Below are 61,285 nucleotides of genomic sequence, written 5' to 3'. Positions count from 1 at the left end.
CAACGTTGGGCCCACATCATTCTTTTTTTTTCTTTCTCACTTATTAGATGGAAAACCAATCCGCCTATATTTATCGTCTCACTTTCCCAAAAAAAAACTTAATTACATACGTCATATACTATGGACAAAACAATAAATCACAAAAATATATCAATATATTAATAGTAAAATCAGAAAGAAATACTAATAAGAAAAATCATAAACGCCAGCACTTATTGTTGTCAATAGTCTTTAAACTACGATTTTATTAAAAATAATACCACACAGAAATAAGTAGGAGGCAAAAATTATAATTATTTTCATCACCTCCTCTTTTTTCCATCCCTGTCCTTCAATGCAGGGTGTAGTGTTTACTATGCCATTGTAAATATCACAGGCATATGCATATGGTTGAGTTAAGATGGTGTCAGTAAAAGACCAATGTAGACAATGTATCTAAAGTGACATTCTTACTAATGCAATCCTTTGTGGGTGTGCCTATAGTGAACTAAGTGTTAAAATGGTGCGATAGGATGGTCTTTAGGTGCACTTCTACATCAATGTGGGACCCATGTTTCAGGGCATTACATAAGAAAGCTTTTGTAGTTATCGACTTCATCCGTTAGAGAGACATTTATGTCTATTTTTAACGGTGCTATCGTATTATCCGGTAGAAGTGGTATGTTTAGACTATTTATACATAGATGTGGAAATAAGTCATGGGCATCGAGTTAAGCAGTGTTGATGATTTTTTAATAATATACAATGCAGTTTCATTTATTAAAAATGCACATAGCTTTTAAAACTATAACAATAGGGGAGTTTATATATGACCACGACAAAATGATTTTTATTTAAATATGAGAGATATTCTTATTCTTATATTTAGTAGTATATTAAAATATACCATCTATTTTACAGCAAATATATTTCTTTTTTATTGGAAGATAATTTACATTCCCTTACAGTGTATATAATGATATATGATTTATTTTACTATTCTTTTTCTAGAACAACAAATAAGTGTCAGTGCATCTATGCGGCCTTTATTTCCAGTTTATATTTTAAAAATATTTTCTAATTTATATTTCACCCTTATAGTGTTTGAAATACAACCTACGATACATGTCCGCGCGAATGCGCGGGCTACCTTCCTGGTTACATTTAGAAGTGTTTCACCTAAAATACTTGCAAAGTTTCTTAGATAGTCCCTTTTCTTGTTTGATCATAAAAGAAGACAAAAAGCTGACTAACTGTTTTTTTGAAAAAACAAAATCGTGTTAGTTGTGCTGCTTGTGCAACGTATGTTTAGTCGAATGATGTATTAAAACGAGTCGAATCTTTAATTGGAGAAAATGAAACCAAATTCGGCTTTATGCACAGATGTTCCATCAGCACGTGTATATGATGGGTTATTATATATTCATAATATATTTTTTCTTGACAGGGATACATTCGTATCATTATCTAAAAAAAAGGATACATTCGTATACTCAATCTCGATTGTCAGTCGCCGTGTCATTGATGTTGCCTTTTCCCGTACACGTGTTGTTGATAACTAAATTAGCTACGGTTACAGGTACACTTTTAACATTTATATTAATTAATTTGCCATTTAGAATGAAATAAGTTTCATACATATATGTGAGTAATTCATTTGGACCCAGATAAAAAAAAAACAAGATCAGAAAAATTGTACCACCGTATCTGACATAAAACGATAAGTTCATACTCCCTTTTCTGTTCTAAAATAAATTTATTTTTCACATATTCCATACATACCAACACTAAAAAGACTAGAATACCTCCATTTTATTAAAATCTCAATGCAGATATTTCCCATTTTATCTATTTTCAACGTACTTATTCCCTATTTTTTACAAACTCCAATAATAATTACTTAAAAATAAAGTTATTTTGGGATGAACAAAAGGCACCAAAAATCAACTTATTATGCGACATAGGGAGTATCACACAAATACTATCCGGCACATTATCCATCTAAGATATTTATCCGATATGCATATTAATTATCCGGACTGTTTGGAACCACATCTCCTATTTTTGCACATGTATCCAGGGTACAATTCCCTGTATACATCTAGCCAGATACGTACGGTGTCGAATCAATTGAAAATTACTTTTAACATTTCCAACCAGTCTATACTGTCTGAAAATGATAAAGACAGATGAATCAACTGGGGCCAGACACATACATAGGATCAATAAACATATAGTATAATTTAGCTTTTCTGCAAGATATCACTTAACTGGAAATGTTATCCCATATAAAGTTGTCGCGGTTCTTTTTCCTGTTTTGACACATATCTGCCACTTTAATGGAGATATCTGTCCCGCACTAACTCTCTACTGGTCTTTGTAAAACTCCCTAACTGAATTTGTTTAATTTCAAACATTAGAATCAATTGGTGATTGTGTATCATAACCGCATTAAACTAATAGGCATCCTTAATCTTTAGGTAGGTCATCCTGGTTTCCACCTCGGCAACTAGGTTAGTGCCATGACAGCTTCTAGCTAGTAGCACGTATGTGAAAAACATTGCATGTTTTGCAATCCAAATATGTAATATAATATTCATCCGACTCCTATGCATGTTCAGGGTTTACACTTTTGTTTTCCAACAAATTTTCGGAAATTCAGTGGCTCCTGAAATTTTGGGAATTTCGGTGCTTTTTCGCCCGAAATTTATTGGTTATTTGACAAGTTTTGAATGATCAAATTCACAAAAAAAAATTAAAAAAAAGGGGCAATATATGTCATCCCTGTGCATGTCTCGATGTTGGTAGTCTCTCACCACCAGGATCGAAATATCACCCGTGTTCATATGTAATCTGACTCAGGAATGCAAGGTCGATCCTTCTATAAGACGGCCATACCGTTGGACAATAGAAAGCTAGAGAGATAAATATCAATCTTATTCTAAGCGATCAGAGTTATCTCACTTTCCTCAGCAGCATGCTTTTGCATCACCTTATCACATAAATTTCGAGGGAAAGCAAGCAGGAACAATGTATTTAAATTGTAAAAAACAAAAAGAAAATGTATTTGATTTGTATTTGGATCGGGCCCTAAAGTTCCACTTCAACCTGTTGATCGAAGGCAAGGTGACATATGTATAACAAAAGGTAAGAAAAAGTAAAAAAAAGAAGAAATAATATGAGTGATAATAATTTGCTCGTTGAGTTGGATAACACCTCGATGGTTGCATGCACCTTGAACAGCAAACGGTTATGCAATATCAGAATATTGAAAAAGAATGAATATTGTAAAATCAGTAGTCTATATACTTCCTCCGTTTCACAATGTAAGTCATTTTAGCATTTCTCACATTCATATCAGTCTAGATTCATCAGCATCAATATGAATGTGGGAAATGCTAAAATGACTTACATTGTGAAACGGATGGAATAGTATAGTTATGTAGTTAGAGAAATCACAAGAGATAAATACTACTGAAGTTGAAATCTGAAAAAATGATAAAGCTATTGTATATTCTCTGAAACTTGTCTATTTTGTTTGTCTACCGAAAGAACTCCGAATTCTTCTTAAGAAAATGATAAATCTATATATGTTGCAATATCAATATTGTCAAATTGCCTTGGAATTTTTTCAATTACTCTAGCTAGGGCTTCCAAGAGTATGTGGGCCGTGATGTGTACTTTATGGCTACAACCTGAAACATTGAATTGTGTTAACCAATATACATATAGTTATGTTTATTCGAGAAACCAATTAATATACACATACTGATGACGATGTTATCGTTCCTTTACGTTATATGATCAATAGGAGTACCTTTGTTGGACCTATATGAACATATAGTTTAGCCACTTTGTTACAATTAATTAGGTCGTGCCTCGTGTTACATGAGTCATGCATGATATATTTATTTAGAGGTGCGCCGATCTGTACACTACGATTTGAACATATATAAAACTAGAGATAAAAAGAAAAGTTGTTGCACTTTTGTTCTCTTATGTCGTCCTGCATTTCACGAAACTACTACAAAAGTATCACATTATTTTTATATACAAAATTACAACTTTTTCTCTTACGTCAAACGATGTATCGATACCACATGTTACAGAGAGTTGTCGTTTTCTTGAAAGAAATTAGTATTGCGTATTATGGGGGGCGGAGCTACATGAGGAATCAAGGAGGCACCCACAAACCCAGCCCATTAATTTCTTTTATAGAATTATACATATAAACTTGGTATAAAGCAGAGTAAAACAAATAAGTGGTAAGCTCCTCCATTTCGTTTTAGCTCTGCCCCAATCTATTATTGTAATTTCCATAATAAAAGCTATAGGTACATAAGTGAGGAAGCCTGCTACGGTTTCGGCCTATGGGCCTTCAGCGAGCTCTGCTGCGATAGGCCCACTTAAGCCCATGTAGTGTCAGACAAATGGGCTGGATATGGACATGGACATTGTTAGCCTGCTTTCTGGGCTGGGCTAGTTTGGAAGTTTCTTATTGAGCTCTGAAAAAAAATTATCACTGAGAACACACTTCTTGATGTTACAACATTGTTGATGCCATCTTAACTCGACAGATAAACCAGAGGCCACAAACACAGAGGAAATGGATCAAATGAACCTTTCATGCACTTGCAAAGCTGCACACAGATTACAGAGTCTCGTAGTTGTTTCACCACCTGGGAATTATGACTGCCCATTTGCGTTTCAACCACTTCATAAACTCAGCAGAAATCAGTTATTGGACATGTTCTCTGCATATGATATCCTGAAGCAAAACTGGGGAAAGAGGCAGGTTTTATCAGGCCAAGCTGACAGCACAGAGTTGGGGTAAAAATTCTTAAGAAACTACACGAGTTTCATCCGATTCCAGCATGATTTGATTCCAAATCAAGCCCAAAAGATGCCTCCAGTCAAAAAAGTTGCAAAACTGCGCTCTGAAGAGTGTAAGGACACACTATTCAGTCATCCTCTTCCTCTGTCAATACCTTCTTGCAAGCCTCATAGCACATAAACGAAATACCGGCGGCTGGCACCAACTTCATGCAACTTGGCCCCAGACCCCTGTAAAGCCCTCCAACCCCTTCATCCTCCAGAATGCTCAGGAGAGCATGAAGCATGTTCTTGTAGACCTTCCTGCCACCGACTGCGCCAACTTGCATGTGCTTGCGTGCAACCTCGAGGGGGAAAGTAGCTGTGCTTGAGATAGCTCCTGCGGCCGACCCAATGAGCAGGGTAGGAACGTTGCCGATTTCATTCGTCTTGAACATCTTCTTGTAGGCCTTCTTAAGGGTGTCGTAAGCAAAGTAGTTGGTCGCCGCATATGGCACAACTCCAATTAAACTTGGCGTTAAACCTCGGTACAGCTCAGTAGGGCCTTCTTCACGGACAATTTTGACAAGAGCGTGGAGAAAGTTATCATATACACCTCTCTGCACATTTTAAGGCACAACCATCGTATGACATTCGTGTATTGCGTCTCAGGAAGTTAAAAGGCTCTAGTTTCAGGGAGGCATACAGAGGGATAGAACTAACCTGTATGGTTAATCGTGTCTTAATTAATTCCAGAGGGTAAGTACAGAGGGTTGAACTGACACCAGCAAATGCCCCAGCCACTAGTGAAGGAGGGAGTGGGACCTTCTTTTGTTCCCCAGATTTGGGGGTCAAGAACTTGTTAGCTGTATCAAAAGCGAAGAGCTGCAGAAAAAGAAGGGACGGCCAAATATTAATATATGTATGTGCACAAATACTTGTACAACTAGCTATTTATGTTTCAACATGCATCCATCATTTATATCGTAGTTGTCCGATGATATACACAACCATGCGCATCCAACATGTGTGAACTAAGCAACAAACAGAACATAAAAATTAAACACCCAACTGTGTTCTGTTCAACCCTCTAACTGTGAATGCCAGAAAAGGTTTCTTGATAAAAGAAATGAAAATTTGAAGAAAGCCAACAATAATGCAAGGACCTGCCTGATGTTTTCATACTTCAAATAAGCATGAGAATTAGCCTTTTTATAGCCCTTATTACATTTTTAATTACGATAAAAAATCAATACAAGAACTTTCTGACTGTAGCTTCCTTGAAACATACAAACCTTTTCTTACATGAATCATGCAACAAGTTGCCTGAGGTTTGGAGCAGCTCACTCAAACATAAAGATATAGGAATTATTTAGCTGCAGATCAAAACCTTGGTTTAATCAGGCCAATACCTCTGGGAATGGAAATCTCAAAAAAAAAAAAGGATATAATTAGTTTTGTCTTGTATGTGCCTTCGGTTTGCGCTCAGCTGTTGTCTAATATTGTGTAAATTATCAGGTATGGTTCACTGGAGAGAAAGCAAATACCAAGTTTCTATTATGTTAAAATAAAAAAAAATAGTGATTTATGAAGACCATACTCTGTTCAAGCTACTTATCTTCAGACCAGCTTGAGCAGGGAAATGTTATGGCAACAGATAAGAGCAATTCTTACGTACCGGTGGACTAAACTGCAAACTGCTTCTTGTTTTTGGGTATATAATCATCACTATTTTTTCCCATTAATATCATCCATAAGGTCAAGATAGCACAACGCTGATGAAATGATGTGTTATAACAGAAATTACATCGATGCTTTCAGCCTTACACTAGCTCCGAAATTGCATACTGCGCAAGGCTAGCACACTGACCTATATAACTTAACTCTATGGTATCCAATACCAAAATGGCACAATCTCTCAACAAATTTTAAGCTATGCCAAAAGAGCTATTCAGCTTTTCTTGGGTAACAGGGGTTAATCTTAAAATATAAAAGATATACCTAGATTTATTTGAACCACATACCTAACAATTTGCATAATGTATCCTAAGCATAAGGGAGAAAACACATTTTGCCGTTTACAGGATCAATTAAGCACACGAAAAGCGGAAAGAAACAAACATTGATTTGCAACAAACATTAATGCTTACTACCTCCGTCCCAAAATATAACCACTTTTGGCTACGAATCTAGACAAAGATTCATAGCTAAAAATGCTTACATTTTAGGACAGAGGGAGTACCATTTTGTAAGAATAAGGGTTACATATTTTGTAAAACAAAAATCCATTAACAGGATTCCCCCATTGTATGTAAATCACAAACAAAGCACAGTACAGTATCAATATACATTACACATAAACACTGTAAAAAAAGTATGACTCCACCATGATCAGTAAATCAGTCGGTTACCTCAATTGCTTTGCTCGGGGCGACTCGAATGACATTAACAAAGTTACCGCGGAACAACCCAGTCCACCCTTCATGCTTCATGATGGACTGGAACACCTCCGCGGTCGAATTCCCATTACTCCCCACCATCAAATGCGTCCTGATCGTCTCCAATGGCGCGACGGCCGTCCTCGACACCGCGCCGGCGATCCCCCCGCTGATCAGCCTCTTCAGGTGGGGATTGCCCACCTTGATCTTGAGCTTGAATGCTTTATTCGTCTTCTTCTTGTTCTTCTTCCCCTTCTCCATTAGCTCCACCTCCACACTTTGACCGGGCAGAGCATGGTGCTCGATCTCCGGCGAGACATACTTGGCATACGGGTCTCCGGGAGCGTCCGGCGGCGACGGCGAGCTCGAGGAGGTCGCCGGGAAGCCGACGCCGACGCTGGCGAAGAGGCCGGAGGCAGGGTGGAACGACTGGTGGAGAGTCCACGCCAGGTTGAATCCGCCATCGGTGTCACCGCCTGAGGGCACCGCCGCCGCCGCCGCCGGTGGCAGCGCGAGGAAGCAGCCGCCCCAATCCGCCGCCGCGCATTGCAACCGCGCGCCGCCGCCGCCGCAACTCCTCTTGCTCATCGGCTCACCTCGGTTTCGATCCCCAACACAACTCCAGCAATCGCAAGGCCGGACAAAGAATCACTAATTGGCCCCAAAAAAGAAAAAAAAAAAAAAAGCAAGCTCGTCGCCGTCACCGTGGCGTGGAAAAGACGCAGAAATGGAGGGGGGAAGAATCTTGGGAGCCAAAAAAGGGCGCGATTCTCCAGGAATTGGCAGAAAAAGAACCAACCTGAAAGAAATAAATAAGAGGGAAAGAAAAAAAAAGGGAAGGAAATAAACGAAAGATGAGAGACCTTTTTCCACGGCGTGATCTGGAATACGGTGTCGCAGGCAGCAGCAGCAGGTGGAATTGAGGTAGTGAGAGAATGGGAGTAAGCGACTATTTTGTACCTGCCCAGCACTAGCAGCAAGCAATCCCTTTGACCTCGCCGCCGGTCACCGCCCTACCAACCCCCGCGCTTCTTGGACGCCGGCGGCGGCGGGTAAAGGAAAGGGGAGAGAGAGAGAGGAGGTGGGAGGTGAGAAGAGGTCACTGCAGTGCAGCCGGCCAGGAAAGTGCACTTTTTTTTTCTTTGTTGCACTTTGCGGCTTCGAATGCAAAGGGCCAGTTTAGCTTGCGAAAAGGAAATTTTTAGACGACGTATTAGATGTTTAGAAGGGATTAACTCGTCTGTAAACCGTGAGACGAATGTTTTGAGCCTAATTAATCCATTATTATTATATGTGGGTTACTGTAACTGTGCAATTAGTTTTTTTAATCTATATTTAATATTCATGTGTCCAAAGATTCGATGCGATGTTCTTGAAAAAAAAATTTGGGAACAAAACCAGGCCTTTCATCAAAAGGTCTCATTGTTTCGCATGCTTATGCAGATCAAAATTTAAAATTTACAACTTAGTTTGAAATTGAGTTTTTTTTGGCATTTTATCTAAATTTATTTTACAGTATTTCTTTGTAATACGTATATAAAATAATTACCTACAAACATATATTTTTATTTGCTAATAAGCGATTCGGTTAGTATAAGAATAAGTGAATAGATAGAGCTCAATAGTAAAAAGTCAAAAGTCTCATCTAAACTGGTTCCTGACTTCCGTGGACTTCTGTTTCAACCAAAAATACAAAAGAAAACGCAGAAAACTACCCACCCGTCCTAAAATAAATCAAGAGAATCTCTTGTAGTGCAATAAAATGTGTCCTGTGCTAAAACTGAAATGTGGTAAATCATGGTGGCTACAACATCACAAATATCACAGCGTGTTACCTAGTCCGTTCGATCTCGATCGAATGGCTACCGGGTACCTTAAATAAACACGGTACTATTCATCCTCTATGCAGAGGATCCAAATCCTGGTTTGCACACGTGGCGTTCTACTACTTCTAGTAGGGAGTTGGTGTGCTCCTGTGTGGCAGTCTAAGTGACGTTGATTAGCTACCAGAGGTTTTGATTCTTCGTCTCTACATGTGGATTTTATAAACGGGCACCTATCACATTTTCTTCGGTACAACACACATGTTTTTCAATGGCTCAAACCAAACCGCACGGCACAGAAGTATATGTATGTTGCAAACATGATATGAATTTATTTTGTGGTCATGTGTAGCTTCCTCATCTTTAAATGTGTTCACGGATTCTCTCTATTTTACAATATATGCGATATGTATATTGTTTTTGTTTTTACTTCAAAGAGGGAATTTTATTGATTACGGAAAAGAGAATTGCATTCTTGATTTATCAAGTCTAAGATTTCTGCGGGAGGACACAACTTCCACTCCTCATACGATCTAGACCTCATAGCCATTTGAGCTAAAGCATGAGCAATCCTATTTGCTTCCCTCCTGATCTTGCAAACCTGCACACTTTGGAGACGCTGCATCATCCCTCTCGCTTCTGATTGTTGCTGCCCACGGTGATCTCGATAGCTCATGTTGATATGTATATTATTTTGGGAGTACCCATTTTGCAATAAATGCTTTGAATGATGTAGAGGGGTGTCATGTGCTGGTATTAATGCTTGATTTTTTTTAATATACTCATTAAATATTTTGAAAAATGTTGTGCTTTATTTACCTATCTAGTTCCTCTCTATTTCTGTTTTTATAAAAGGAACTAAATTCAGGATTCCTGTGTTTTAAAATCCTATTATTCTTATGCTTTTCATATTCCTATTTTTCTATAATCCTGTGTCACGAAGTGGATATTAGAGATTAGACTTCATATTAAAAATAATCCAAAATCCCTATGGGCTGAAGGAATTTCAAAGGAAACTTGGAGGATTTCAATCCTTAGAAAAAAAAAAGTTCCCTATTAGCTCCTTTGGATCATAGGAATGCGATTGATAAAAATCCTTTGGAATTGCTTCCTATGCCTCAATTCCATAGGATATAAGCATAAGCTCTCTTTGGAACCAAGGAATTTCAAAGAATTAAAATCCTATAGAAAATTCCCTATAAGGTCCTTTGGATTGTAAGACTGGGTTCCAAAATTTCTGTAGGATCGCTTCCTTTCCTCCTTTGAGAAGGCCAAGACAACATGTCTCTTTATCTCTCATATTTTATTTATTCTAATGAAGTATTTCATTCACAATTCCTGAGGTTTTCCTATGGACTAACTAAACATGCTCTTTAGCAAATCCCTGAAATTTTACTTTCTGTAGGATTTGGCCTAGCCATGGCAATCAATTCCTATGTTTTTCTTATCATGCACCATGATTAGCCAAATCCAAAGGAGTCTGAAGTCCCATGCAGTATCCCTTTGTCTGTCTACTATATCTGACACACAAAACAACAACCTCCAAAAATTCTGAGTTTTATTTCCTACAAACCATCCAAATGCACAAAAAATCTGAAATTCCTGTGTGTTTAATACCCTATAGGAATCAAAAGTATGTGACATGACATCTTATTCATATATTTTTCCTATTTGTGCGTTTTGATAATCCTACGTCCCGAGGAGCCTTGTAATTTGAGAAAATCCTAAGAAATTCGAAGTGATTTTGGGATAGCCATTTGTTTGTTGGAAAGAATATTTTCGATAGGAGCACTGGAAATTGTAGTGTGATTCTTAAATCCTACAAGAAAAGATTACAGCTCTTTGATAGTGCGATGGAAGAAAACAAAAGAGAGTTTGCATTCCTCTATAAACTTTCTATGAAACGTAAAGCATATGAATACAACCCTATGAAAAGCTTTCTTTCTTTTCCTATAGGGAAAAAATTCATAATTTGAACCTTATGAAAACCCTTTGCCAAAGAGGCCTAAATGTTCTCACCTTTGAGTTAACGATTTTTGAGAGAGCGTATACAATGAAACGGAGGGAGCAGCAATATTCTACAATGCAGTATTTTTCTCTTTCAACCACCTTTTCCTGGATGACTAAATTTTGCTCGGACTAACAAAATTTAGTAGAATTCGATAAGTTAAAGTTTATCATTTGAACACAAAAGAACAAAGACAAATAAATGTGTCATCCGAAAGCTCTTATTTCCGATATTTCTCACACACACGAGGCTGTTTATTCTTGAGTGATGGATGGATGCATCCGAATTCCGAAAATCGCCAATTCCGTAGTACTACTAGTACATTGCGGAGCGAGCAGCTACCCTAGCCTAGAGGTGAAGCGGAGGTGTTCGTCCGGCGCGCCGCCATGGCCGGGGACGCCTTGGGGCAGCGGTTGTGGCCGTACCAGACGCCGTCGGGCAGCGGCGAGCCGAAGTAGAAGGTGGACGGCTTCTCCCCGGCGGCGGCGCCAGGCTCGAACACCTGCACCCACTCCGGCGCCCACCCGTCGCGGCCGGCGCGGCGGAGGTAGAGGTAGCAGACGCCGTACCCGCACTGCCCGCCGACGCGGAACGCGTCGACGGCGCACCGGTCGAGCGCCCCCGACGCCCCGCCCGCCGGCAGCCGCGCGCCGTACGCCTCGTTCCGGTACGCGTCCCCGAACGCGACGCTGACAATGTCCGCCGTCCGCGCCGGCGACGCGCAGCTCGTCTTCACCCGCACCGTGTACGTGCACTCCCGCCTCGCCGCCGCCGACGCCTCCTGCAACGAACACCCACGCACGCACGCGTCAGACGACCAGACAGAGAGAGAGAGAGAGAGAGAGAGAGAGGGAGCAAGAAGGCAAGAACGGACCGTGGCGGCGTGGCATGGGTGGAGAAGGAGGACGGCGGCGAGGAGAAGAAGAAGGGGAAGGCGGCGGGTGGCGGCGGCGGAGGAGGAAGGCGCCATGGACACCATTGTTCACGCTATTGACTCCGTGAGGCGTGAATGCGTGATGGGCATGGGCACGGTGAGGATATATTCGGCGACAGGACAAAGAGGAGGAGGACGACGACGTGCAGTGCAGCAGGTGCGGGGGCCCCGGCGATCTGCGGCGTGGCAGACTGGGGGTGGGGGCGTCGCGGTCGTCCGTTTCGATGCGCGCGCCGCGGTGGCAGCAGCGCGGCGAGTTTGCGTGTCGCGTTGCTGTTAGCGGGAGTGTGCAGGTTAAGAAAAAAAAAGAACTGGAAAAAAAATGGGGCATTCCGAGAATTGAACTCGGGACCTCTCGCACCCTAAGCGAGAATCATACCACTAGACCAAATGCCCGCTGCTGTTACTAATTTATGACAGATGTTACTTTCCTTATACTCCCTATTTACACACGGTAGTAGCACATAATAAACGAGACTATTAAAAATTTGTCTCGGGTTTTATTTTTATAAAAAAAAGAAATTTCAAATGTGGGTAATCCTGTGTATCTATAAAATCATGCTCACTAAGTGTGGTTAATACTATTTCTCTAATCTCATTAAGACATATCACCTTAATTTTTTTAGCCGTTAGATGATTGATCTATGGTTCGAATTATTTTTCTCCTTTTCTTCTCTTATGAATTCATATTACTTTGGATGAATAATCTATATTATCTTCTTTATTTTCCTTCTGCCACATCACATTAGTTTCACATTAATTTAAATGGTCAATCTATATATGATTTAAATTGTTATAAACCATTATATTTTTTAAAAAATTTTGATCAAATATGAAAATTATATAAAATATATAAAATTATGTCATCTAGCTATCCAACGTGTTATTTCTACTATTATCGTACAAAACTCCTGCAGCAACATGCAGGGTTCATCTAGTTACATTGCAAACTTAGGTTGTGTTTAGATCCAACGGTGAAAAATTTTGGCGTGTCACACCGGATATACGGACTCACATTTGAAGTATTAAATATAGACTAATAACAAAACAAATTACAGATTCCACCTGTAAACTGCGAGACGAATTTATTAAGCCTAATCAATCCGTCATTAACAAATATTTACCGTAGCACCACATTGTCAGATCGTGGAGCAATTAGGCTTAAAAGATTCGTCTCGCAAATTAGTTGCAATCTGTGCAATTGATTATTTTTTAGCCTATATTTAATACTACATGCATGTGTCCAAACATTCGATGTGACAGGGTGAAAAATTTTGACAGGGGATCTAAACATGCCCTTATTGTCTACATCGTAATTTTGATTTCTGTACCATTAGAACACATCGATATTTGTGCAAAAAGGGAAAAAAATCACGTGTTGCAAGTTTTTTTAGAACTACACAATACCACGTATACACTCACAACGCATGTATACTCACCCTACCCCTATGAGCATCTTCGAAGACATGGGGACACGCACACTCACATAGGTCCATTAAATCCTGGAAAATTCGCTCCCATGGGGACACGCACACTGACACATGTCCGCGAAATTTCGACGTTTCGACATGGCTCGGAATTAAGTTTCAATTGGAATTTCGAAGGTTAAACAATAGATTTGGTCTAAATTTAGTTAAAATTTATCGAAAATTGTGATACCGATGGGACTCGAAATTTAGTGGTCAACCGGTAATGTAAACCCTGCCACAGGCACCTCGCTGTTGACGAGTACGTCGCCTACCATTGAAAGCACAAAGCCGTTAAATATTAGAAAATTCGCAAAGTTGAATCTAGGACCTAAGGTGCTATTGAGGCTTGTAACCACTAGGCTAAAGGCCCTTGTCCTTCCGCGTGTTGCAAGTTTTTAATACTACTACTTATGTACAAGTATTCCAACCCGCACATATTGTTTGCTATGATATTGTTTTGCGAATTTGCTAGTATTATTTGCTTGTCTGGGCATTGCTGCGGGAAAAACTCTTCTCGAAGAAGAGGACTCTTCCGTTTTCGATCTTTTGATACAGTGCAGAAGGTGTGCTATGGTTGAAAAAATTATTGTACACTCCAAAAATCATGTAAGGTAGCAGGGTTGGAGTGTTTTTTTTTAACTAAAATCTCTCCAAATCAGTTTTGAGGATGAAATAGGAGGACCTTTGGTGATGCTCGGCGAGACAAACTCCAGGGCTTGATGTTCCATGTCAGCACGTTGGCGCGGCGCAACCGGGGACAAAAAAAAGAAAAAAAAATGCAGCGATGGATGGATGGTGGATGCCCGGCTGCTCCGCTCCCCTGTTGCCTCCGCCGTCCGCTGCAACACTAGACTTCCTATTTTCGGATGATCGGATCACCTTCCCTAGAAATTCCTAAATTAATTCACCGTCCTTTCCTCCTCTTCTTCCTCCTTATCTCCTCTTCTCTCCCTGTTCCTTCTCCTTCTGTTCGATCAATCGGTGCGTTCGCCATTGCAGATAATTAATCATCTTTATTTTTTTTCTTATCTGACGGATTTATGTATAGATTCTAGCCATGAACTTGTCTATGATCGAGCATGAGATTTTGCATCATGGTAAACACAATTTCCCTTTTTGTATGTGTGCAGGGGTGATCATCGAGATCGTGTTGAGGGATAGATAGTTTAATCTAACAATGGCGAAGATCCTGCTCCATGGGACGATGCACGTCACCATCTTCGAGGCGGAATCGCTCTCCAACCCTAGCAGGCCAAGCTCCCAAGCGCCCCAGTTCCTCCGCAAGGTCCTTTGCTTGTTCCTTCATCATGGACTTACTTAGATCTCCCATGCAGTATATACTTCCTCCATCCCTAAATGTTTGACGCCGTTGACTTTTTTAAACATGTTTGACCGTTCGTCTTATTGAAAAAACTTTTGTGAAATATGACGAATGGTCAAACATGTTTAAAAAAGTCAACGGCGTCAAATATTTAAGTAAGGAGGGAGTATATTATTTGCCGTATTGATTTCAACTTTCAAGTCGTGTACAACGAACGAGTTGTCTAGTGTTTTACCCTGATCGTTTGAGACATGGCTGATAAGTCATGGAAAAATGAGCGAAAGCAACCGAATATAATTTATGGTGATGATTTTATTTTATATATGTGTGTTGTTTGTGTTTTAGAAAGCAATGCTGGAAAATAGACTATAATGGAATAAAAACTGAAATCAACGTTTTATAATTTAGATTTTAGCTGGTGCCTGTTTTAACAGTCATAACCGGAAGTGGTTCTTGCCATCCATTCATGCATGAACGTGATTTGCTCCTTTTGCTACAGTCCAATTCTATTCCTTTTTTTTTTGCTAATCCTCTCTTCTCTCTTCTATCCAATGGAAATGTGTGCGGCGATATTCGAGTCATAATCATATTGAAATTACCATCAGTAGCATCATCATGTGCATACATTTTCAATCTATAGGACGAGCTAGTCTACAAACATACTCCATCCGTCCTAAAAAAAGGCAAACCCTAGGTTTGCGTGTCCAACTTTGACTGTCCGTCTTATATGAAATTTTTTTATAATTATTATTTTTATTATTGTTAGATGATAAAACATGATTAATACTTTGTGCGTGACTTGTCTTTTTAATTTTTTTCATAATTTTTTCAAATAAGACGAACGGTCAAACATTGGGCACGGAAACCAGGGTTTGTCTTTTTTTGGGACGGAGGGATGGGACGGAGGGAGTACTAGTGTTTTGTTGAAATTTATATTTTTCAAATCAAATCAAAAAATAGCTTGCAATGCTTTGCCTCGGTAAACTCTTTTGATCCCTCGAGATGATGTCTCTTGTTTGTCAAAAACCCATTCAAATAATTATGAAAAATTCTTTTGACAACATTCATACAGCATATATACAACACTTCACAAAATCAACTTACAAACTGAGATATAAAAAAAGGGTCAAATTTAAATATCCTCACTCAGAATCTGTTACTCCCTCCATTTCTAAATATTTGACACCATTGACTTTTTAGCATATGTTTGACCGTTCGTCTTATTCAAAAACTTTTATGAAATATGTAAAACTATATGCATATATATAACTATATTTAACAATGAATCAAGTGATAGGAAAAGAATTAATAATTACTTAATTTTTTTAAATAAGATAAACTATAAAACATATTTAAAAAAGTCAACGGCGTCAAATATTTAGAAAACTGTAGGAGTACTGATGAAGCTGCATTTGCATTTGCGCGAATGTGACGCAGCTGGTGGAGGGGATCGAGGACACGGTGGGCGTGGGCAAGGGGACGAGCAAGGTGTACGCCACCATCGGCCTCGACAAGGCCCGCGTCGGCCGCACCCGCACGCTCGCCGACGACACCGCCGCGCCGCGCTGGTACGAGTCCTTCCACGTCTACTGCGCCCACCTCGCCACCCACGTCGCCTTCACCCTCAAGGCCAAGAACCCCATCGGCGCCTCCCTCCTCGGCGTCGGCTACCTCCCCGTCCGGGACGTCCTCGCCGGCGACGAGGTCGACCGCTGGCTCCCCCTCTGCGACGACACCGACGCGCGCACCCCCATCGGCGACGGCGGCGGCAAGGTCCACGTCAAGCTCCAGTACTTCGACATCTCCAAGGATCGGAGCTGGGGCCGCGGCGTCCGCAGCGGCAAGTACCCCGGCGTGCCCTACACCTTCTTCTCGCAGCGGCAAGGATGCAAGGTGACGTTGTACCAGGACGCCCATGTCCCCGACGGGTTCATCCCCCGGATCCCGCTCGACGGCGGCCGGAGCTACGAGCCGCACCGGTGCTGGGAGGACATCTTCGACGCCATCAATGGCGCGAGGCATTTTATCTATATCACTGGTTGGTCGGTGTACACGGAGATCGCGCTGATCAGGGACGCCGACCGGCCGAAGCCCGGCGGCGGCGTGACGCTCGGCGAGCTGCTGAAGAAGAAGGCCGGCGAGGGCGTGAGGGTGCTGATGCTGGTGTGGGACGACCGGACGTCGGTGGGGATGCTCAAGAAGGACGGGCTCATGGCGACGCACGACGAGGAGACGATGAACTACTTCCAGGGCACGGAGGTGAACTGCGTGCTGTGCCCGCGCAACCCGGACGACTCCGGCAGCATCGTGCAGGACCTGCAGATCTCCACCATGTTCACGCACCACCAGAAGATCGTCGTCGTCGACCACGACATGCCGTCGTCGCGCCACGGCGGCGGCAATGGCGGCGGGCGGCGGAGGGTGGTGAGCTTCGTCGGCGGGCTGGACCTCTGCGACGGGAGGTACGACACGCCGTTCCACTCGCTGTTCCGGACGCTGGGGACGGCGCACCACGACGACTTCCACCAGCCGAACTTCGCGACGGCGACGGTGGCCAAGGGCGGGCCGCGCGAGCCGTGGCACGACATCCACTGCCGCCTCGAGGGCCCCGTGGCGTGGGACGTGCTCTACAACTTCGAGCAGCGGTGGCGCAAGCAGGGCGGCAAGGACCTCCTCGTCCAGCTCCGGGACCTCGCCGAGACGGTCATCCCGCCGTCGCCGGCGATGTTCCCGGAGGACGCCGAGTCGTGGAACGTGCAGCTGTTCCGCTCCATCGACGGCGGCGCCGCGTTCGGCTTCCCGGACACCCCCGAGGACGCCGCCCGCGCCGGCCTCGTCAGCGGCAAGGACCAGATCATCGACCGGAGCATCCAGGACGCCTACATCGCCGCCATTAGGAGGGCGCGGAGCTTCATCTACATCGAGAACCAGTACTTCCTCGGGAGCTCCTACTGCTGGAAGCCCAACGACGGCGTCAAGCCGGAAGATGTCGGCGCGCTCCACCTCATCCCCAAGGAGCTCTCCATGAAGGTGGTGAGCAAGATCGAGGCCGGCGAGCGCTTCACCGTCTACGTCGTCGTGCCGATGTGGCCGGAGGGCATCCCGGAGAGCGGCTCCGTCCAGGCCATCCTTGACTGGCAGCGCCGCACTATGGAGATGATGTACACCGACATCGCCCACGCCATCCAGGCCAAGGGCATCGACGCCGACCCCAAGGACTACCTCACCTTCTTCTGCCTCGGCAACCGCGAGGCCAAGTCCGCCGGCGAGTACGAGCCACCGGAGCAGGCCGAGCCCGACACCGGCTACTTCCACGCGCAGCAGAATCGCCGCTTCATGATCTACGTCCACACCAAGATGATGATCGGTTCGTATATATCTCCTGATTGATCTTACCACGATTGTTTTTGGATGCATTTCTTGATCGATTTGGTTGTGTGTTCATCAGTGGACGACGAGTACATCATCGTCGGGTCGGCGAACATCAACCAGAGGTCGATGGACGGGGCGAGGGACTCGGAGATCGCCATGGGAGCGTACCAGCCGCACCACCTGGCGGCGGCGGGGCGGCCGGCGAGGGGGCAGGTGCACGGGTTCAGGATGGCGCTGTGGTACGAGCACCTCGGTACCGTCGACGAGGCGTTCCAGCGGCCGGAGAGCCTCGACTGCGTGCGCAAGGTGAACGCCATGGCGGACAGGTGCTGGGACCTCTACGCCGGCGACGGGCCGGAGCGCGACCTCCCCGGCCACCTGCTCACCTACCCCGTCGGCGTCGCCGGCGACGGCACCATCACGCAGCTCCCCGGCGTGGAGTTCTTCCCGGACACCCAGGCGCGGATCCTTGGCGCCAAATCCGACTACCTCCCGCCAATTTTGACCACTTAAAGAAGAGCTAAATTAACCTCTCTGTGCGCTTTATCGTCAATGAGAAGAGATTTATTTTGGTTTTTTTTACTTTTGAATAAGAACACCACACTAGTTTATGGCTTCTGTATTTATTTTGGACAATAACAACTGCATTAATGCAGTGAAACATCATGATGAGTTGCTATTTGTTATGACAGATTTGCTAGTTTCACACTATGGATTTGAACTTTGTTGATTTTGTTGCATTTCTGCTATATACTCCATCCGTCCCTAAATGTATGATGCTGTTGATTTTTTTTCATAACATTTGATAATTCCTCTTATTCCAAAATTTAGTATAAACATGTAAAAGTATAAGTTAAGATTATAGTTTTTTTTATAAAACAAGTCACAACAAAATAAATGAAATTTATATTTTTTTAAAAAAAAATTAGACGAACGATTAGACATCACGTAAAAAGTTAACGGCGTTACATATTTTTGAGACTGTATTGTTGTCTGTCATATCATCAATTAGACTGCAAAAATTCAATCCAGGAACAGTTTCTACACCAGATAGTAATAGTAGCACCCTTGAAATTGGGATTTTATTCACTATAACAATAAACATTTTATTTGGTTTCAAAAAAGAAAAGAAAATAAAATAAACATCTAGTGGTGCTAGGTTGAATAGTTGGATAGACCAATCATTGAAGCGCCATCCTTCTCTCAACAAGAAGTAGGACAAGGACCTCCTCAGCTTCTTTGCTTCATGTTCTCTTTTCAACATTTTCCTTTCAACTTTGATCTTTTTTATGGTGAATGTATTCCCAACTTCTCATCCACAAAGGAGTCATCTTCTGTTGACTGGCTAGTATGGCTGTCAATTACCAGCTAGAGTATCAATCCAGTCTGGTTCACCCATTACCAAGGAAAAAAAACAGAGAGAGAAGGTTCTACAGTTTCATGGCCTACAAAAAAGAACAGGCGGAAGATAGAAGCTTCTAAACTTTCTTTTTGTGTGATGCAAACTGTAGTCTGATCTGGTGAGCATTCAGCCAAATTCAAAAGGAATGAATAAAAATCCCTACTCACATTTTAAGTGAACCAGTAAAAAAGGAGGCAATATTCTTGGACAGGAATTTCAAAAGTATGTGCCAAAATTCATTTCTCTTGAGAAATCTTCTGACAATGTTATTTTGTTATTTTGGTGCCGGTCCATCACTACCTTCCTGAGAAAAATCTTATACACAAGCTTCTAAGACCCAGACAAGCTGGCAAAAGACAAATTGGAGAGAAGCCAAGTGATTGCTTGGCGGCCCATTTCACCTCAAGAAGAGATAAACCTGAATCTTCTAGTTAAATTGCAGCTGTGTATGTTGACTCATGCAGTCTTAGCCTTTGGTTTAGCTTTTTTGAACCTAGAGTACAGGAAAACTCCAGCTAGAGCAACGCCAGTTCCTGAATGCAGAAAAAAGGACAAAATTCAGTACGGGTAAATTGAAAAGCGAGCTGTTAGGATCAGTTGAATTTGGTTGTGAGGTTACCAAGGGCATTAATAGGTGAAATCGGAGTTCTGAAGAAGAGAACGGATGAGACGATGACCACAACTCGTTTGACACAGTTGGCAACAGAATGGGTCACAGGTGATACTCTAGCCAATAAACTATAAGAAACCTGCCTCAGAAACAAAAATAATTTTGGTTAAGGTAATTAAACAAAATCCGAAAGAGATTGACCATGGTAATTAAAAAAACTTGCAGATACACTCATGTATTACTAGCCACCACTAGAAAATTTGGATCCATGCAGACAAACCATAAAAATTACTACAAAATTCTAAGAACCGTTGGACAACCATAAAAACTATTTTTATACTGGAATTTAGCCCACCTGTTGGTAAAAATGAAAACAAGTGCCAGCAAGAGCAGCTTTCATACATAGTTCCTGTAGATTAACTCCCTACATGCCCAAAAAGACAGTGTTTGAATAAAACATTGGTTAGCAAAGATAATACAGAACAGCCCAAACACTCACGTTGCTCTGCAGGTACGATGGGGAAAACTTGATGCCTTCCACAGACAGCATCAGTGGGGCAGATAATAAAAATGACATAACAGTCATTATCGAGAAGAGGTTTATATCATCCAATGTTTCCTGCGATATGAACAAATTGCGTAAAGGTATACAGTGCTTCACGGTATTTACCATACTGTAAATGTCCGAATATACATTTTGTGCTGAAAAATATTCTTGTAGGAGGAACTACACAACTTCATGGGTTGGGAAAATCACCTCTTTATCAGCCAGAAGTTTCTTGCTGAAAACATTTCGCGATTGATTGGTAAGATTGGAAGCCATGGCACTCCAAAATCCTATCCTGTTTTATCAAAAGTTTTGCACGATACTACATTACAACAAAATGCATTGTATTGCTTAAACAAATACGAAGACAGAAGTCAAAGCATCAAGGACTCCTCAGTTCTTAGGCATTGGAATTAAAGATAATAGATACCACTGACCAGTTGAAAGAAACTTCGGTCATCGATGCTAGCACGACGCCACCAACAATTGGCACGAGGGAACCTAAGACCAAGAAAGAGGGTGTCTGCCGAAACACACGATTTGTTTCAAAGCATAAACCGATCAGTCTCTTTGGTTATATGTCTCCTCTTTTTAAGACAAAATATAAAAATCATGAACAAAGCATGTACCTCCCCAAGGAACAACACGGAGAGAAGGACAGAGAAGAAGGGCTCCATGGCCTTGATGGTGTGCGTGAAGGAAACGGCGACCTTGCCCAAGCTCATGTTGGTGAACACATTGCCCATCGTGTGCACCAATGCCAATGGCAGGATCTTTGCATACTGCACTAACAACATTTTTTTTTACCACAATTCATTACATTTCTAGAATTGTATTGTAGTATTCCAATACACAAACTTTTGCCACAATATAAGACATTTCTAATAACTAGGAAGGTGGCCCGCGCGTATGCACGGGCACTTATATTATTGAAAGGTATTGCTAGTTAATTATCATATAGTCCATCTATATATATACCGTGTAGTATGGCCACAAATGAAAAATGCGAGTGCAAGATACTCAAAATTCTTTTGATTAAATCGTCTCATGAAGACGTATGATATAGGAATAAAGGGAGGGAAGCATATGCATGGTAAAAAAAAAAGAAGGAGAAAAAATGAAAAAAGGGAGGGGAAACGTACGTACCCATGTAAGTAGGTGCGTACGTATGCCGCGGGAGGAGAGGTGGGACCTCGTAGTATTTAGTTTGTTCTAGGATCAATTTAATGTAATGGTTTATAATATTAGACCTAACGATTTAAGTGAAAATCAAGAAATAGATACTTTGATTTTTTTTTCCTTAGAATTTCTAATATTTGCCCTAATTTATTAGAGCACCACGTCGCAGCTTGAGAGCATTTTCATGAATTTTAAATGACTTAACACATGTAATTAGAATATTAACTGTGCAATATATATGTATGGGACATATGGTAATATTTGTTCCAACTTCGTCCATCTTTATATACATGTAGAGTGAAATTAATTTTGTGGCTTGCAAGCCATTAGATGTCTAATTAATAGCAATTAATTTTGACACCTATTTACAATTGTTCAGAGTAACTCTTACATATTAATTTTACGACTTTAATGATTTATCACCATGACTCGCATGAAAAAAAATATGTAGTACTTAAGGTTCAGGATAGCTGAAATTAATGAATTATATAATTTATGTGATAGCTATTTAAGGGTATAACAAATGAATTGACTTCTAAAAAGTTAGAATATTGTTTAAAGAAGACACTATTTAGAAACTTGGAAAGTGTGCAAACAAAAATCCAAAATATGGAATCGGGAAAAAAATAAAGGGCCTTAAACTCCCTTTATCACCCTTATCATAGTAAGAGTTCTATTAATATTCGTCAATATTACGCTCACATTTATAACATAATGATCCCTTTCACCTTTACGAACAAATAGTACAAAATCCAAATACGACATAACACAAATACATTATAATTATTATATAATCAACTCTCGGTTTCAACTTAAACAGAGCTAATTAGTGTTGAGAAAAACATAACCCATGGTGCTTAATTATTCTCTCGCTGCATCACACCTTTAATTTTCTTTTCATGTTATTAACAAAATTAATCATCTCCATATATGATTTGATATATGGCAAAGCGGTAGCTCTACGGTGGTTGTGATCACCTTATATGTCTCAAACACTACACCTTGTCACCCATGCGAAAGGCAAAGGTGCAAATGTGCATTGTGCAGCGGGCAAAAAAAAAAGAATTTCGGACGCTTTATTTATTAGCAAACAATAGATACGATGATTATAATAATAAGTCCACCAGTTCTAGTGTAAGTGTACATTAGTTAATATATATTTTAAATTGTTAATTTAATGGGTACACAATATAATGGTGTAGACCTTATTTTGAAACAGTGCATTACTTGAGAATAATATACCAATGTAATAAAAAATAGATCCGATGATTTATATAATGGGGCCATCAGTTTAAGTGCACGTATAAATTAGTTAATATAGATATTGTTTATTTAATAGGTACATAATATAATTGTGTAAAATTTATTTTAAAATAGTGCATTATTTGAAAGGAAGATTTTTTGTTATATGATGGTAGATTCTTTGTTTTGTAAAATTATGATTATTTAAAAAATATATGCACTATATATATATATATATATATATATATATATATATATATATATATATATATATATATATATATATATATATATATATATATATATATATATATATATATATATATATATATATATATATAAATGGAAAAGAAAAAAAGAAAAAAAAAAGAAAAAAAGGAAGGAAGCGTACGTATAATGTATACGTACGTATATACTCCACCTGCCACCTGCCAACGTGCAGGAGGAAGATAGGTGGGACCCATGATATTTAGTTTGTTTTAAGATCGATTTTATCTAACGGTGTATAATATTGGACTCACCAATTTAAGTGAAAATCAAAGGGTAGTTGTTTTTCTTTTTTCTTAGAATTTCTAGGATTTTCTCTATTTTATTAGAGCGCCACTTGGCGGCTTGAGAGCGTTTGTAGAAAGTCTCATGGACTTTTAGTATATAATAGAAGATTCCATTATTCCAGTTTTTTTTGACAAGAACAGTGGGTTACCTGTCCAAGGGAGAGCCTTGGCTTGGGGTGAAGATTAAGCAACCACATGAGGGTGATGAAGAATGATCCGGACGCGAATTGGAAGGTGGTGATGGTGTACGGGAAGGGCACCGATTTCAGAACCTGCAAGCCATGGATTCCAACAAGATCCGCCATGAACAAATTAGAGACGAAAAAGAACATGTCGAGAAGGAGAAGGAAATTGACGAATTGGGGGAAAAAAATATATGTGCAGACCAGCTTGTTGAAGATGTTGAAGTAGATGTTGAGGAGGTACCAGACGAGGATCATGGCGCCGAGCTGCACCGTCCGCGAAATGCCGCCGGCGACGGCGCCGCCGTTCGCCTTCCCGCCGCCTTCCGCCGGTGGCGAGGCCGCCGCGGCCGTCGCCACCGCCGCCTTCCTCGCCGCGGCGCCGCTGTTCCACAGAAGTGGGGGCGCGAGCAGCATGCGCCCCCCGCGAATGCCGAGCGGCAGCACCGGCGCGCCCGCGCCGGCGACCGGGCATCGATTGAGAGACGACGTAGTCGTCGTCGCCGTCGTCGTCGGAGGAGGAGGAGAAGAACACGAGGCGACATGCCGCCGCCGCCGCGGGGAGGCCGCCCAGGCTCTAGAGGTCGCCGCCGCCACGGCCTGCATCTCGCCTCGCCACGCCGCGTTCCACAACCACGCGTCCACGGTTTCTTGGTCACAACAATGGCGCCGCCTCAAATCAAATCAAATCGATCGAACGCCGCCCTGGAGTCGCGGAACGCGCGCGCGGACACGGACGCGAGAGCGCGGTGGAGGAGACGCCATCTGCTACTTATGGAGGAGGAGTGGCTGCGGCTGCGGCTGCGGCGCGAGTGGGCGGCGAGGCGAGGGCGCGAGTGAGAGGCCACTGGAAGCCGCGGGAGGAGAGAGGGCGACGGCGACCTGGCCGTCTCGCTCTCCGCCTCTCCGGCTCCGCGCGCGGGGAGCCTCTGAGACTCAGAGAGAGAGGAAAAAAAACACTTCTTTTTTTTTTTTTGAGACTCAGAGAGAGGGGAAAAAAACTTCTTTTTTTCTTCTGAGACTAAAGAGAGAGGGAAAAAAACTTGTTTTATGAGGGGAAAAAGGCTTCTTTTTTTACAGTGTTTTTTTTCAATTCTTTTTTCGTGGTGGGCACTGGCAGAGTGGCAGGGAATGGGCCCGGCGGCTATGGCGTTGTGGGCCCCACATACTGAATGCGACGTGGCATTTATGTATGGAGTTGTACACCTATACCGGGATCTCTGCAGGAGTACTCCATTAAGAAAAAAAGGGAAATTACAAATATTGAGGAGGAATCCGGATAAGTGCTCATCCAAATTCATTATTAAAAATTAATTTTTTTCTAAAATAGATGGCGTGTTTTGGCATTGCATTAAAAGAATTCTAAATTCTGAGTTGTACACTTTAGAAGAGTACTTATTCAAATTCTGAAATTCATCGAAGGTTTTAACTCAGACTAAACGCATTAAGGTAGGAGTAAATCATTTTTGGTTGGCATTGAAAAAATGGATGGGGTGTTAACAGTGAAATTTGGTCCTTGGACCTGCACTGAAGCTAAGCAAATCTCTTAGATCAGTGTGTGTATTTTTTTCATCAACATGAGGCCATCATCTTGAGCCTTTTCAAGCAAGACAAAAGAGTTGTCTGTTTTGAAACAAAATAATATGATGGAACGTTTTATTTTTAGTAAATTTATTTTAGGCTACTTATTCTTATAGAATATTTTTATTTTAGATTAGTTAATTTCATAAAAGGTTCAATTTCAATCATAATATTGATCCCATCCTGCTTTTCTACGGCTCTTCTCTGTGCTTACATTCTTTCCTCTTCATGGAGGAAAAGATGCCATCAGGTGAGTAATAAGTATTAATGTTCTCAGTTCTCACTCCTCATCGGTTGCCTCCCCACGTATTTATGATGTCGTAAGTTGAGCTATACACCCACCACCACCACATTTTAGCACTGATAGTGGTAACATATTTATGATGCCTTGAGCTATGCACTAAGAGCAAGTTCAATAGTATAGCCAACTACTAGCTCCAATTAATCTATAGCTAATCTAATAGCTTATTTATACAATAGTTACATACTATACTATTAATACCTAGTCCCACCTGTCATAGACACACTGCGTCTTGAAGTCCGTGCTACAGCTGGTTACAAATCTGTAGCCCGCTGCTCTTCTCTCTCCTGATTTATCTCCTTAAAATATATTTGCAGCTGGCTTATAGTCTGTTATTGTACCTGCTCTAATAGGCGTTGCTGACTTGCTTGAGTAGGAGTATATCTATGAGTCAATCATATCACTCAAGTTAGGTCGCATGACTAATATACTTCTTTTATTTTACTCCCCTCCAAATCTACTCAAGGTTAAGCTCAGGTTAATAAATAAAGATTGTGCTTGAGGTCGAACATGGTGGCGGGGCCAAGGGCAGAACTTGAGTTTGGGGCTAATTAACACATACGTGCCTGAGCTTGAGAGTAGGAAAGGGGCAAACCTCAAGTTAGAACTTAGAAGGTGTCAACAGCTTTCAGATCAACAAAGAAGATAAGAACAGTCCAACGTAAAACATATGTACAATTATCTAGTTCAAAGTCTAAAGATCGAATATTCTTGATCTAATATACAATATTGGCAACAATAAGTAGCCCAATATGCAATATACCTTTCTTTTAACCTAAGTGTGTGGTTTTAAGAAGTGATGATGGATAAACTCATTCTATTTCTTAAACCAAATCTTAAACCCACTGTAACAAGTATTCACTTGATCATCTAAATCATGAGCCAACCAAAACTTAGGCTGTGTTTAGATCTAAAGTTTAGATCCAAACTTAAGTCCTTTTCCATCACATCAACATGTCATACATACACAACTTTTCAGTCACATCATCTTCAATTTCAAACAAAATCTAAACTTTACGGTAAACTAAACACAGCCTTAGTGGCATTCTAGTTCATGGCCATGGTGAGAACTGAGAAGAGAACCTTCTCTATGATGCAGACCTCCACTTTGGTTATTTGGTAGTAGTGTGTCATCTGGTCTACAAGCAGGGGCGGATAGTTGTGACCTTCATGAGTCCAATCTATTGGACAATTTTATTATCTTTTTTTTATCATGGACATTCACAAAAATTGTGTTACGCTTAAGGGCAAATGTACTTCCTATATTTTACTAGTATAATCATATATATTTTAAACTTAAATTAGTTTGACTGCGTGCGGGGTAACTAGACTGATAAGGTTGAGTTAACCTTGCCTCCTCACATGGAAACACAAAGTAAAAGATTGGCGCAACATTAATTAAGTATTAGTAAAAAAACTTAAAAAATATATTAATATGATTTTCAAGCAACTTTCTTATGTAATTTTTTTTAAAACACACATCGTTTAGCAGTTAAAAAACGTGAACGCCGAAAACGAGGGATGTTAGTTGAGAAATGAGTGGGAAGAACATGCCGGCTGTGTTCGGTGCTCTAAGTTCCCAACCCCTCTCCCTCGTTTTCCGCGCGCACGCTTTTTAAAATATTAAACGGTGCGTTTTTTTACAAAAGAAATTTCTATATGAAAGTTGCTTAAAAAATCATATTGATATAGCTAATACTTAATTAATCATGCGCTAACGGACTGCTTCGTTTTTCGTGCGGAGGAGATGGGTTTCCAATCCCAACTTACCAACACACCCTAAATCTAGCCACATAATCAAACACACAAAAAGAAGCTAAGAGCAGGTACAATAGCAGGCTATAAGCTAGCTATAAACATACTTTAAAGAGATAAAGTAAGAGAGAGAAGAGCAGCGGACTACAGATCTGTAGCTAGCTGCAGTACGGACTCCAAGACGTAATGTGTGTATGACAGGTGGAACCAGCTATTAATAGGATAGTAAGCAACTATTATATGAATTGACCATTACGTTGGCTATAGATGATTTGATGCCAGTAGTGGGCTATACTATTAAACCTAACACTAACAGCATACAAAACATTTCCTGTTGTTTTTCTCCGTCGATCGCAATCGCGGAGTCGTGGCTGCCCCTGTGCCCACACCCAAAATCCGGGATCTTTTTCGTGCGATTCCAACATGTCGATCGTTCTTATCTGATCCAATAATGACGCGCCAATCGCTAATCCGCACCAGTTAAGCCCAAACATTTCTTTTCTTTTCTTTTTTTTTTCTACTCCTCTCCCTCTCGTTTCTTGGCGGCGATGGAGATGGAGAGAGCCACAGAAATGGGGGCCAAGAGCGGCGCCCATTTTTAGTCAGCCACGGCGAGGGAAGAGGAGCCAATCTTGGCCAAGCCACCCTCTCCAAGAATCCTCGCTGATCTCTCTGCGTGAGGCGCTCAATTCGATTTCTTGGGGGGTCGATTCGGATTTCTTGGGATGCAGTGGGCGGCGCTGAGCTCGCCGCCGGCACCGGCGGCGCCGGCGGCGGTGTGGATGGGGCGGAGGGCAAGAACCGCGAGGTTGCCGTCGCCGGGGCCGCGCCGGGTGGTGCTGGCCGCCGCGGCGTCGTCGTCGTCGCCGTCGCCGGATGCGAACTCGAGCTCGAACTCGAACTCGCCGGGGAGTGGTGGCGGCGGCGAGGAGGTGGAGGAGGAGAGGGAGGACGCGGCGCGGATGGAGAAGGCGGCGGCCTTCCTGATGCGGAGCCAGAAGTACGCCATGCTCAAGCAGCAGCTCGCCGTGGCCGCCCAGTTCGAGGTAACGAGACGAGACGAGCTCCATTGGATTCTTTCAACAAGCGAACTTGCAATCGAATCCATCCGAATTGGGGTTTACTGCGAATTGGAATAATTTGGTTGCAGGATTACAAGGAGGCGGCGAGGCTGAGGGATTCGCTCAAGTCATTCGAGGAGGAGGAGCCAGTTCTTCGTCTCCGCCGATCGCTCAAGAAGGCGGTTGAGGAGGAGAGGTTCGAGGTATTGGACATCCATAGCAATTGTTTCCTTACCATATTTGCTTGTTTCAGTTGATACATTTCCATACAAGAATCTTGTGAATTGTAGTCTAAAAAAAGAATCCTGTAAATTGTGATATCCCCATTAGGCATTAGCAAAGTTGGATTGTGAGACTGTCCCAATCCATCCTTGCTAACGATGTTTGTGGATTGACGATTAATCCAAAGACGTGCAGCCTCAGTTAGTTGCTGCAATGTCTCTGCCGAAAATGCCAAAAGCCGCTTATAGTGATGCCTGATGTGTCCTTTTGTCGACTGCACATGCAACAATTTTGTTGTATGCTTGATTCTTTTCTCTCCGTGCTGTATATTGTATGATAACATCGGAAAATGAGAGGAAATCTCAAGTGTCAAGAAATCATCTCAATACACATGTTTCACTTACTTCCTTCACTGTTGACTTTTCTACTTGTAATAGTTGGAGTTGTGTTTTCATGACCAGAACTTTGAATTCATCATTACATAGTGCTGAATTTGGGCTCCTTACGCTAATCATATGCCAATAGTGATTTGTGTAGATATTTTCATACCCCCTGGTTGTCAGTCTAGAAGGCATTCTTTCTTCATCTTTTATTCACCATGTTTATGATTTTTCTCTGTTTTCATGCTTTCCAGGATGCTGCTAAGTACAGAGATGAACTGAAGATTTTGGCTCCACACGCCCTCCTAAAATGTTCTAGTGATGCTACTACCCTGGTATCTTACAATCCAATGATTTAGTGATGTTATACTACAACTCTGGCATGTTTCTTTCACTCGATAAAGTATCATAGTTTTGAATGAAATGGTTTGGTCATTTGAAAACTTGAGGCTATGAAACATTATCATTGTCTATGGCAGTATATTAGTGTTTAAAACCCCCAGCTGGTCACGCAATTTCACCAGGGAACTTGGGTATCAAGTAGTGACCTAAAAAAATAGCTAAGGCAGGATATGGAAAATAAGAGATTAATACGTGAAGGTCATCAAGAATCTATTTGAGTTGGTTATAACTGTGTGCGTTGGCCCTTGGGCACCACTTCATTTCTTTCATATGTTCAGGCGCCCCATTCTTTTTTTCCACGAAAATCTCATGCACTACAGATGAACCACCTCCGTTGGTTTCGTCACCTGTTCTGTAATAATTCTTTAGTTAATGTAGATCAAATATTTTCTCAGATTCTTCATTGAGCTTAACTAGATTTCCTGATATTTTTTAATGTTGAATTTAGGGGATTAGAGTTCAAGTCAGGAGTGTTTATATTGAAAGCCGGAGCCAGCCTTTGAAGGGCCAGTTCTTCTTTGCCTACAGAATCAGAATCACAAATAATTCTCAGCGCCCTGTTCAGCTTCTCAGAAGACATTGGATTGTCACTGATGCAAATGGAAGGACGGAGAACATTTGGTAAGTCTCTATTGTACTCTCACCTTACCAAAAGAACCGTATGTTAAAGCTAATAAAGACTTGCTCCATTGCCATGCCAGGGGTGTAGGTGTTGTGGGAGAGCAACCTGTCATATTTCCAAGGACTGGTTTTGAGTACTCATCTGCATGCCCATTAAACACACCAAATGGGAGAATGGTAACATCTAAATCTTCCACAACCTATGTTGTCACACTTGTAAATAGGTTATTGTAAAGTAATTTTTAGATTCTAGCTGTGCAAGAGATTCGTATGGTTCTAATATCTCTTGATTGCATATAGCTGGCATCAATTTATGCCCAATAATTAACATGGTATCTAGATCAATTGTTTTGATTGAAGCTGAAAGAAGAAATAGTAATGTTCAATTAAGAAAGACTAGTTATATCCTGCAATTTATTTATTGTTTAGGTTGTTTGCGTGTTGCATGTCTGCAAAGCAAACTTACCTGAATTCTCTTTTGGATTTAGGAAGGTGATTTTGAGATGAAGCACATCGACAAAGCTGGGTCGTCTACATTCAATGTCGCAATTGCACCATTCTCTCTGTCAATCCTTGGAGATGACAACGATGATGTTCTCCTCTAAATGTGATTGGGTATCAGAATGAGTTTGAATAAGATGATGTCACCAGCAAGGAATTTGCATAATACACAAACACGAGTAGTGCTGTTAGTGATGTGGCTAGAGTTCTCTACTGGAAACTCCTGCGAATGCAAATTTTTGTTAAGCTAGCTGTGAATTGGGAAGGTACCAAAGTTCAAGATCAGAGTATCAGACAGGCAAAACATGGTTTGGTGAAATATTAGAGTTAATTTAGACACACACACAAAAAAAAACTACACTACTGTAAATTGAGGTATATGATGGACTTGTGTGTCATCTAACTTTTGAATGTACAGCATAGAACTATATAGAGCTTGTTGAGAGTATAAGCTGCATGGAACTCTTGTATTATCTCGAAAAAATGATTTTGTAATGTTATAGTTTCATAAATATATTGCACTAGGATTTACTGGTCAAAGCAGTAGCTTGGCTCTGGCATTTTTGTCTTCATAAATTCAACCAGGTTGGCCTTAAATTTGTCTCAACAGCATGATTATGCTCAGGGCCAGATATGAACAAAGTTCAGAGCAACTGATCAGTTTATTTTTGTTAGCCATTGCCTGTTGCAAAATGACGAAATTTGTGAAAGTTCTCAAACGGATCAATTCAAATAGTTTAAAATAGTGCTTTTTATATCTGTTTATTATCGAATTTCAAGTTGTTGTGTTTAGCCTTAAGAATAGCTATGCTTACCAACTGAACCATTTCAAATCATCATTAAACCGTTTGCACACATGTGTATACGTAAACTTTCCTTTTGCATGTGGTTTTGCTTTTCCCAAAAAAAGTGCACCTTTTTTCCCCTTCAATAATCGGTAGATTCATTCAATTGACCCACAGTTGACACTCCGGGTATCATCTTAGCATAAACCACATGAAAAAAAATAATCCATACCTAGAAAGTTTCTTACATGTATTATTAACCTCCATATCCAATACCATAGCTTGCGACAATTTATAACATCAAAACTATGATGTCTTGGAGCAAATTTTACCAAAAAAATACAATAACCTTTTTTTAAAGAAACAACCAAACTATAACCTTGATGACTTGGTATAGAGAAAAGATATAAGGTTCCTTACAACTCCTCTAAAGACAGACGTGTGTTACTGATTTTGTGGGGCCCACTTTCTATGGGCCCACATGCCCCTCTGATGCCTCATCACTGTGCTGTGTCTTCACTAAGAGACAATTGAGTAAAAGATAGAGAGATATGATATTAAATAACCTACTCACTCTATTATCATTTTGTATATAGCAAATTTTTAAAAGTCTCTTGATGATAGTATAGACAACTTAAGTGAATACAGTGGACTCAATTGGTGTTGCATGAGTGAAAGATTCTAATAATTTTTTTTACTGTTTAGGCCTACATGCATATGTGGTTTTCTGATCTTCCATGTTTGACAAAGACCACATTTTTATGGTTGTATGCTCAGGAGATATCTCAAACCGGTTTTATTCAAGAAAGGAAAGGAATTTACGATCTTGATGAGACATTAAATTTTACATTAGAAAAGATATAAGGTTCCTTACAACATGTACAACAGCAACAAAGACGTTTCTTAGCTATACGATGCACTTGTTTTGCTAGCATGAATGATAGAAGACGTGAGAAAAATGAGCGAAAGCAGCTCCTCTAACAATGGAGAAGTGTTACTGATTATGTGGAGCCCACTTTTTATGGGCCCCTTGTCCCTCTAATGTGCGTTAGAGGAGCCTCATCGCTGACCTGTCTCTTCACTAGGAGACAATTGAGTAAAATATAGAGAGATATGGTATTAAATAACCTATTCATCTATTATTTGTATCATTTTGTATATAGCAAATTTTAAAAGTCTCTTGATGATAGTACATACAACTTAAGTGAATACACTGGACTCAATTGGTGTTGAATGAGTGAAAGATTCTAATACATTTTTTTTACTGTTTAGGCCTACATGTATATGTGGTTTTCTGATCTTCCATGTTTCACAAAGATCATATTTTTGTGGTTGTATGCTAAGGATATATCTCAATCCGGTTTTGTTCAAGAAAGGAAAGGAATTTACGATCTTGAGAAGACAATAAATTTTACATTAGAAAATATATAAGGTTCCTTATAACATGTACAACAACAACAAAGACGTTTCTTAGCTATACAATGCAGTTGTTTTGCTAACATGAATGCTAGAAAAAGTGAGAAAAATGAGCGAAAGCAACTCCTCTAAAGACATACGTGTGTTACTGATTATGTGGGGCTCACTTTCTATGGGCCCACATGTCCCTCTGACGTGCGTTAGAGGAGCCTCATCGCTGAGCTGTCTCTTCACTAAGAGACAATTGAGTAAAAGATAGAGAATAACCTACTCACTCTATTATCATTTTGTATATAGCAAATTTTTAAAAGTCTCTTGATGATAGTATAGACAATTTAAGTGAATACAGTGGACTCAATTGGTGTTGCATGAGTGAAAGATTCTAATAATTTGTTTTACTGTTTAGGCCTACATGTATATGTGGTTTTCTGATCTTCCATGTTTGATAAAGACCACATTTTTATGGTTGTATGCTCAGGAGATATCTCAAACCGGTTTTGTTCAAGAAAGGAAAGGAATACAATCTTGAGGAGACATTAAATTTTACATTAGAAAAGATATAAGGTTCCTTATAACATGTACAACAACAATAAAGACGTTTCTTAGCTATACCATGCAGTTGTTTTGCTAACATGATGATAGAATAAGTGAGAAAAATGAGCGAAAGCAACTCCTCTAACAACGGAGAAGTGTTACTGATTATGTGGGGCTCACTTTCTATGGGCCCACATGTCCCTCTAACATGCGTTAGACGAGTCTCATCGCTGACCTGTCTCTTCACTAAGTGACAATTGTGTAAAAGATATAGAGATATGGTATTAAATAACCTACTCACTCAATTATTTTTAAAAGTTTGTTGATGATAGTATAGACAACTTAAGTGAATACACTGGAACTCAATTGGTGTTGCATGATTGAAAAATTCCAATAGATTTTTTTTTACTATTTAGGCCTATATGTATATGTGGTTTTCTGATCTTCCATGTTTCACAAAGACCACATTTTTGTGGTTGTATGCTAAGACAAAAAAAAAATATGATCTTGAGGAGACTTTTTTAAACTTTACATTAGAAAATGCAGCACATCCTGATATCTCTTCATGACTGTAAATCTGTCGGTAAAGTAACATCTGTACAGTTGCATCAAAACCAGATTGTTGCAACATCTGAATGTTTTGACATACCTTTCCCCAAAAGTTTCAGTTCAGTTCACCCCACATTTTCATGGCTCATCACAACAGTTACAATTTCCCTTTAACAAAAGACAAGCAAACACACACAACATCATCAATCACCAGCTTGAGCTTATAACTGATGCAGTGAGTTAATCACAAGATTACACCAACAACAAAAAAAATCACAATCTGCCAGATTTGCTCCTCTTCATTTTTACTGAAGCTCCAAAAGTCAGAAGAGAAGTCCAAGGCTGCGCCTACGTCACGCATGCGCGCATCGCCCCCGGCCATGGCGTCATCGCAGCAGCCACAGGCTATGGCGCCGCTCACGCGCGCGCGGCGCGCCACCGGTAACCGACGTCGCTGGGGGGGCGGCGCGCCATGGCGCGCCCGGGCGGGCGCGCGCGGCGCTAGCGGACAAGGCGAGCGGCGCGGCCAGAGCGGGGGAGCGCGCCAAGTGGCCAGCTAGCTAGCGCGCGCGATGGCATCAACCGCGTCTCTCTCTCTCTCTCTCGCCATCGTCACTGCGGCTGCTGCTGCTCTCGCTTCCGTTTCATGTCGCGTCCAGTAGCGGGCGCGCCGCGCGCGGGGCCTTGGAAGTGTTCGATCGCGAGCGTCTCGTCTCCTCCTTCGCACGAGCGGTTCGCTTTGGGCTATAGCCTATAGCGCGCTCTGGACGCGACGACACCGAGTCACCGACGAACGAGCGCGACGCCGACGAACGAGCGCGCGACGCCATGGACGAGCGGAGAGCTGCTGCTTCCTTGCTCGCCGTGCTGGTTCTGAGCCTCGTGGTGTCCGCCTCCTCCGCCGCCGCCGGCGTGGCGCCCGCGGCGCCGCCGGATGTTCTTTCTTCCCCAGCCGCCGCCGCCGGCGAAGGTGAAGGTGAAGGTGCTGAACACGCAAAAAAAGAAAATAAAATAAAAAATTCTTTGATCGCAAGCCTTGTCTTCTCATCTTAGTTTGATCTTTGATTGGTTTCTTAGCTCATGCTATTCTTTCTTGCTTGAATCATGATGATAAAAGTTCTTCCAAATATATCAATCTTTTCTTGATATATATATATTGCGAATTTGCAACTGAAAAATTTTCAGTTCTTGCTGCACTCACTCACCCGGTTTTTCTTGCTGCATTCGCGTGCGTCTTGCAGCGGAGGCGTTGCTGGCCGTCAAGGCGGCGCTGCATGACACGGCCAACGTCCTCGCCGACTGGAACGCCGGCTCAGGCGGCGTGGTCGTCGCCGGCGGCGGCGGCGGCGGCGGCCCGTGCAACTGGAGCATGGTGACCTGCTCCAAGACCGGCCATGTGTCCGTGCTGTATGTGCTGACTAGCTATCTAGTTGTCCATTTTCTTCTGTGCTTGTGCTTGTCGCCGCCGGCCATGGCGGGTTCGCCGGAGCTCGGACTGATGGATCGATCTCTCTCCGTTTTTTTGTTCGGTTTTGCAGCGATCTGGCTCACCGGAATCTGTCCGGCACGCTGTCGCCGGCGATCGGGAAACTCAGGCGGCTGCGACTCCTGTACGGATTGATTCTCTCTAACTGTTTACTCGATCGGTGCCCGTTCCGTTTGAGACCTAGAAATTTCAAGGGAATTTTGGGAAATTTAATTTTGTTCTGATTCATCTGGAATTCGTTCTTCCCAACCGAAAGTTTACAGAATTTTCGCCGTGTTTAGTTCCAAAATATTTCTTCAAACTTCTAACTTTTCCATTACGTCAAAACTTTCCTACACACATAAATTTCCAACTTTTCCATCACATCGTTCCAATTTCAACCAAACTTCCAATTTTAACGTAAACTAAACACAGCCTGGATCTACAGTGGATCCATTCAGGAAGTGGCTCCCACCAGAAATATAAAATTTGTTTTGAACTAAGTGTGAGTTTCTTCAAATTCAGCAAAAATATGTACATGTTTCTTTTTTTTTTCTTGGAAAATTCGTTAGATCTTCTGAAGTTTTGGAATCCTCCAGCACCCCCCCCCACCCCCATTTTTTTCAAGGCCCTCTATTTATTTCTTCTTTCCAAAATGTGAAACCCTAACCTGTATATATAATCTTTAGATTACTAGCCTAGAGCCCGTGCCTTGCAATGGAAAACAAGGCTGAGTTCGCTGGTTGTAGTTGGGAACTATTTCCTCGATCACGTAAAACGGAGCGACTCATTAGCGTATGATTAATTAAGTATTAGCTATTTTTAAAAAAGTAGATTAATATGATTTTTAAAACAACTTTTCTATAATTTTTTTTTTGCAAAACACACACTATTTAGTAGTTTGGGAAGCGTGCGTGTGAAAAACGGGAGAGAGGAGGAGTTGGGAACATTAGGAAACAAACTCATCCCAAATTGAATTTCTAGCTTATTAAATCATTTAATAAGCACTCATTTAGTCTAAGTAATACTATGATTTTTTTATTGAACAAGTAAGTAATTTTGAAATTTGGGGGAGCCTATAGTGAAATAGGGGAGGACTTATTAAAATGTGGTGTAATATTATAGATTATGGGGCTCAGATGTTACTAGTAGGGATGGTGTGCAAATGAACACCACCAATACCAATATTTTAAGTAGTATAAATTATCGATGCGATTGTTTTACCCCTGTTTGGAACAAGAGAATTTTGGACAAAATGTGAAACATCAATTCTCACTGAGCATGGGTCTCTTTTCGAATCCAGACATTCCAAGACAAGGCTTTTTTCACTGTTATAGACAGATAATCTCAGGAAATGAGGAATTTGGTTTGAATTTTGTGCAGGTTTTTGCAACACAATGCAATTTCTGGCCCTATTCCTGACACCATAGGCAGGCTGAAGGTGCTACAAACGCTGGACCTGGCATATAATCACTTCACAGGCACTATTCCAAGCATACTGGGACATTCCAAGGGCATCTTCCTCATGTAAGATTAGCATTTATGATTAGACTACTTTTATAGTGGTGTCTGCTGGAAGTATAATCAATCTAGACATTCCATGTTTTTTTTTTCATCCAATGGACTATATCTGTTTCTACTATCACCTGATCTACTGGTTGTAGAATAAAGGTAGAAATTGTAGAATAATTATTTCTACCGGTAGTAGAACGTATAAATCAACGGCTCGGATTGCTTGTACTAGAGATGATACTGGTAGTAGAATACTATTGGTAGAGAATACGGTAAAAGTACTCTTATGACTATTGATTTGAAGGCATTGTTATTTTGTTGCATAATGGCTCTGATTGTTTGTACTAGTGATAATACCGGTGGTAGTACAATACTAAGAATGCCTCAAAATACTCTTATGTTTTTTGATTTGAAGGCATTGTTATTTTGTTGTTGCATAACAGATATGAACATGAATTGGACCACCTGATTTTTTTTTCTGCTTGCCTCATTCCTCCAGGAGATTGAGCCACAACAATTTATCTGGATCTATACCTGATTCACTAGCCACTGCTCCCAGCATTGTCCTCCTGTATAATTCTCCTTGCCAACTTCTACTTATTGCTTCATTGTTTTTGTAAACTTTTTTTGTTGTGATATTGAGCTTGAGCTGAACTATTTCAGGGATCTATCCTTTAACAACCTGAGTGGTCCAGCACCAGTTTTTAGCGCGAATAGTGTATTGTAAGTGATTTAGAATGAGTTTTTCTTTCTTGGTCTAACTAAATAGTGCAACCTGTCTCAACATTATCTCTCAGGGGTTACCACTAATTTGCCTTCTCTTTTCTCTGTTTTTCTCACTTGTCATACTTGATAAGCCTTCGTGGAAATCCTTTGATACAAAACTTCAGTTGTGAAGGAACCTGTACTTCTGTGATAGAAGAGACGATTGCTGTCCCTTCTGCAGCAGAAGAACCAGTTGCTGTCAGCATAGAAGAACCAATCAGTAATACAAATTGTTCACCACCCAAATTCTGGGACATTTAACTGCATATGAACCATTATTTAAACAAATTTGTGTGAAGCAAGCAAGTTTGGGCATTCATGCCCTCCTGCATGTTCTAATTAGAGTCATTTTCTCTTCCCAGTTCACAGGAAAGGCTTGGCAGGAACTGCTCGGCGTGTTTCATTCTACATAGCAGCTGTTCTTCTAATAGTTTTCTTGATTGCTGGATTTGTCGCGTCTATTTCGCAGTGGCGTAGGCGACACCAGATCTTTGCTGATTTCGATGGTAATGACATCTCAAGTAGTACTGCATATATGTGCAAGATTTGTTATGATATCTACCTGCAAGGGGGCAGTATAGGTCAAAATATCAATAGGTTAACTTTGGAGTCACCCTGATTGTTTTTTTTCTTTTGGGAGTGCTTGCCATTTTTGGCACTTATATACAACATAATAATGTTTTATGTTTTAATGTTGTTGGTGGAGGGTTTGCACTGTGATATTAGAGGAAAGTTTGCATTAAGTCCAATAAAGTGGAGAGTTCTCTTGAGGTTCTACATGTTAGCTAATTTTGTTACAGGTTTAGCGCATTAACTTCTGTACAAAAAGTAATCTTGCGAGGGTCTGAAACATTTGTATCAAGATACTCAGGCCACATATTTCCATACCAAAGTGAGTAGGAGCACATAATAACATGTTCCTATGAACGCGATACTAAGTTAGAAGGAAAACAATAATGATTTATGATTGGAACTCTGATCGCATACATAAAACACCAAGGTAGCTAGAATGAAAAACCTTCTCACAACCAGCCTTCATGAGATCACAACAAGCACTAGGCTCGCCTACAATGCTGCCTTAGCATCTTCTTCTTCTTTTTTGCCAATGCATCAAAAGTTACATGCCAATATATCCAATTTTCTTTAAACACTAAAACAAATCATGGAGTTGGACAATACCATCATACGTGCTATTGACATATGGATCTAGTGCCACGTGTCATTCTCGCACACAATGGTATTTTGCAATTCACATATTTTTATGATGGTCCATGATGATATCTTTCATTATTTCATTCTCTTATTGTTATATAATTATAACATTTTATTTACCAAACCTTACTTGGGGTAGAATTAAGGAAAATAGAGTACATGTCTTTGAAATGACGGTACGACATTGTCGTGGTTAACGGTTATTCATGATTCAATCGGGCTAAAGAGATCAAGCCACGAACATTGTCATGGATTGACATGCATAGCAGAGGTAGGCTTACTTAGAGTTGTTTGCCAATGCTTCCTACACTATATATAAAGATAAGACTGACCGAAATAGAGTTGTATATTCTTTTGTGTCATAGTACAGGTTCTAGGGTGTTTTGGTTAGTGGTTACCCAACTTTGGATCCTTAGGGTAAGTAGCATGGGGTGCAGCAATATGTGACGTCGGTGCTTGTGACAAGTGGGGATGTTGACTGTGCTTGAGTTCACCAATGATGGTTCAAAGTGTTGAGTTATTATTAAGTGCCGTAGAGCGTGTGATATGAAAGATGGTGATGGTTGAGGTCATGTTCATCTGAAGTGGCAAAAGGGGAATGACAAAACAATACGGAAGGGTATAGAGCATGAGAGTTGTATGTGCGAAACCAAGACTTAGGCTATCTGGACTACAGTACAAGTTGGACCATGATCAAATGGGCAAACACTAGCTTGGCCCATGGCTGGTTCAGCCCTTATGACAGAGCAGATGGCATGTCACAATATAGTCTTGATTTGCCAACGAGCACCCCCCCGCCCCCTTCTCGACCTCGCGTTTCTAGCTAACAAAACCCATGGATGCACCTTTCGCCTGTGTGAGGCGACAGCGCACCATATGCTCATGGGTCGTGGGCCTGGTTCAATATAGGTATTATATATGATACTAGTTTGTGGGCCATGGGTGGTAGGTCAGAGCAATAAGTACCAAATCCTAGCGCCGCCATATATAGTCGAGACCGAGCAGGGGAGATTGGAGGTGCTTGTGGCGGCTAGGTGCGGCGGAGCCAAGGAGTGGCCGGCGGCACGTGGCACAGCTGCATAAGGTGTTCGCCGTTGAGCGCCCGGTGGTGCATGCTAGGGCACGTGGCACAACCACACGGGGTGTTTGCCGTTAAGCATCATTGTGGCAATGTTGTGTCAGCCATCATGCCTTTTTTCAGTTTATCCTCCGCCACTGCCCTAGGATGGGTGGCCTGGTCACGAGGAGCTAATTATGGTGTTGAAGATGAGATAGGTAGGTGGGGGAATTGACAGGTGGTGCCGATTGTGTCCGAAGAGAGGCATGAGTGGGATATGGGTGGCCATGGCATTTTTTTATGTGCTGAAAAGTATAGGTGAGGGAGAGATCCAGAGCTTGTTAATCTTGATCTGCAGTAGGACATTTAGATATTAGACTTTCTAGAAAAATATATTATAATCTTTCTGCACCTTTTTTTAAAGATATTCTATCATGTGCACTGACTCGAAAAGTTTGATATTCATATTTTTGTGTGGATCTCTTTCCCTTTGACCATTGATTTAGCTTTGCTACCATTTGGTACATGGTTAACAACTGGATATAATATATGAGAACCAATTCAATGCTGATAAGAAAATCCTAATAGTGCAGAGGGGTCGAACTGCATTAACATTTCACATAACTAATCATATTTTTGTGTTGATACTAGTCATGCCCATGCATGGTTGCTTTTCATATATGCTTATGTATAGTTTTCCCATTTTTGTCTTTTTAGATTAAAAACACCAACAATTTCTAAGTATGATACAACATTTGGGCTCTAGCCAAATACCGTGTTTTCCTCAGTTTAGGCATTTTAACTATTTCTTCAATAGCATGACTATAGAGTTATGTTAATTTTACTGTGCAGTACTCTGATTCCTGAATGTGATCATATTTATCCAGGACCAGAAATATACCTAGGCCATCTGAAGCAGTTCATGATCAAGGAGATCAAAGAAGCTACCAATAACTTCGACCGAAGAAACATTTTGGGGCAGGGAGGATTTGGAATAGTATACAAGGGTCGCTTGCGCGATGGCACAATTGTTGCTGTTAAAAGGATGAAAGATTGTTTTTCTGTTTGTGGGGATGATCAGTTCCACACAGAAGTTGAAGTAATAAGCTTGATTGTTCATCGCAATCTCCTTCGTCTTACTGGGTTCTGTATTACAGACACTGAAAGGCTCCTTGTATACCCTTTCATGCCAAATGGAACTGTTTCTTCTAAATTACAAGGTTAGTCCCATGCTTCAGTATATTCTTTTGTCATTTATGCATGATGTACACTGACACACATGGGGCATGCCAAAGTCCTATTTTTCTCAAAGTCCTATATTTTCTAATGGATGTAAAGTATAGATGTTAATTATACAAGGCAGTAATATATTTCTCAAAAATATGTACTACATGTTAGTTTTTTTCATTAAAAAACTATAGTGCACTTTCTGAATATATCAAAGTTAAAGTTGGTGTGTACTTGAGATTTGCCTTGATTTTTCAAAATGAAAAGAAAATATTGATAGCCTACCAATCAAAGATGGAACACTATAATAACATAATATACCTTAGCTAACCATATGTAAGGTGATTATACATGTTGTCCTTGCCTTATTTGCAAATGTTTATGTAAGGTGGTCTATATTTTACCATCACATTTGTTTTCTTGGTCTATGCATATTATACTGTTAATGGTACAAGTGCTAAAAACTATGTGCATCTTGTGTACTGTCATTATTGTCTCCCTCCAAAGGATGTATAACAAAAGGTATCTATTAGTTGATACATGATGTTTCTAAACAATCAGATGTTTTTTTTTTAAGTGTCCTTGGGATTTACCCTTTCTCTGACAGACTGACATTCATGTTTATTTTCAGTATTTTTAGACCGAATATAAATACATTGACCCGGCATTTGGGAGAAAGCCAAAAGATATATAGTACAGAGTTCTTTATTTTCAGTTGTTCTGTTCTTTCTTTAGATTAGAGTCATCATGTTTGTTTTTGTTTGTTCCTATAGACTTCATTACATATATTTGTGTTAGTATGAAACTGAGTCAATAGGGCATTGACTGGTGAAAAGAATTATATGAAAATGATGTATAAGTTCTTCATTCATTGCCACACACAAACAATGTTTTCTGAACTAAGTATTTTCATTTTCTATGAGCAAATTGAACTAACTGTTTTTCCTCACTTTGTCAGAATATGTGGGTGGTAAACCTACTCTAGACTGGACAAGGAGAAGGAAGATAGCGCTAGGCGCGGCACGCGGGTTGGTCTATTTGCATGAGCAATGTGATCCGAAAATTATCCACCGCGACATAAAGGCCTCCAATGTTCTCCTTGATGAGTATTTTGAAGCAGTTGTGGCAGATTTTGGACTTGTAAAACTTTTGGATCATGGTGAGTCTCATGCTGTCACAGCAGTGAGGGGGACAATGGGACGCATTCCTCCAGAGTATTTGATGACTGGCCAAACATCAGAGAAGACCGATGTTTACGGCTTCGGATTCTTGTTGATCGAGTTAATCACCGGTCGGAAAACGATGGAGCTTCATGAGGATGAGTATCAGGAGGGAGGAATTCTTGATTGGGTAAATTACTAGCTACTCCCTGTTTTTTTTCCCTCTACAAGTTCAGCTTATTCTGTTCCATAATTAAAAAAGTGTGATGTTTTGATTTAGTTCATTTCCACAAGTTCCATAGCTTTAACTCCTAATATTGTACATACTTGGTTGTGTTCATGCCAATAGAATACAATCCAATGGTACAAAATAGTATATCAGCAAACTGAAATATGACAAAAAAACACATTTATGAAAATATTATCTTGGTTGAGAGAAAAAATATCAATGGAGAAAAAAATTGAAGATTAACATTTGTTAACACATATACCAGTGTGAAACTTTGGCCAAATATGGAAATAAGTAACTCCACTGTACAAGATCTTATTTATGCACATGCACTTCAATAATTCTCAAAAACAATGTTTCTTAGTTTATTTCAATTGCCATGAACTGCTATTAATCACACACAATCGTGCATACCTATTGCAGGCAAAGGAGCTTCTTGAAGGAAATAAGCTAAGGTCATTTGTGGACAGTAGACTGAGAGACAACTATGTCATTGCTGAGTTGGAGGAAATGGTTAAGATAGCTTTGCTCTGCACAATGTACAACCCTGACCAACGACCAAGTATGGCTGAGATTGCTGGAATGCTGCAAGAGAGTGATGGTTCAGTTGTGGAGAAATGGGAGACTCTGAAAGATGCCGAGAGATCGAAACCGAGCACGCCGGAGTTCATGCTGTCATCCCCTGTAAATTTTGCTTCAGATGAGTGCAATTCAATTCAGTTGGAAGCTGTTGAGCTCTCAGGGCCAAGGTGATGAAATGGCCTGTTTGTTATGCTCACATACAATAATTTTCAGAACTCCAAAATAGGGAGATGAGGATGAACTGAGGAAGAAACGGATGTTTCAGACATTAACTCAGCTTTTTTAACTAGAGTATTATTTTAGTTATATTAGTTGATGACAAAATAAGTTACTCTTTGTGTGCCCTACCGAAATCTCTGGGTGACTCTGATGATTAAAAATAAGGAGGATACATTGCTACAATCTGGGTTGTACTTTGCATCTGTGACTTCTCTATCCCCTCCTTTTTTATCTTTTGGTAAGATATAGTCTGTTGTGTCAGAGAGTTTTTCTTTTCTCCAGAGTTTTTGGTAGATATGTTTGGTTTGCTTCTGTCAGAAGTCAAATCTGGCTTGGTAAGTTTAATGTGTAGGTTAGTTTGGAGTAAGTAACATGTTTGGTTCTGGAAGTTTTGTCAAGTTTATAAAATGTATCCAAGAAAGATGCTAACACAATAGCATGCTACAAAAATATAATGCAAAATTTAAACCTTAACTTTTTACTGCTAAACTGGCTCATCTGTAATCAGAGGACCTAGAGTCTTAGATGAATCTTTTGCTAGAGACAATAACTAACAATTAAACATCATGACAAGAACCCAATGCGTGAATCTCCATGCACAGAGCCACAAACTTGTTAAGACTTCAGACTCTTAACTTTGTCTCTGCCTACTATCCTGCAAGAACACAATCCTGAATTCCTGATGCAGCACAAGCAGCAGAGCCATGAACCATGTTCCCCTCCTTACCACCGAAGGCAAGCTACAGCCCTACACACACGATGTCTGAACATGATGCATCAGAAAAATTCAGAGCTAGCAATGGGACAAGGAGGATGCATTTCGGCTAGCTAAGCTCAAAAACCAAAATGCGATGCATGTGTTCAAGCTGCAGGCTTGCAGTGCACACAGTGATGGTGCTGTACATGCAGACTTTGTAATAACCGGAATTTCTGCGATTTTAATGGCCGTCAGTAGCTAGCCTCCGATTTCCAGTTCTGGGACAGCAAGCAAGCAGCCAAGCATATGCATGCAGCCATGAGTCAGCTCCATGGCACTGCAGCTGACCAGTGAGACTGAAGCTGCAAATGCATATGAGAAAAGTTTGGCAGATGCTGCTGCTGATGGATGGAACGCTTCATGGTTGCATTGCAGCTAGCTAGCTCTGCTGCTGTTGCAAAATGTGAGCTATCTAGGGAGAGCTCTGGATTTGGCCGGCACACACTCTCATGCAGCAATGCATTGGTCACTTGCTAAGTTGTAGTACTCCTCAGTACAATGTAGTTCTCACTTTGTGCAGAGATTATGTAGATCCTCGCATCAGCTTCGCTGTTCATATACACTGTTGTAGCTCAAGGGGCTCTCTTCTAAGCACACTTTGTTACTTTGGCCCTTAGATCCCACCCCAAAATTTTACACCATGTTATATCGAACGTTTAAACACCTGTATAAAGTATTAAATATAAGCTAAAAAATAACTAATTGCACAAATTGCGACTAATTTGCGAGACGAATCTTTTAAGCCTAATTGCTCCATGATTTGACAATGTGGTGCTACAGTAAACATTTGCTAATGATGAATTAATTAGGCTTAATAAATTCGTCTTGTGGTTTACTGATGGATTATGTAATTAGTTTTTTTATTAGTGCCCGAACATTCCATGTGACACCCTATATAATATCCGATGTGACACGTCAAAACTTTACACCACTCGATCTAAACACCCACTTTCTTAAGGTTTCAACCAAAGGAGATGATTATAATAATCTACTACTATAAGACAAGTCGACGCATGACCGGGTCTTCTTAATCAGACACTGCTGGTATCGTGATGAAGTTGTCGTGATGGAGTTGTGGGTGCATGATATCCTATCCGTCAAAGTTGAAATAACGAGACTCTTAAATGAGTGTGTTGTTAGATTGTGTTGAATATGTGTACAAAGTCGATTACAGTGTAAAACTTGAAGTTATAATAGGTATTAGGATAGCAATAGAGTTGTACTCTACCCTAGGCTCTCTCTTAAATAGGGAGGTACATCAGTTGTAACCGCATGGTGACTTAGCATAGGTGAGAGGGAATTAATGGCTAACACCGGCCAAGGATCGGGGAAAAGCTCATGTAATTAATGTCCTAGGGATGAATGTTTCTGCTGAACCTCATTAATAAATATGGTGCCTCTATATCATCATCAGTTTGGATCTTCTATGGTGTTCTTCCACGTTCGGCACACCAGTTGTAACCACATGGCGACTTAAGGTCATAGGTTCTCTCTTAAATAAAGGGACATACCGGTTGAAACCGCATAGTGACTTAGCATAAGTAAGAGGAAATGGCTACGGACAACATCCGCTAGAGGATCATTGTAATTCTGATACGCTATAATTATATTGGATCGGAGAGAACTCAGAGAGGCATAAGCAATTAGTGCCTCCAGGGATATAGGTTTTAGTTAAACCTTGTTAACAAATATTGTTACTCGATGTCGTCATCAGTTTGAATCTTCTATGGTGTACTTCCACGTTCGGTTTCCGATGTACTCCCTCCATCCACAAAAGTTAGACATATTTCACATTTGAGTTTTTCTAAATAAGTAGTTTTTTTTAGTCTTTATGCATTCAAGACTTAAAAGAAGAGATAAATTAAATGTTTAATTAGAATCCAAGGAGTCATCTAAATACTCATTGGTTGCATGCTTGCATTCACTCCTTGATTTTGTAATATCCAAGATGATTTAATTTCTCCTTTGTCTTGGTGACAAAAAGTAATAGATGTAACTTTTGTGGATGGAGTATATATATGGGCCATGTTAAATACATGTGTGTCCATAATGACATTTTGAATTCTTGATGATTCAGAGATGCCCCAAGCGTGTAAGCATGGTATTTGTCCTTTGAGTGCAAAAGGCAATCTGCGGTGTACTGTTGGAGCTAATGATCTTGAGAGTTTGTGGGTCGGGACAGCTTAGGCCCCTATTCCTATTCCTAGTGTCCTTTGATCTTTTTTTCTTGATTAAGTGGCGCGTCTATTTTAACTTGTCAACGTGGGTTGTAATGTATTATTGGTTTTTTATTTACTAAAATGACACGCAGCTCTCTGCTTGTTTAAGGAAAAAAAAAAGAGAATTCTTGATACATACATAAGCTTTCTTGACATACAGCGAGCTGGAGCATATATCCGTTGGATCACTTTGCCGCGAACATCCGTTGGATAGAGGGGTAGTTGGCATTATCGGCTCAGGCTGTGTTTAGTCCTTTGGCCAATTTTTTTAAGAATGTGATATACATTTAAAGTATTAAACGTAGTCTAATAACAAAACAAATTACAAATTCCGCCTGTAAACTGCGAGACGAATGTATTAAACCTAATTAATCTGTCATTAGTAAATTTCTACTGTAGCATCACATTATTAAATCATGGCGTAATTAGGCTTAAAAGATTCATCTCTCAATTTATATAAACTGTGCAATTGATTTTTTTTCGTCCATATTTAATGCTCTATGCATGAGCCTACATATTCGATGTGACGTTTTTGGTAAAGAAAAAAAGAAAATGAATCTAAACACGGCCTCAGTCAATTGGTTCCGGTAAAAATTTCAAGGAAGGGACGGATCGACCATTCATGAGTCATCACACGTCCAATCGATCAGAGCTGTTGCACCGGCATTACATGCATTCATTCAGGAATGAGGAGGCCTTTTTGTCAGCAGCAACTAGCTATCTAGCTGCCTTCTTTGTTCGTTTGGCCCAACCACACAACAAAACGGCTTAACTCTCACAGCCACATTCTCTCTCCCTCTCTCCCCTATTTGAGGGCTAAAGATTTCATGTTTAGTTCCCACGTAAAAACTTTTCACCCTGTCACATGAAATGTTTGAACACATGTATAAAGTATTAAATATAGACAAAAAAATAATTACACGAATTGCGTGTGAATTGCCAGATGAATCTTTTAAACCTAATTACTCCATGATTTGACAATGTGGTAAACATTTACTGATGACGGATTAATTAGGCTTAATAAATTCGTCTCGCAGTTTACAGGCAGAATTTGTAATTTGTTTTATTATTAGTCTACGTTTAATACTTCAAATGTGTATCCGTATATTCGATGTGATACGTCAAAACTTTTCACCTCTGATCTAAACACAGCCTAAGTAGTTGGTTAGTAGTGGGTGAGAAAAGAAACTGAGTTGCTCAGCTTTTGGTTACTACTAGTTTATAGTGATATTATGATAGTTTGTACTGATAGTATTCAATTGTGTAAGTATGTTATCAGTCGAACTGATTTTAACCGTTAATTTTATACATTCTACTATCAATAGTTCAGACTATAATATAAATAAATTACTAATAAAAAGATGAGCCGACTAAATTTATTTCTACTACCGGTAAAGATCTTTGTAAAATATCTTAGTAATGGTCTCGAAATTTGGACGTGAGCATGATCTAGGCCGAGTTTAGTTCCAATTTTTTTTAAAAAAAAACTTCTAATTTTTCCATCACATTAAAACTTTGTATACACACAAGTTTTCAACTTTTCCGTCGCATCGTTCTGATTTCAACCAAACTTCTAATTTTGCCGTGAACTAAACACACCCCTATTTATGTAGTTGGAGATTTTACGAGTAGTTACAGAAGCTGCCAACACAAAGAAGGCCTATGTAAGACTGTATCCATCATTGCCGAGTATTTCATGGCCACAACGACGAAGTAGCTAGCACATAATTTGCTATAGCTCCATTTCTATCTCTTCTCGAGAGTGTACGTGTGTGAGAGAGAGAGAGAGGCTAATAATTAAGTAAGAGAGAGTGCCATGAACTGCATCAAGATTGCCATGGTGGTGACACTGATCATCGTCCCTCTCGCGCTGAGGGGAGCCTCGCTTCTCGGCAATGCCGTCGCCGCCGCCGTCGTCCCGTCGTCGTCGCCGGAGCAGCAGCAGCAGCAGCAGCGGCGGCCGCGGCCGCCTCCCGGTTCCAAGAACGGCGCCTCGCCGTCGTCGTCGGCTCATGGGCAGCACTGGAAGGATCAGAGCCGCCACGCCGCCTTCACCCGACGGCGGTTCGGCACCGGCACCGGCGGCGGCGGCGACGATGGCTTCTTCAGCGACGACAAGAGGTTCTCGCCGACTGGATCAAATCCGCTGCACAACTTGTGAGCGTTAATTTGAGTACTTAATTTCTCTCTCTTTTGCTGTACATATATTTGTGTTGTTTAATTACTAATTGGCAATAATCATGAGCTGAGCTTAATTATATAATTATTCCGCGTGTACATAATAAGGTTGGTGATCGAAATTGCTAATAGTTGTTTCATTTGGTGAACTTGAAAGAAGGGTAAATTTTCGTCTGGCTGCTCATTTATTTGTTTGTTTGTTTAATTTGTCTTCCTTTTGTGTTCAGGAGCAGTTTGTGGTTGTTGGGTTATGTATTAGTCGCTTCCGATGCTACTTAATTAGTGAATCTTTATTGGTTCCAGTAATAATCTTTTGTTACAGATCCAAATTTTAATTTTTTAATAATGGATTAAAATCTCGCCTCTACTTCCTGAATGGATGTACACGGGCAAAGTTACAGCTCCAAATTAGAAGATGCTTCTGAGTTTCAAGTTTCAACTAATTCTCTGAATCCAAATCCAAAATGAGTTGGTGCTTTTGAAACCACTACGATGCCAAATTAATTCTTAATTTATGGTTATTAAATTGGTTCGTAAGGTTGTGAAAAAAAGTTATTCCTTTCAATTAATAATACTCGTCATTCATTTTGGATAAGAATGATGTCAACTTTCAAATCTTTTAGCTATGAATAATTTGTAAAATATTTATCCTAGAAATATGAGAAGCATATGTATAGATGATGGCATGCATGTCGGTCCAAAATGGACACTTCGGTAAATTAATATTGGTATGGTATTTTCTAAATTCCTTGATACGTACTATATGACCGTACAAATATGTATGTGTGCCTTAATTTGACAATCGCTTAAACCAGTATTTTCAGTTTCTTATGCAAATAGTACAGAATTATATATGTAAGCACTGGGAATTTTTATACTGAATGAAAGCACGAAAATACTGGAATTTTATAAACAATAAATGAGTATCACTGGGAATTTTTATTATTAAAAGAAAAAAATTACAATAAACATACACAGCTCCTGAATGAAATTTCCAGGACTCCACATATTACACTAATTTTATAAATTCACCCACATCAAGGAATTAACTTGAGAAATTCACCAACTTTTTGGGCCTGATTTACATGTACTGATTTTATACACAGGAGGTGACGACAAGGAACAGCAAGTGAACAAAACAGTTCCATATATTGGAATCCAAAGTACACAAGACCCCATTTAATTGGCTGAATGCATATCCAGGTGACAAAATGCAAATGACAGCCAGAAAAGGCTGGTCTGCATACTCTGCAGGTAAGTAAGCAGGAGAAAAGATTGGCCTCCAAAGCTACATCAAAATGCAGCCATGGATGAAATTTCTGGTCAAAAGAACAGAGAGGAAGCATGCAACAATCTGATGGGTATAGCATGCAATGCAAACTCATGTACTTCTGCTGAAAATGCTGCTCTGCCTATGCCATGTGAAAATGTATGGATCTCTGTCAGGTACTGCTTTTGAGTTTTGAGCAGTCACGTTATACTGACACGCAGATGGTAGTAGAGCAAAAGACAAAGTTCTTGGTGTTTTTTTTTTTTTAATCTCTGATCATGTTGATATTGTTGGCTAGCTAGGGGAACTTTTTTGTGTTATCCTCTGAATTCTTGTGGGGAATTCAGTTATTGTGCTTGAAATTATCTTTCATTTCAAATGAGTGGGACTAGCGTAGATGTAATATGGTGTCCAATGTAATCTAAACTCGGCGTGCTTGATTTAATTTGTAGGTAAATAATGAAGTTGACCTACATTGTTATATCAATTAAGCTCTTCTCATATAGAGGCTTCATCGGGTCTTTCAAGTTCTCTGGCATTTTTTTTTATCATATTGATTTACATGCCCCAATCAGTTCACTTTAAAAGTTGAAAATGATAAGAAAAGATGAAAGATTCACTTATATTCTACCACATACCGTTAGTAAATTTAAGAAAAAAAAAATCCATGGTACCAACTTGATCTTATGGGCTACTGAAGCTAGGTTCGATTCGAGCTCGACTTAGAGCTTGGAATGATGCTATTATTTTCCGTTACCCCTCCCCTTTTGTTAATATGATGAATATACATTACTTTACTCTTTATATTCCGCTAACTAAGTATCCTGATGAAGATAAAAATTAAGTTAACACATGTAAAATGAGAAAGCCATTAGCGTATGATTAATTAAGTTTTAATTATTTTGCCTTGATAAATTGATTTATTTCACATTTTTAACTAACTTTGATATAGAAAATTTTCGCATGAACCACTCTGTTTAGTAGTTAACAGAGTTTGAAAAGTATGTTAACGGAAACTAAGAGAAAATATAACAGATCAAGTACTACACACAATTAAGATTTGGCAAAATTTGCTACAGGACACTCAAAAAACGTGTAATTAGCCGCGAGACACCGCAAAAACATAAATTGGCTGTAGGACATCGCAAAAGAGTGGTAATTAGCTACTGGACACTAGAGACATTATTTTATTATTTTCGGTAGAAACGGAGAGAGAAAGAGCGTTAAAAGTACTGAAATGTCCCCGGCCGCAAGCACTCCCTCTCCAGCCTCCTCGCCGCCCTCCCCGCCGGTGCTGCGCACGCCGGCCGCCTCAGCCTCACCCGGCAGTAGCACGTCGCACGCTACCATCGTCCCGTTCACTCCCACTTGCGATGTTCTCGGCGGCGACGGCGACAGCGACGCACCCGCCGCGAGTAGAGCGCACTCCACCGGGGCAGCATCGCAGCCACGGCGGGAGCATGCAACCTCCGGCTCCGCCCCGGCGGCCCGCGTCGACCGTTGCAGGAAGCGAGGACGGCAGGGAGGAGAGGCGGGGACAGGGTGAGGTGAGCTGGCGCTGTACGCGACATACCAGGTGTTGGCGTGGGTGCGCGTCGGCGGGCAGGTGGCCGGCAAGCCGCAGAACACATCAACGTCGCCATCGCCGTCGACAGCCAGTGGCTCAACGGCGGGCAGGTCCTGGCGCTGGACGAGATCGGCAGGTCGTTCCGCGTCGAGTCCAAGCCGGCTTCGCGTGTGATGCTGTACGTCTAGGGCCCCGACCCCGGCGTCGACCTCATGGTTGCTGTGGGATATTTCTCCCAAACGGATACGGCCAAACCAAAACACCTTGGACGTATCTCAGAATTAAAAGGGGGATTAGAAGGTAAAACACAAACAAATCTAACACCACTGGATCCGTCATCCAAGCCCACCTCCCAACGCTGCATCGCGGAGGGGGACACCGTCGTGGTGTACGAGCGCCACGACGCCATGCGCGCTGTGGGCATGCATGCTCCAGAACCGCTTCGGCGTCTTCCGCCATGATGACTGGATCGGCCGCCCCTTCGGCTGCAAGGTCCACAGCGCCGCCACCGCCGGAGGCAAGGGGAAGGGCGGGTTCATCCACCTCCTTGCGCCCACCTCTGAGCTGTGGACGCTCATGCTCAGCCACCGGACGCAGATCCTCTACCTCGCCGACATCAGCCTCGTCGTCTCCTACCTCGAGCTCGTCCCCGGGTGCCACGTGCTCGAGTCCGGCTCCGGGTGCGGCTCCCTCACCATGTCGCTCTTTGACCAAGAAAATAGAGGAGAGGCTGACATCCGTGGCCCACATAGGGTAATCTGGTCTTTTTTGATTGTTTCTCTCTCCGTTTTCACCGGAAATAATAAAATAATGTATCCGGTGTCCAGTAGCTAATTACCACTCTTTTACGATGTCCTATAGCCAATTCATGTTTTTACGGTGTCTCACGGCTAATTACACGTTTTTTGAGTGTCCTGTAGCAAATTTTGCATTTTGGAATCCTTAATCACACACCTTGTACATGCGACTGTTCATCCCTGCAAGTAGGCATTTTTATAAGAAAAGGTATTACTATTACTTCACCTGAGAATTGAGACGGATAGATCGATCGATTCGATCCTGAAACCCTGGCGAATATGATTGTGTCGTCGAAATTACGCGGTGAATCCACTCGATGCGTTCACTGAAAACTAACGACCTTCTGCCGGGGCCGGGAATAAAAGAACTCATCATTGGAAAGCGACGACAGCAACACTAGCTTAGGTCGATCGCTAGCTATAGCTACAGCTGCTGCGGCGACCGGTGACGAAGACGACGACGTACGGACGTACTCCGGTCGTACGGTTGAGCGCATTTGCGATTTGTAATGAATGATGAATCAATCAACCAGCAAGCTAGAGTACTGGTAGATTTTATGAGTAGTAGTACATGTATGCATGTTCGCAGTGAGATTTGCCAACTAGTGTCCGCAGTGATCTCTCTTAGTGTTCAACATGTATTGATAACTGATAAGTAAATTAAATGCACCGACAGAAAAACATTTCAACACGATAGTTGGCCATAAGGCCCGAGGCCGGATGGTCCGGCCTAAGGCACGGGATTTTAGCCTGGCTCAGGCACGCCACGGCCTGATCGCTGTCGGGCCCGTGCCGGTACGGCCCGATCGCTGTCAGGCATGTGCTAGCACGGCCCTGCTGTTGGGCCGTGCCTGGGCCTATGCCTCAGCACGGTGGGCCGGCCTGGCACGGCACGAACTTCAGGGAGGTGAAATAGACTTATTTCAACCATATGTAAGACAGGACACAAAGAATAGGGAGGACAAATAGACGTATTATATGGAACGGCCCAAGGAGTAGAGATGTAAAATAGACTTATTTTAACTATATATATGTCACAACCCAAAGAGTAGGGAGGGGAAATAGACTTATTTCAAAGAAACCACGATGGGCTACCCGTGCCTTCGGGTCAGCCCGGCATGGCCCGACCCTTATTGGGTCATGCCTAGGCCGCAGGTGGAGCACGTGGGCCGGCACAGCATGGCACGGTCCGGCATGTAGGTCGGGCTGTGTCGGCCTGACAAATCTTGGCCCGAGCACAACCGGGCCTGAGCTGTGCCGGGCGGCCCATATGGCCAACTATAAACACGCCCCGCCTGTGTCGTCTCATTGGTGACCCGAACGGACTCCCGGGACAACGCAACCGCCTCCCTCCTTCCCCTCTCCCCTCGCCGTCGTTGAAGAAGCCTGCTGGTAAGCTGAGCAACTGCAAGAATAGTTTTGGCAGGGCTCTTTTCTCCTTGGAGGCGCTATATATGTCAATGGAGGCGACTAGGGAGACAATGGTTCTACTTTGGATCCACCCCTTCCATAGATCTAACATGTTATGGCCAGCAGCTAGTGGGAGGAGGGACAATAGAGCGCAGCGGGGTAGAGAGTGTGGTAGCAACGACGAGGACTATCGGATCCAGGTCTAGTGTGTCATGTGGTTGCGGCCGTGGACGCGATGGGTAACTATCGCGGGGGGATTGCGGAGCGGCCAGTGGCGACAGGGAGTGATGCTTACTAAAGAAGATGGTCGGCACGCCGTCCTAAGGCAACGATTATGTGGCGACCTGCGTAGACGGATCTGGCAACGATAGTCATGGTGGTGGAGGTAGTGGTTGACCGTGGCAGCGACGGATCGATCTGGCGCCTCTAAGAGCAAATCTACCGTACCGTGGGTGACATCTACGTTGGAAGCACATGGTGGTGGCGAAGGAGATGGCTCGAGCTTGTGCTGGGGCGGCTCGGTGGTGGCCAAAGGCACGGCATGCTGCCAGCAGAGATGATCGTGAGTAGCTAGTCAGGCTGACACCTTTTGCATGAGGGCGTGTCGACAGCGGTAGGCATGCAGCTGTGACGTGAGGCTGTGGGTGGCCGTGAGGGAGCCAACTGGTGGTGGTGATGGCCGCGTGGTATATCAATGGTTAGTTAGAGGTGGTTGAGGATGGTGGGGTTGTGGCAAGAAGGGGAAGGTAGGTTCCACACGAAAGTCTAGACCGACGTTAAGCCTGGGCAGGCAACAGTGTAGAGATCGGGCGCCATGGCCCCCTTTGGGAGCATTGTCGAGGCATCTTCCACCTCCCTGATGGAACTTTCCAGGTGAAAATCATGTCCATGAATAGGCGACAGCATCACGACCTTTTTAAGGACGTCATCTCTTGAAAGTCATGTGGCTACCTATGCTATCTTTAGACAATTTGGACTGCGATGACGCTTAGGATGTTATTATGGCGGTGGCCGGTGGGTCTATACAAGGCACGAGTGGATCTTTCTTCTCTGTTGCCCTCTCCCTCTACAACCCTTCACTGTGGTGTTATCCGGGCGTGCATTGTGATCAGTTATTTGGAAGTGTTGGCGATAGGTGGTGTGTTCGTGGCTCTATTGTAAACCTGGCGGCAACATCCAGTCACACATAGCCGCATCCGACATAGTGTTAAGTTTCTTCCTCAGCGGGGTGTGTGCACAAGTGTTGTTGGCACGTAGTGTGTTGTTGTTTTTTTTTTCCTTTTTTTTCTGATTGTAGTATTTTAGGTTGTAGTTTTTTTTTCAAATGTATATTAATAGTAATGATGTGTCACCTAGTGTTATTCGTCAAAGAAAATACACCGACGTTACCATGTGACATGTATTTAATAACATTCATACTCTTAAAACAAGATAAATGATTTGTTGGTGCAAATTTTAAATATGTCAGACTAAATTATATCTGCTTCTTAATAAGTTGTGATATTGTCGGTGCATTTCAATGACCGAGTGTTGAAGGTCGCACACTGGGATGTTCTCTCGTACACTTTTTAAAATTAAATTTAATGTAAATGGTTGTGAAAATTTTAAAATAAAATGAGTATATTGATATTCATCACTCTACCAAAAATTAAGTTTAAACTTATTTGAGAAGGGAAAAAGATAGTGAATAGCACTCGCGTTGTTTATACGTTGTATTTTTTTTATTTCTTGATATGTGAGTTAAGTTTATATTTAAGATTTTATAGAGGGATATGTATTTGCTATATGAATGTCGTTGAATTCTTTTCAGAAATTTTTGTAGCTATTTGAATATTTAAATATTTTTAACCCGAATTGAAAGAGTTCCCCGCTTACAGGGTGTTAATAAGTTAATTGATAAGGGTGCTGATGGCAAATTACGTACACACACCGTAAAAGGAAAAAGAAAAAGAAAATCCAATCCTAACTTACGTATCTAAACAAATACATGTATAAATTAATAATTAGTATTGAATGTTTTTTTTATTTTACGGATGGAGTATACTCCCCCCGTCTCATAATATAAGGGATTTTGAGTTTTTGCTTGCAACGTTTGACCACTCGTCTTATTCAAAAAAATTTGAAATTATTATTTATTTTATTTGTGACTTACTTTATTATCTACAGCACTTTAAGCACAACTTTTCGTTTTTTATATTTGCAAAAAAAAAATTTGAATAAGATAAGTGGTCAAACGTTGCAAACAAACAAAATTCAAAATCCCTTATATTATGAGACGGAGAGAGTAACCCACGTGAACCAACTCGCCGTCATATGAAGACGATCAATGGAGAGATCGAGCGTATATATACAGGAGTAGTAGTGCACATCGCAGCATCTGCATGTCAGCATGAGTAGTGGCCGATGTGATGACCTGGCATTCTGGCGGCGGCAGCATCTGGTCGGGGACGGATTTCAGGTGGACGAGGCGGCAGCAGCATGCACCGGCCACGATCGATGGCAACCAAGACTTGCATCGCAGCTGCTGCCCTGGCCCTCCCTGCCATTTGGATTTTGGAGATGAATTCTGATATGGATTGATGGACCTGCGTGTAAATGTAGGATTACGCATTACATGGTTGTAAGAAAGGTACTCCCATATAATAAATGGCCTCATCTTTTCGTTTATATTTATACTTATCAGCCAAAATTTGAATTTTCAATTTTGAATTTAGAGTTGATTTTGAGTTTTTTTTTATCGTGGTTTATTTTTCCACCTTTGTTTTTAGATCATTAAGAACACATGTATAAAAGTTTTAATTCACAAATTATTTTTTATTTGTAAATATACCGTTTCGCTTATGCTTATAATTAGTGAACCGATGGGACCAAAAATATCAATAAAAAAGTAAATCATGCATGATACTATTGTAGAAATGTCTATAACAAACGTGCGGGGCATCTCTAACAGGTCAACATGTGATCCATTTAAGACAACCTCATCTACGAGAGGGATTGAGAACTAGTGGCAACATATCATACGTACATAAGCTCTCGCGTGTACACACGTGCACACCAACTAAAAAATATCACCAAAAAATATAGAAAAAATCATACACGTACTTTCAATAGTATTACACCTAGGGTTAAAATCTTAACTTCAAATTCATTACATTTTAGCCGTAAAAAAAAAACAAAAAATCTGACAGTTTTAAGGTTGCAATTTTGTCAGAATTTTATCTTTTTTGTTATTCTCTATGTAGAATGAATTTGAAGATGCGACTTTGCACGTAGATGTAATACTATTGAAAGTGCATGTATGATTTTTTTAGATTTTTTTTTTGATAATTTTTAGTTAGTGTCACTGTCTGTACACGTAAGAGCCTGTCACCCCACGAAGGAGAAAAAAAAGGCAGTGCAAGCCCGACCATCTAATGGTGAGAAGACAGTAGCAATGACAGTAATAGAGGATAGATCTGGTCGCCTCAATCTTGGGAGCAATGGATAAGGTGACTCCTCTTTGGGCTCCATCTAATGTCTCCCCTTGCTCTCCGAATTAGCATCACCGCCATCTCCTCCTCTTCTCTAGCACCACAGCCTCGCCCCTGCCCCCCGTTAGATCCGGTCTCCACACATCTTTAGAGTCAGGCTAGCGAGTGTGGACTGGAAAATCTTCAAGACTAGGACTGAACTTGCTTATACAAATTGTATCTCGAAATTTTCAAAAAAATTTAATAGTATCTAAATAATGTGAATCCTATATACTTATATAGTTCATCCCCACCAAGTGTAGTTAATGATATCTCTCTCTTCTCTCATTAAGCCACATCACCCCAATTATTTCTAGCCTTTGGATGAAAGATCTATGGTCTAAATTGTGTCTTCTTTCTTCTCTCATAAAACATACCATCTCAATTATTTTTAGGTTCAAAATTGTATCATATTGTTTTAGTTTCGATAATCAAATTACATTTTATTTGTACATATTATGCAATTTAATTTTTCGCAGCAACACAGCGGGGTATTCATCTAGTTAAGAAGACAAACCTAGTTCTCAAGCCCTAGATGCACTATGTATGTCTTCGCCCCTTGGATCGAAGTATCATGCATATACCTGAAAAGGTTGATATTGTGAGTTTTATCGGCTGGATTTGTATTTAGAAGTGTTAATTAACAAATAAATCAATTATCAAAGTTTGATATTTTATATTTTAAACTGGAAAAAAAAATACTTCTCTTACACTAAGTCTTGTGAGTTAATTTGTACCTCTCATTGTCTCATCATAATTGGTCTATACCCAATTCAATGTTTAGTGAATAATATTTTTAATAAGTGGCTCTATCTTCTTTTATCGCAAAGAGCCAATGTAATTTCCGTTATGTAAAAAAAAAGAGTTAATTTGTGCATTTTGGAAGATTTGTTTACTGGGCCGACCCTAAGGCGAACACGTTGGGCTGCTAAACTTAGACCCAAAATACCAATGGGCCATCATCATGGATCGTCATGGAACAGAGCAAACCAAACCATCAGACAAAACCAAAGCTGTTCTTCCCGGCTAATTTTGCTTCGCTGATCAACAACACATGACAATAACAAAGGCAAGGTAAAGAAACAACAATTAACAGGAAGAAGATGAGCTTGAGGCGATCCATGGTGGGTCGTCGTCGTGTTCAGCACTTGCTCGCCGGCTTCACCGCGCCGGCGCCGCCACCGGCCGCCTCCGCCGGCTTCCCGTGCAGCACGCTGGTCGTCTCCGACGACGCCGAGCTGTACTTCTCTTCGGCGGCGGACGACGCCACCGACACCGACCCGACCTTCCAGTACTTGCCGTCGCCGGCGCACCACTTGCCGTGCGCCGCCGCCACCGAGGACGCCGTCTCCTCGCCGTCGGAGCTCGACACGGAGGCGACGGCCCTCCAGTTGCTCCACATCCTGAGCATTATGTACAGCAGCGCGACGCACACCGCGGCCGACACGACGGCGATGGCCGCCACGATGGCCGACACCTCCGCCCCCGGCAGCCGCCGCGGCGCCCCGCACGACGGCAGCGGCGCGCCGCAGAGCTCGCCGTTGCCCGCGAAGGACGCGGCCGGGAACGCGGAGAGCGCGCCCGGGATGCCGCCGGAGAGGAGGTTGTCGGACAGGTTGAGAAGGTGGAGGCTCGTGAGCTGCAGCAGCGAGGGAGGTATCTGGCCATGGAGCTGGTTGGAGGAGAGGTTGAGCCTCTCCAGCTTGACGAGGTCTCCGAGCGACGCCGGGATCTCGCCGGAGAGCTTGTTCCGGCTCAGGTCCAGTATCACCTGCAGCTCCGGCAGCTGCCCGAGCTCCGCCGGGATCGGCCCCTCCAGCGAGTTCTCCGACAGCCGCAGCTCGTACAGCTTGTTGCATCGCCGGAGCTCCGGCGGAATGACGCCGGTGAAGCCGTTCTTCTGCAGGTTCAGAACGTTGAGTGATGTCAGCTTCCCGATCTCCGGCGGAATGCTCCCGGAGAGACGGTTGCCGCTCAGGGACAGCTTGAGCAGGCCGGAGCAGCCGCCGAGCTCCACCGGAATGCCGCCGGTGAGCGCGTTCGACGAGAGGTCCAGCTCGCCGAGCGACCGGAGGCCTCCGAGCCATGGCGGTACGGCGCCGGTGAGGCTGTTCCCGTCAAGGTTCAGATGGGTGAGCCGCGAGCAGTTGGAGAGCTCCGGCGGGATGTCGCCGGAGAAGTTGTTGTTCGAGAGGTCAAGTATCTTGAGCTCGGTCAGGTCACCCAGCTCGGCCGGGATCGCGCCGGCGAGGCGGTTGCCGGCGAGCTGTAGCCGGACCATGCCCGTCGACCGCGCGACCGCCGCCGGGATGACGCCGGAGAAGCTGTTGTTGGTGAGGGCCAGCACGGTGAGGGAGCTGGAGCCGAGGAGCGGCACGACGGCGCCGGTGAACCGGTTGTGGGAGAAGTTGATGACCGTCAGGTTCTTGAGCTCGAACATCGACTCCGGCAAGGCGCCCTCCAGCGAGTTGTTGTACAGGGTGACGACGCTGAGCTCGGCGAGGCGGCCGAACGACTCCGGCAGCTCGCCGGAGAGCCGGTTGTCCGCCAGCGCCAGCGCCTGCAGACTCCTGCATTCGCCGAGGCTCGCCGGAATCGGGCCAGTCAGATCATTCTGCCGGAGCTGGAGCACGGCGAGGTTCTTGAGGTTGCCGATGCTCGCCGGGATCGGGCCATGGAAGTGGTTGCCGAAGAAGTCGACCTCCTCCAAGCTCGAGCAGTTGGTCATCTCATCCGGGATGGCTCCGGTCATCTCGTTCTCGTAGAGGAACAGCAGCTTCAGCCTCTGCAGCCGGCCGATCTCCGGCGGGATGCCGCCGGTGAGGCCATTGTGGTACAGAGACAGCACCTCCAGGTTACTCAAGTTCCCAATCTGCGGCGGCAGGACGCCGGCAAAGCTGTTGTTGTGCAGCGCAAGGTTGACGAGGCCCGGCAGCCGGTCGATCGCCGGCGGTATCTCGCCGGTGAGGCTGTTGTTCGACACGTCGATGGACTTCAGCGAGGTGCAGCTCAGCAGGGCATCAATGCTGCCTCCGAGGTCGTTGCCGGCGAGGAACAGGTTCTCCAAGCTCGAGTTGCCATTGCCATTGCCATCGCCATTGCAGAGGCCTTCAGGGATGGTTCCCTCCAGGAGATTTTCAGACAGCACAAGGTACTTCAGATTCTTCAGCTGTGATGCAGAGATGGCACTGATCTCTCCGGACAGATTGTTCTTGGACAAATCCACAACCTGCAGCTGGCTCAGCCGGTTCAGTTCTTCCGGGATGCCGCCGGTGAGGCGGTTGCCGAGTAAGTTCAGGTATGTCAAGCCGGAGAGGTTACCGATCTCCGGCGGAATCACGCCGGAGAACTGGTTGTTTGCAAGGTTCAGAGACTGGAGAGAGCTCAGGCCGCCAATGGAGGAAGGTATGACGCCATCCAGCTTGTTGTCAGCCACCGAGAGGACACGCAGGTTTGCACAGCCGGCGAGCTGCTCCGGGAGGCCGCCGGTGAGGGTGTTGTTGTCCAGGGCCAGCTGCTGAAGCTGCTTCAGGTTGCCAATCTGGTGGGGGATGGCGCCGATCAGCTGGCAGTAGGCCATGCCGATCGTCTCCAGCTCCGAGCAGTCGCCGAGCTCCGGTGGTATCTCGCCGCGCAGCGGGTTGTTGCCGATCCTCAGTAACTTCAGGTTCTTGAGGCCGCCGAGCTCCGGTGGGATGGCGCCGGTGAGGAGGTTGGAGTGAAGCAGCAGCGTCTTCAGGCTCTTCATCGTCCCGAGCTCCGGCGGGATTGCGCCGGTGAGGGAATTTGACGACAGATCAATGGACTCGACGGATACAAGGCCGGCTATCGCCGGCGATATCGTGCCGGACAGGCCGTACCCCGACAGGTTGAGGCCGGTGACAATGCCCTCCCCTGTCAGGCACGTCACGCCGTGCCATGAGCACACGTCGGCCTCCGGCGACCAGCCGGAGAGGACGCCATTAGGGTCAGTGAAACCTGACTTCACTTGCAGGAGAGTGGCAGATGTTGTGTCTACTGTGGCTGCTTCACATGATGGTGCAAGCAGGATGCCACAGAACAGAGGTAGAAGAGCAAGAACAATGGAGGAGCTGATCAGCTTGCCAGCCATTGCTAAGACCAATGATACCATCAACTGAGCAACTGAAGCAGTGTTCTAAGATGCATATG

At 42.3% G+C, this 61,285-nt stretch overlaps 8 protein-coding genes and 1 non-coding gene across 13 annotated transcripts in view; 4 read left to right on the top strand and 5 right to left on the bottom strand.

Annotated features, from left to right (window-relative positions):
• Nucleotides 1–4,433: 4,433 nt before the first annotated feature.
• Nucleotides 4,434–7,871, bottom strand: LOC4337945 (adenine nucleotide transporter BT1, chloroplastic/mitochondrial). The gene is made up of 3 exons (XM_026025811.2): nt 7,203–7,871; nt 5,515–5,676; nt 4,434–5,411 (listed from the first exon to the last, which is right to left on the bottom strand). The coding sequence occupies exons 1-3, from the start codon at nt 7,815–7,817 to the stop codon at nt 4,941–4,943; spliced, it is 1,248 nt and encodes a 415-aa protein (XP_025881596.1). The 5' UTR covers nt 7,818–7,871; the 3' UTR covers nt 4,434–4,940.
• A 3,379-nt stretch (nt 7,872–11,250) lies between these two features.
• Nucleotides 11,251–12,260, bottom strand: LOC4337944 (embryo-specific protein ATS3B). The gene is made up of 2 exons (XM_015783364.3): nt 11,935–12,260; nt 11,251–11,841 (listed from the first exon to the last, which is right to left on the bottom strand). The coding sequence occupies exons 1-2, from the start codon at nt 12,037–12,039 to the stop codon at nt 11,404–11,406; spliced, it is 543 nt and encodes a 180-aa protein (XP_015638850.1). The 5' UTR covers nt 12,040–12,260; the 3' UTR covers nt 11,251–11,403.
• Nucleotides 12,261–12,318: 58 nt separating this feature from the next.
• On the bottom strand, nt 12,319–12,390 carry TRNAP-AGG (transfer RNA proline (anticodon AGG)). The gene has a single exon. It is a non-coding gene; the product is annotated as a tRNA-Pro (tRNA).
• Nucleotides 12,391–14,231: 1,841 nt separating this feature from the next.
• On the top strand, nt 14,232–18,867 carry LOC4337942 (phospholipase D alpha 1-like). 2 transcript variants are annotated; one of them, XM_015784677.3, is made up of 4 exons: nt 14,232–14,444; nt 14,594–14,748; nt 16,222–18,151; nt 18,233–18,867. In XM_015784677.3, the coding sequence occupies exons 2-4, from the start codon at nt 14,641–14,643 to the stop codon at nt 18,667–18,669; spliced, it is 2,475 nt and encodes an 824-aa protein (XP_015640163.1). In that variant the 5' UTR covers nt 14,232–14,444; nt 14,594–14,640; the 3' UTR covers nt 18,670–18,867. The 2 variants fall into 2 exon arrangements, with proteins under 2 accessions (XP_015640163.1, XP_015640164.1); XM_015784678.3 differs by having other exon boundaries at nt 14,431–14,505.
• Nucleotides 18,868–19,772: 905 nt separating this feature from the next.
• On the bottom strand, nt 19,773–24,810 carry LOC4337941 (phosphoenolpyruvate/phosphate translocator 3, chloroplastic-like). The gene is made up of 9 exons (XM_015784679.3): nt 24,077–24,810; nt 23,840–23,962; nt 21,345–21,497; nt 21,153–21,238; nt 20,926–21,010; nt 20,668–20,787; nt 20,524–20,592; nt 20,178–20,307; nt 19,773–20,091 (listed from the first exon to the last, which is right to left on the bottom strand). Exons 1-9 carry the CDS (start codon nt 24,476–24,478, stop codon nt 20,015–20,017), a joined length of 1,245 nt encoding a protein of 414 aa, XP_015640165.1. The 5' UTR covers nt 24,479–24,810; the 3' UTR covers nt 19,773–20,014.
• A 3,218-nt stretch (nt 24,811–28,028) lies between these two features.
• On the top strand, nt 28,029–31,236 carry LOC4337940 (uncharacterized). Its single transcript, XM_015785087.2, has 6 exons — nt 28,029–28,555; nt 28,660–28,773; nt 29,427–29,507; nt 30,023–30,195; nt 30,276–30,372; nt 30,684–31,236. The coding sequence occupies exons 1-6, from the start codon at nt 28,235–28,237 to the stop codon at nt 30,798–30,800; spliced, it is 903 nt and encodes a 300-aa protein (XP_015640573.1). The 5' UTR covers nt 28,029–28,234; the 3' UTR covers nt 30,801–31,236.
• A 3,246-nt stretch (nt 31,237–34,482) lies between these two features.
• Nucleotides 34,483–43,591, top strand: LOC9268978 (protein NSP-INTERACTING KINASE 3). Of its 2 annotated transcripts, none has more exons than XM_066310340.1 (11): nt 34,483–34,956; nt 35,222–35,387; nt 35,519–35,590; nt 36,829–36,972; nt 37,457–37,528; nt 37,621–37,680; nt 37,815–37,942; nt 38,085–38,228; nt 40,879–41,211; nt 42,177–42,568; nt 43,031–43,591. In XM_066310340.1, the coding sequence occupies exons 1-11, from the start codon at nt 34,809–34,811 to the stop codon at nt 43,358–43,360; spliced, it is 1,989 nt and encodes a 662-aa protein (XP_066166437.1). In that variant the 5' UTR covers nt 34,483–34,808; the 3' UTR covers nt 43,361–43,591. The 2 variants fall into 2 exon arrangements, with proteins under 2 accessions (XP_066166437.1, XP_025881173.2); XM_026025388.2 differs by having other exon boundaries at nt 34,484–34,962.
• A 4,430-nt stretch (nt 43,592–48,021) lies between these two features.
• On the top strand, nt 48,022–50,235 carry LOC4337939 (uncharacterized). 2 transcript variants are annotated; one of them, XM_015783634.3, is made up of 2 exons: nt 48,022–48,541; nt 49,669–50,235. In XM_015783634.3, the coding sequence occupies exons 1-2, from the start codon at nt 48,201–48,203 to the stop codon at nt 49,673–49,675; spliced, it is 348 nt and encodes a 115-aa protein (XP_015639120.1). In that variant the 5' UTR covers nt 48,022–48,200; the 3' UTR covers nt 49,676–50,235. The 2 variants fall into 2 exon arrangements, with proteins under 2 accessions (XP_015639120.1, XP_025881606.1); XM_026025821.2 differs by lacking the exon at nt 49,669–50,235 and having other exon boundaries at nt 48,028–48,651.
• A 7,884-nt stretch (nt 50,236–58,119) lies between these two features.
• Nucleotides 58,120–61,285, bottom strand: part of LOC4337937 (LRR receptor-like serine/threonine-protein kinase GSO1) — a 6,976-nt gene continuing 3,810 nt past the window's right edge. For both annotated transcript variants that reach the window (XM_015782116.3, XM_015782118.3), the window contains one exon: nt 58,120–61,285. This exon is cut by the window's right edge and continues 112 nt beyond it. In XM_015782116.3, coding sequence (XP_015637602.1) covers nt 58,257–61,247 — 2,991 coding nt within the window. In that variant the 5' untranslated portion in view covers nt 61,248–61,285 and the 3' untranslated portion in view covers nt 58,120–58,256.

This window comes from Oryza sativa, chromosome 5 (assembly GCF_034140825.1).
Source record: "Oryza sativa Japonica Group chromosome 5, ASM3414082v1".
Taxonomy (NCBI): domain Eukaryota; kingdom Viridiplantae; phylum Streptophyta; class Magnoliopsida; order Poales; family Poaceae; genus Oryza; species Oryza sativa.
The sequence above is the reverse complement of the archived record's forward strand: the minus strand, read 5'-3'. Positions and strand labels throughout refer to the sequence as shown.

Bases quoted from the DNA above. Each gene is read 5' to 3' on its own strand.
- LOC4337945 (XM_026025811.2), bottom strand. From the start codon at position 7,817: ATGAGCAAGAGGAGTTGCGGCGGCGGCGGCGCGCGGTTGCAATGCGCG. The intron at 5,677-7,202 runs GTAACCGACTGA...CTTTTTCTGCAG, and splicing joins CCCCGAGCAAAGCAATTGAG to CTCTTCGCTTTTGATACAGC. The intron at 5,412-5,514 runs GTTAGTTCTATC...TAAAATGTGCAG, and splicing joins AGACACGATTAACCATACAG to AGAGGTGTATATGATAACTT.
- LOC4337944 (XM_015783364.3), bottom strand. From the start codon at position 12,039: ATGGTGTCCATGGCGCCTTCCTCCTCCGCCGCCGCCACCCGCCGCCTT. The intron at 11,842-11,934 runs GTCCGTTCTTGC...TGTTCGTTGCAG, and splicing joins ACCCATGCCACGCCGCCACG to GAGGCGTCGGCGGCGGCGAG.
- LOC4337942 (XM_015784677.3), top strand. From the start codon at position 14,641: ATGGCGAAGATCCTGCTCCATGGGACGATGCACGTCACCATCTTCGAG. The intron at 14,749-16,221 runs GTCCTTTGCTTG...AATGTGACGCAG, and splicing joins CGCCCCAGTTCCTCCGCAAG to CTGGTGGAGGGGATCGAGGA. The intron at 18,152-18,232 runs GTTCGTATATAT...TGTGTTCATCAG, and splicing joins CCACACCAAGATGATGATCG to TGGACGACGAGTACATCATC.
- LOC4337941 (XM_015784679.3), bottom strand. From the start codon at position 24,478: ATGCAGGCCGTGGCGGCGGCGACCTCTAGAGCCTGGGCGGCCTCCCCG. The intron at 21,239-21,344 runs GTACATGCTTTG...GTGTTTCGGCAG, and splicing joins CCGTGTTGTTCCTTGGGGAG to ACACCCTCTTTCTTGGTCTT. The intron at 20,788-20,925 runs GTGATTTTCCCA...TTCATATCGCAG, and splicing joins AACTTCTGGCTGATAAAGAG to GAAACATTGGATGATATAAA.
- LOC4337940 (XM_015785087.2), top strand. From the start codon at position 28,235: ATGCAGTGGGCGGCGCTGAGCTCGCCGCCGGCACCGGCGGCGCCGGCG. The intron at 28,774-29,426 runs GTATTGGACATC...CATGCTTTCCAG, and splicing joins TTGAGGAGGAGAGGTTCGAG to GATGCTGCTAAGTACAGAGA. The intron at 30,373-30,683 runs GTAACATCTAAA...TTTTGGATTTAG, and splicing joins ACACACCAAATGGGAGAATG to GAAGGTGATTTTGAGATGAA.
- LOC9268978 (XM_026025388.2), top strand. From the start codon at position 34,809: ATGGACGAGCGGAGAGCTGCTGCTTCCTTGCTCGCCGTGCTGGTTCTG. The intron at 36,973-37,456 runs GTAAGATTAGCA...TCATTCCTCCAG, and splicing joins TCCAAGGGCATCTTCCTCAT to GAGATTGAGCCACAACAATT. The intron at 38,229-40,878 runs GTAATGACATCT...ATATTTATCCAG, and splicing joins GATCTTTGCTGATTTCGATG to GACCAGAAATATACCTAGGC.
- LOC4337939 (XM_015783634.3), top strand. From the start codon at position 48,201: ATGAACTGCATCAAGATTGCCATGGTGGTGACACTGATCATCGTCCCT.